General features: G+C 31.6%; 2 protein-coding genes and 1 long non-coding RNA gene across 5 annotated transcripts; 1 reads left to right on the top strand and 2 right to left on the bottom strand.

The window, feature by feature from the left end:
• Positions 1-17,343: 17,343 nt before the first annotated feature.
• Positions 17,344-18,852, bottom strand: LOC122605712. Of its 2 annotated transcripts, none has more exons than XR_006324689.1 (3): positions 18,474-18,852; positions 18,342-18,373; positions 17,344-17,702 (listed from the first exon to the last, which is right to left on the bottom strand). It is a non-coding gene; the product is annotated as an uncharacterized LOC122605712 (long non-coding RNA). The 2 variants fall into 2 exon arrangements; XR_006324690.1 differs by having other exon boundaries at positions 17,344-17,694.
• A 16,077-nt stretch (positions 18,853-34,929) lies between these two features.
• LOC122605676 (ras-related protein RABA6a-like) lies at positions 34,930-37,023 on the top strand. The gene is made up of 2 exons (XM_043778628.1): positions 34,930-35,182; positions 36,477-37,023. Exons 1-2 carry the CDS (start codon positions 34,953-34,955, stop codon positions 36,913-36,915), a joined length of 669 nt encoding a protein of 222 aa, XP_043634563.1. The 5' UTR covers positions 34,930-34,952; the 3' UTR covers positions 36,916-37,023.
• A 23,250-nt stretch (positions 37,024-60,273) lies between these two features.
• On the bottom strand, positions 60,274-67,386 carry LOC122602936 (pleiotropic drug resistance protein 2-like). 2 transcript variants are annotated; one of them, XM_043775550.1, is made up of 19 exons: positions 67,369-67,385; positions 66,619-67,089; positions 66,388-66,508; positions 66,202-66,290; positions 65,627-66,002; positions 65,467-65,557; positions 63,914-64,814; positions 63,666-63,826; positions 63,490-63,593; positions 63,235-63,400; positions 62,973-63,145; positions 62,565-62,897; positions 61,999-62,289; positions 61,843-61,926; positions 61,641-61,774; positions 61,335-61,562; positions 61,094-61,265; positions 60,764-61,018; positions 60,274-60,648 (listed from the first exon to the last, which is right to left on the bottom strand). In XM_043775550.1, the coding sequence occupies exons 2-19, from the start codon at positions 67,014-67,016 to the stop codon at positions 60,379-60,381; spliced, it is 4,347 nt and encodes a 1,448-aa protein (XP_043631485.1). In that variant the 5' UTR covers positions 67,017-67,089; positions 67,369-67,385; the 3' UTR covers positions 60,274-60,378. The 2 variants fall into 2 exon arrangements, with proteins under 2 accessions (XP_043631485.1, XP_043631484.1); XM_043775549.1 differs by having other exon boundaries at positions 61,843-62,289; positions 67,369-67,386.
• Between the last annotated feature and the right edge of the window lie 4,703 nt (positions 67,387-72,089).

Below are 72,089 nucleotides of genomic sequence, written 5' to 3'. Positions count from 1 at the left end.
ATGCCACATGACATGAAAACAAACGAAAATAGGTATGATTGGATTATAGCCAATTATAAGTATTTTGATACAAAAAATAAGTATTCAAACGATCATAGAAATTAAGGAAAGTTCTTAACAACTGGTACGTAGTGAATTGATGCTCGACATAAACCAATATTAATTTATATTGATATTATCACGTAACGAAAGAACATGCATTTTGGAGTGTAGCTTAAATTTATTTATTTTTAACTATTTTTGTTAAATTTTTTGTTAATCATAATGTTACATTATCACATTGTTGATTGAGAAGATACACGATTTATGTCATAGTTTTTTTTATTGCAAAAACATCACCATGTATATAGTTGTATTTTTACAAAACAGGTTTATGATCGATAATTTATGTCATATTCATGAAACATGATTGATTATATATCTACGAGAGTAGTTTGTTGGTATGTGGAACATAAAGATTACTAAAGTATAAGGGGTAAGGGTATAGTGTCAATGATTGACATTTTGACAATAATTAACAAGTAAATGGGGCAATAGAAACATGTCATGTGGCCTCCCAAGTGAAAAAAAAAAAAAGCTAACTTTTGCTAATAGGGAGGGTGTAATGGAACCAAAGAATCAAAATTTTCCAAAAAACAATTACACAAAAAGACAAAAAAATAATAATTTATGATCCAACATTAAATATAAGCTCTGAACGTTCATTACAATCGCCAAATATAGCCGATATAATACTAATTGTCAAAAGAGCCAATTGCATTTGTCAATCACTTGCCAATTTAAATGGTGCAATAGAAAAAGAGCCCATTTATACCAATTGAAGAAGCCGATGTAAAATGCTAACTGCACTATTCCCCCTAAATAAGTCAAGCTAGTATGAGTCTCCTATATGTAAAGTTGTTATCAACATTTTACTATTCTTCTAAAACAGCAACAATATATATTTTCTGAAATAGTTTTCTAAACAACAATATTTAAAACATAAATAATTTGATTGACACCTAATAAAGAAAATCTCCCCCATTGGAAAGGAATGGAAGAGCTTGGAATTTTGGAAATAGTCCAAAAAACAAATATACAATCTTCCTTTCCTCCATGTTATATGTTTGATTGTTACCCACTCTTTTTTCCTCGAGTCACTTTCTTCTTTTTCTTATTCTTTACTTTCCCTCCATTATTTGCTCATTATTTTATTTAGTCTTTTTTCAAATGTTGATTTTTGTTGCTTACTCTACGAATTTATATGTGGAAGTATGGTGGTGGACTGGTGGTTATCATAATTTTGACTATGGTTGGAATCAAAATGACATTGCGTTGCGTCACATATCCTATACACAAAGCTACGAAAAACTATACGTAACTTCGTCTTATAATTTAATTTGTAAGAGCTTGAGTTACTGATCTCTAAAATAACATGGGCTATGCATATTTTTATACAGGATAAAGAAAGTTGATAATTTTAAAACTTTTATTAATCACATTCACTTTAATCTTTTCTAAGCTTCACGTGATGTTTCCCATAAAAGAATCTTAGATAAGTTAATGATTGAATATTTCGTAACTTTTTATGCTTAATTTGCGCAATAGTGGCCCTGGTTTTTTTTGTTTTGTTTTTTTTTATAAACAAATAGCTTATTTTCATATTAACTAATCAAAATACAACGATTCATAGTTGTACTGCATATCAGCACCCCAAACTATACAACGCCAACACTATTGTTCCTCTAGCTATGCTATAGTACTCCAATAGGGTTGTAAATACATCGAACAAACACAAACAAGACAGTGTCTCTATGTTTATTTGTTTAATTAAGCTACAGTCCATCAGATAGTCGAACATAGAATTGTATGTATTTTTCTTCATTTGTGTTAATGAGCAAACACAAACGAAAGTAGAAACTTCAAGCAATAAATCAAACATTGCAAAATATCTAATGAAAGTCTTACAAAAAGTTATATATAGCTCAATAAATAAAGTCTAAATGTTATAAAAAAAAATTATATGCATGAACATAGATGAATAAATATAATGTTTAGAAACAAATTAACTATCAAACACTCACGAACAAATTATCAAACATTCGCGAACGAATAAGACCAATGTTCATGTTCATTCATTTAACAAAACTAATAACATTTGTATTTCTATGCCCGTACGTCTAAAAAAAGTTCATGAACGGTAGTATAAGGAACAATTCGTTTATACTTTATAACCAAAAATAGTAAGCCGTTAACTTCTCCTTTTAAATGATAGAATCCTACTCGTCATGCTATACATGTAAGTTATAGCTTATACATCCCCGGCCTGGCTGTCGTTGATTTTCATGAGTAGATAAAAATATCTTAAAAGTGAGGTTAGATAAGTGGATGTCTTAGTCATGTGTGCTCATAAACTAAGCAACATGATGAAAGTGCAGTTGTAGTACCACAATGTGATCCTATTTAGGTACCAATTGTTTTTACAATCATTTCATTTTGAAGATTTGGTGCTAATTGGGGGACACCAATGAAACTAATTGATATTTTATTCTATTCAATCTTATCAGATAATGGTGATTTGTGCAAAGTTTGTTAAAAACAAATTAAATAAAAACTACTCGTATTTGAATAAAAACAAATTAGGCAAATTTGTGTCTTAGAAAATCTGGATTAGCATGCTTTGCTTTATCTAAACTTCAAAGACATGATCCTCTCAAATAATTAACTTGATCTATTAAGTTGGTCTTGTAAGATAATGAAAACTAATAACATAAATAACATGATACATACGATAAAATTATTGTCTCATATTTTGAATATTCAGACTTCACAACTTAATAAGTCAGGTTGATTATTAATATCGATCCTTAATAAACACATTGAAGTATAAGGAAAAACTTTAAAAACAAGACTTGATGTTTCTTTTGGTTGGTTTTCGGCCCAAAGATTTTTTTGGTAGATGTCCAATGTCTTAAAAAACAATCTTTTTATTAAATCAAAACAGCTAGAGATGAATCTTAAAAGTATAACGAGACAAATTATCCACGCATTATGGCAGTGAGATGGTGAGGGTGATATGTCATAGAGTATGATAGATAGTAGGAGGTGATACGTTATAGAGTGTGATAACCAAATGTCTTAACCGTCCGGGCTCCGCCCTCAAAATTAAAAATTCGTTGAAATTATATCGAATGACATCTCTAATGAAAGAGCATGAAATTTTAAGAACACCCATATAATTTTTATAATTTATCGATGTATAGTTAGTTTTTGATATAAAAGATTTTAAATGAATTAGAGGAATAAAATGATTTATGGAGGAGTGAGAAAAATAAGTGGTTGAGATTTGAAGAGAGAAAAAAAAAATAAGTGGTTGAGATTTTTTTAGGGTATTAATGAAGGTTGAAAAGTGGATTTGCTTTATAATATAGTTTAGTATAAATATAGATTAGAAAAAATCATTATTACGGTGAATCAATTTCATAAACGTAAACTTTATGTAAGAAACAACAATAACGAGAGTATTTTTTTCAACCCAAATGGCACATATACATAATTATGCAAAGGTTTAATGCTGATCAAAGAATGATAATCCATCAAACATCTATGTGTAACAACGTTTTGATTTAAGATATGTGGAGTATATGTTATTTTTAGCAAGGTTGGCTATTATTCAAGTGATTGGAATTATACTGAGCGTGTTCAGGCTTTTTTCTTTGAATTATTATAAATTTAAAGAAAGAATTAGATAACTATAACTAGTTAACTACACGTAATGAATTCACTTTATCCCTAAATTAATCAATGAGTGGCAAAGTCTAAAATTTTTATTTTGGCATTGCTAACAAGTTCAAAATTTTATATTGTTGTTAACAAGTTCAAAATTTCGTTAATGATATATATTTTACGAGCGTTTTTTAATTTTTACCTGCACCATGTGCGGTTATTTCAAATAGATGTTTAAGAAAGTGAGTTTTTGATTGTATATTATTATATTTGACAAACTATAATTTATAATAATTAATATTGTGTTTGACTAATAAATAACTCAATAATTACAACATCATTATATAGATCTAATTTTATTTGAAAAATGCACTATTTGTTATACGTATTTTACCATAAAGTTTATAGAGAGAAAAAATATCCAATATGCAATGAAATTTATAAAATTATTATTGTACTATGACCTTAAAATAACTAAATACTTAATCAATCATATTATATTGTTATGAGATACACGTCCAAATCAAAATATTAATATATTTAATTAGCCATCTGTTTTTTAATAAGATTTGATTCGATAAATATGAAAGAAATTTGACTTTTATTTTATTTTGGGTATATATATATATTGAAAAAATACATGGAGATGCCAATCTTATGTGGTAACGTTTAAAAATAGCTATAAATTAAATAGGATGGTTTAGAATGTTTGGATTCCTATTGTTTTATATAAATTATAGATAGATAAAAATACATGCAATAAACTATTACTGGTTATTTTAAGACTGCGCTTACCAATCTTTATAAAATAAACGATAAATATACTTAAATGGAGTTCTACGAAGAGGGAACAAGTCACCCTTTGATTCATTGGCCCCCCACTGAGTAGTATCATCACCTACAAACGTGGGAACTTAAGCATGCAACATATATAAGCGAATAAAAAATGAAAAATTATTGCAATTTATACAAGTTTAGTCTGACATCTCTATCGTGCTCTTTAGTAATTCTTCTGAATTTGACAAGTTATCGAATATCAGATACAGGAAAATGATTTTAAAGAATGGCCTTATATTAAATATCTTTACAATTTTATTTTATTTTTCTGAATACTTTACCGGCCACTAACAAGTTTTTAATGCGAATGTTATAACAAAGAATTGCAATGAGAACGCAGACGTATTCTGGAGTGGAGTTAATAGTATTGGGGGTAGAAGATATTTATCCCCCTCCAACCAAGAAAGATATGGAAATTTAGGCGTCAGTCTTCTCTTATTTATGATATTTCGAGTTCCCTTGATGGATTCCATTTCAAAACTTAAACTAATGTTCAATTTTTCAATTAGCTAGTCTCTCCAAATCAAACAATCGGCTCCTTTTAATATCAAATCCTACTATATAACCACTTGCGACTCATTGCGATATACATCTAGTGGCTGATTGTATAAATGTGCTAATAAAGTCTATCATGGATTCATGGTTTAGGATATTTGTAGATATGTATAAGAAAAAAGTGAGTCTGTGATATTCATGTATCTAAGATAAATAGAACCCTCTTACATACGTTATATACATAATATTCACATATTCTTATCCTCTTGTTATAATGTTATATTGTATACATCTGTTACCTATATACACATAACACATGTCTACGACTAGGACTTTTGTGATGATAAGAAGATTTTAGATAATTAATAAATTGGAAACTTATTGAGAAAAAGAATGTTGCAATTATTCGTCGAACATTCTAAAAAAGTCTTCACTGTTTTTATACTCAGCAATACTTAGGACGCGTTCGGTTCACAAAATGGTTTTGGAAGGAATGAAATCTATCAAAAGAATTGAAATTTGAAGAAATGGAATTTGACTGAATGTTTTTGATTTTTTGCAAATTCAAGTGTGTGAAGGAATGAGATTCCTTCCTCCATCCCAAAGGAATGAAGATTCCATCAAATAATAGAATGTTTACATGCTTACGGAATGTGATTCCTCCTTTTTTGAACAACCAAATGCACTAAGAAATGAAATTCAATTCCAATTTCATTAAATTCCATCAAATTCTGTGAACCAAACGCGCCCTTAAAATTTAAAATCTATACTATATTATAAAGTATTTGTTCACGTCATTTTTTTTCCTATTAATTTAGTTGATAACCCTAAATTATTTATCCCACTGCAAATAATGTTGCATTTGTCCACACTTTTATTTAGTGTAAACAAATTAAAAATTTTATTACGCTTTTATGTGTGTAAAAATATGTAGTTATAAAAGTGTGTAGAAATTCATTCACACTAAAAAGTGTGTAGAATTAGAAGTTCACACTTTTCTAACACCCCATTTGTTCACGCTAACTAAAAAGGTAACGTGAATAAATGAGGTGTTATAAAATAATTATGAAAGTTCACACTAAAAAGTGTGAGCTTTTAATTCTACACACTTTTTAGTGTGGAGAAATTTCTACACACTTTTAGGTTAAAAAGAGTGTGGCAAGATGGAGGGGGGGGGGGGGGGGATATCCGCCATGTGGCAAAACGATTTTGGTGGGAAAATGGGGGAGTGGTGTAAGGGGCGAGAAAGGGGCGTTGGAGGAGAGGGGGACGGAAAACAAGCCTTGGTCAAAGAAGATTTTGGGTGGAAAAAAAATTCCGCCTGGAGGGGGCAAGGGCCGCAATCGGCGAGCGGGGGTGGTGTTCTGGGCGAAAAGTGGGGGAGACACGCCCCACTCCGTTTAGCCTTAGTGTTATATATTTTTACACACATAAAAGTGTGACATAATTTTTAATTTGTTCACACTAACTAAAATTATGAACAAATGCAACATTATTTATAGTGTCCCTTTTATTCATCATTTTAAATATCCCTACTTAAAATACTTAATATCTACTTGAAACACCTATGATACCCTTTATGAAATTATATTAGAAATCTACCCTTAAATCCAAAAAAATACACTACCCCTCTTACATCAATACACTACATTACTCGCCACCGTATGCCACCACTACCCGTTACCGTCATCGCGACTACACTGCAACATTGCGCAAACAATGAATATCATTTTCATTATTAACAGTCCATCATCGATCAATCAAATCTAGAGCAGCTGTTGGTTAGCTTAAGATTGATTGACTATTGTTAGTTGTTAGTTGTTAGTTGTTACTGCGTATTACTCATGTTGTTCCTAACTCGATGCTAATAGGATATTGGTAGGAGGAAAAAATATCTACGTACTTTTGACCTTTTCGATAGCGAGTTGATCTAAGTTTTATCCTATGATATTTATTTATTTTAATGGGAAAGACGGTTAACTAAATGGTTAACAAATTATTAATTATACATTATAAATTGACAAATATACAAAATACGTATGCAACGTGAATTCCATATTTTGTTCCATTATATTCCACATATCAATATATATTGGCCAGAAATGCTTGTATATATTGACAACTTATATGGACTATGCTTTTTATAATACCACGTTACGGGTATGTAAAAAACACTTTTGTCCAAACAAAAACATAATACAAATATGTATGTTGATGTTACGTTGAACCACAATTACATTACATTACACTCTTTACTATTGTAATTGGATGTGAACAGTGATTAGAAAAGATTAACATATATATTCATTGTTTGGATAGTAAAACGTTAAACGTGTTCAGATTTTTTTTTTCTCATGTTAATCATGTAGTATTGTGTGATCCCACTTTGTTGTTTATGGTTGCAGAAATATCTCACTACAACAGTCAACAAATATATCATTTATCCACATTTACTTTAAAAGGGCGTGAACAAATTTATAAATTTTTTCACATTTCAAAATGTTTATAAATAACCCACATTTAAAAGTGTGTAAGAATTTAATAAATTTTAGTTTTTTTCACAATTATATGTATGAGAAAAAATAAGTTCACACTTGAAAGCGTGTGAAAATATATTAATTGTTCACATTTTATAATGTGAAAAGTCAAATTGTAACACTAAATTTATTCACGCTAGGGGAGCGTGAAGAAATTAAGTGTTACAAATTAACTTTCACAATTTTAAGTGTGAAAATGTTTGACACTTCTTTACACTTTTAAGTGTAAACATTTTATTAATATATTTCTAAGTGTGTAGAAATTATGATTTTTGAAAACATTTCACACTTATAAATATGAACTTTTTCTATACAACTTAAACTGTGAATATGTTAACAAATTTCTACACACTTCATTAAAAGTGTGAAGAAAATATGTGTGAATAAATAACATTTTTGTTATAGTGTCAGAAGATAGATGTAGACATGTAGTGCCCTTCTCCACACTCAACCACTCAAAGGATCTTCCCTTCACAAGATATGGGAAACCAATGTAAAAAGCTCTATACTACTTCAGGTAAATCTTTTTGTAGCTTCAAATCTAATTGCCTTCATCTTCCATACCTTACTTTTTGTTGCTTCAGTATATTGTAGAATGTTCAGATGTAATGGACGGTTTCACCTCAACTCTAATTAAAGCCTCTATATGTCTTTTGCAAGTATTTACTTGATATTATATGTAATGGATTGTAGCTTTAGATCTACTTGACCCTTTGCTCTTCTATACCTGACTTTTGGTAGCTTTTGTACTTCCAAGCACAGCCCAAAAACAATGGGGCGGCACATGAACCACCTACACTACAACAAATATATCATTTCTCCACACTTATTTTTTCATATTTTTAGAAAGTGTGAAAATTTCTGTTAATTTAATCACATTTAAAAGTGTATGAAAATAACTTTACATTTAAAAGGGTGAAGAAAATTTAAAAAATCACAATATTTACACACTTATACATGTGGAAAAGAAAACTTCACACTTTTAAGTGTGTAAAATGATATCAATTGTTCACACTCAAGTTAATTTGTAAAACATATTTTCTTCACACATGAAGAGTGTGAAGAAATCATGTGTTACAAATTAACTTTTACACTTTTAATTGTTAACATTTTGTTTACACATTTATAGATGTGAAAAAATTATAACTTTTTAAAATTTATTCACACTTTTAAATGTAGTTTTTTTTTTACACATTTTTATATGTGATTAAATTCACAAATTTTTTTACACTTTTTATAACTAAGTGTGAACAGATTAAAATTTTTTTTGTAATGCTAGTTTAAAATATATTGAGTGATCACTTAATTATACGTTCATCGGTAAGTTGAGTGATCACTTAGTTATACGTTCACACCAATGACAAATCCAAAAATTTAAGTAAAAAGGGCAAAAAAATCTTACTTGAACGTCAAAAGAGCTATGAATAATAAAAAAAAACTTAGAGTGTATCTGGTTCAAACTAAGGAATGACAAAGGAAAAAAGAATGGAAATATAATGAAATACTATGGAATATTTATCATTGTATTAGTATTACTTGGTTAATACAAAGAATTCATTATCATTGCCTTTCATATTTGCTTGGTTCAAGAAATACATTATAATAAACGAGCATGGTACCCGCGCAATGCGGCGGCGGTGGTGGAAAAGACGGTCTAGTGGTGTCGGTGATGGTACTATTGGTGGTAGTGTCAATTGGTGTAGGTGGAAATTTTCAAAAGATAAGGGCTTAAAGTGTTAAGTATTAAAATAAGGGTTTATGGTGTAAATTAATTCATTAAGGGCAAAGTTGGTAATTTATAAAACTCTTTCCATAGTGAGTTTTTATTAAGGGGCAATTTAGTAATTTCGTATGTAACATATGAGTAACTATTTCTATTTTGAGGGGGTGCATAATCTTTATAAAGGAGTATAGATTTTGGCATGTCATGTTTTATATCTCTTTTAAATCATGAGTTTTATGAAATCCACTCTTATAGTAATAATTAACATTAATAATAGGATTCAATAAAGATCCAAATCAGTTATTAGTTATGTAGCACCGAAACAGATACGGCAAATAGACATGAGAATGATACAGGAACGGGGAACGACAAAACTAAAAAAATTAGGATTCGGGTACGGCAAAGATACGACAAAGATACGGCAATAAAAAGTAAAAAAGGTAAAAATATATTGAGTTTATATAGAGATAGACTTGAGACTTCAGAGATTATGTAAAATTATATATGTATAATTTTATAATATATGCTTGATAGTGACCGGTGACCACAGATTAAATTTTTACTAATCATTTTTGAAATAGATTAAGCGTGATGGTGATCTCAATTGTATAATGTAATTGGTTTGTGTTTTGGGGTATACATGGTCGCAAGATGACAGTCGTTTTTGGAATAGAAAAAGCTCATTGAAACCCTAATATTAATTAGATACGGTATAAAAGCTTCACAGAAACGTTTCGGTATATATGAAAACTTCAAGGAAACGTTTCGTACACGTTTCGTATGAGTTTCCTTTTTCATGGAGTTTCTGAAATGAGTACGTCTACCTGTTTAGAGTTTCGGTGCATCATACGTTATTAGAACACAAAACACCCTTAAAGGTATTAACAAAAAGATCAAATGCAAATACAGTAACAACAATATAATATGGCGAGAAGATATGAGCTTCACTTTTTCCAAAGAGGAATGCAGTAACATATAAATTCAAACTCATATACACACAACTAGCAGATCCAAAAACACTTTCAAAAAACACATATTTCAAATAATCATCTTTCTGTTGTTGTTTTGGTACTCTTATTCAGTTGTCACTTTCATCCATGTATTTCTATTATCAAACTGCCGATCACAGACAAAATATTTATTAATAATAATTGATATCTTGAATGATGTTTGAATCGGGAACTAACACCGTTGTGTTATATGTATACTGTGATAAAAAGAAAATAATTAATGGAGGAGGAATAGAATGAGAATAAGGGGGTTGAGAAATAAATATAACAAGTGGAGAACGCGTGGATATAATATGGGGAAAGATATTGGGTATTTGACTATTGACTAGATGAGTACCAGCGTGATACGGCGGAGAAAATACATAGCGTGCAAGTGTACAAATTTCATTTAAAAAAAAGAATGCCAAATGCTCGATTAAATAAGATCATACATATAAAATAAATCATTCCCAAAATTCATTGATATTCAATGGATTAGTCATCTCGTGCATTTTTTTTGTTGTCTTACTTTATCCTTCTTTGCGTGCTTGCTAGCCTTCTGTCCCCTTCTCCAAAGGTTAGCTCGTATCTAAACATTGAGAGAGATGAGATTTCAGTAAAATAATACTAAAATTTTTTGGCATTTTTCCAATCTAAAAGATTACCTTAGATATGATCAAATTGGCGCTCTTTCAAATTAAAAGACAGTGCAACCATAAGGCCCAAGTCGAATTCCTAACAACTTAACCTTTCACCACTCCAAGTGATGCGGAAATTTAGTACCATGTTGAAATCTTTGAGGTAAACACAAATGAACGTGAAGCACTTAAAACAAATTACTACCTGCTCTTCCTTCTTAGACTGGTCAAGGGGTGACGTGACAATTGGACCAGGCATGATGGCAGGGCAAGGGTTGAAGCATTTGTCAAAAGGGCTGTTATCAATGAATGCGGTAATCTTGTAGCTCCCATATGATCATTCCAATCAGAAGTTAAAAAATAGTTCTATATATAAAAGGGATGTTAGTATGAGAATGTAGGCCAAAAAACGTGAAACTCTTGGGAACTTAAAATGTCTTCATTCTCCACAACACAACACCTTCATTGATCGTTGTATTTCCTCGTTGTATTTCCCACGAACCCTTTCTCTTGGCCAAAACGTATAGTTTCGATAAAAACATCTTAAATGGATCTGTTAGCAAAATCGAAATTTGTAAATTTATAATGTAAAAATATTATTATTGATTCAGATTATCAATATTTAATCAAGAACAGATGCAGATATTATTATGATTAAGTAATAGAAATTATTGTTATTACAACCAGATCGAAAAATAATCATCAATATGATGATTATAATACAGAGAAATTATATATATCAATGTGATATATATAGATACAGAATATGAATATTTGAGAGAGAATAATATCGATCAATAATAGATGTAGAAAATATATGATTCCAAATTAACCCTAAATCTGATATAAGCAGGTTTATATATATCTTCAAGTTACAGAATCAGCCCCTTATCTTCTTCTTCTTTACATTCCTTTATCAACTTGAGTATCTAGAAATAGTCCTTTGTCTTCATCTTTTCTTACACTTGTAGTCCTACACATCTAAACAACATAAATAAGTAAAGGTGAACTTGTAACCTTTAGAACATCCCCCTCAAGTTCATCCTTTGAACATGTCAATCATACCAAGACTTCTGGACAGAAAAGATTGTTGCTTAGAATTTAGACTCTTAGTGAACAAATCTGCAAGATTAAGTTCAGATTTAATTTTCTTCATACAAATTGTTCCAGAATAGATTTTCTCTCTTACAAAATGTAAATCAATTTCAAAGTGTTTAGTCATTTCATGGAAAACTGGATTAGAAGCTATTTGAATTGCAGATTTACTATCACTATAAATATTAACAGGGATTTGAGTTTGTAAACCAATATCATTTAATAAATTCATAAGCCAAGTAATTTCACAAGTTGTTGCAGCTAAAGCCCTATATTCTGCTTCAGCAGAGGACTTAGCTACAACTGTTTGTTTCCTACTTTTCCAAGAAACTAAAGTGTTACCAAGAAAAACAGTAAAACCAGTAATAGATCTTCTAGATGTTAAACATCTAGCCCAATCTGAATCAGAATATCCAATGAGAGAAAGAGTATTACCTTTTGTAATATGTAAACCCATACCTGGTGCTTGCTTGAGATATCTCAAAACTCTCAAACCTGTATTGAAATGATCTTGTGTAGGAGCATGCATAAATTGAGAAAGACATTGAACAGCATAACTGATGTCAGGTCTGGTTAATGTTAAGTAAATTAACTTACCAATTAACCTTTGATAGTTGGTAATATTTTCAATAACCTTGAACCATCAGGTTTAAAAGTAAAATTCATTTCTAAAGGAGTATGCATTGGTTTGCAACCAAGCATTCCACATTCATTTAGTAATTCTAAACAGTACTTTCTTTGAGATAAACACAAACCACTATCAGTTTCCAAAACTTCAATACCCAAGAAGTACTTGAGTTTTCCTAAATCTTTAATTCTAAACTTGTTGTTCATAAATTGTTTAAGCCTTTCTATCTCAGTTTTATCACTTCCTGTAACAACTATATCATCAACATAGACTAACAAAGCAGTAAAACTATCATTACAACTTTTAGTAAACAAAGAATAATCTGCTTTACTTTGAACAAATCCAAATTCAACTAAAGCATCACATAACTTGGAATTCCATTGTCTATGAGCTTGTTTCAACCCATACAAAGACTTATTGAGTTTACAAACCATATTCTTGTTATTTGAATAACCTTGAGGAATGTCCATATAAACATCCTCAATCAAATCACCATATAAGAAAGCATTATTAACATCTAATTGAAATAATGGCCAATTTTTAGAAACTGCAACAGTTAATAAACATCTAACAGTCACCATTTTCACAACTGGTGAAAATGTTTCATCAAAATCAATGCCAGCCTTTTGACTATATCCTTTTGCTACTAACCTAGCCTTATATCTCTTAATTTCACCATTTGCCTTGTATTTTATCTTGTATATCCATTTACAACCAATAGTTGTTCTATTATTAGGCAAAGTAGTAATAGTCCAAGTATTATTTCTGTTTAATGCTTCCATTTCTTCATTCATAGCATTTACCCAATTAATATCTTTACTAGCTTCACTAAAAGAAGAAGGTTCAATACTCTTATTAAAAGAAATAGCAAAACAATGCAAATCAGATGACAAATGAGAATAATTTACCACTTTATTTAAAGGATACTTAACTTTACCTTGAATTTCAAAATCTTGTAATCTTTTAGAAAGAACAGATTGTCTAGCAGATTTCCTTAAAACATTTTCATTTGTATTAAGATCATTTATATTGCCCTCAGGTTGTATATCATTATTCATTTCTTGTAACATGGTTGCAGGCTCAACCACATTTCTGACATTCTCATTTGGATCATCTGACAAATAATGCTCAACAGAATTCTCAGTAGCTCTAACAGAACTGCCAGGGGAATTGTCATGCAATTGTCCATAAATGATTCCCTTTGGACTGTCAAGAAAATGAAGGAGCTCACCTCCAATGTTAAGATCATTACTATTGTCTTCCTCTTCATCATTGGGCATAAAAACATTTTCCTTATGATTAAGTGTATCAAATTTATCAAAAAAATTCAATTGATTTAAAGACTCTGATTGTTGTTTAAGAATTTCATTTTTCATTGTAAAAGGAAACACATTCTCATAAAATCTTACATCTCTAGAAAACACATAAGACCTAGACTCAAGACTATAAAGCTTATAACCTTTTTTTCCATTTGAGTAACCAACAAGCACACATTTTTCAGCTCTTGATTCAAATTTATCAGAAAGATTCAGTTTTGTTGCAAAGCACAGACAACCAAACACTCTTAAATGTTCTAAAGAAGGTTCATTACCATACACTTTTTCATAAGGAGTTTTTTCCTTTAAGAACAGAGGAAGGAGTTCTATTTATTAAGTAAGTTGCAGTAAGCACACAATTACTCCAAAGATATAAAGGTATTCCCCCCTGAAACATAAGAGACCTAGCTACATTAAGAAGGTGTCTATGTTTCCTTTCTACAATTCCATTTTGTTGGGGAGTATAAGAATTTGAGGTTTGATGAACAATTCCCTTTGAATTAAACAAATGAGCCATTTGTTTATTTAAAAACTCTGTACCATTATCACTTCTAACAACTTTAACTTTTACTTCAAATTGAGTATTTAATAATTCCAAAAGATTTTTGACATTTTCAAAGACTTCAGTTTTGTTTTTTAGCATAAAAGTCTAGACTACTCTTGTAAAATCATCCACAATTGTTAAAAAAATACTTAAACCCTTCTTTACTAGTGACTTTATATGGTCCCCAAACATCTATATGAATTAAATCTCCCAAACCACCTGATTTATGGTCACTCAAAGGGAAAGGTTCTCTTGTTTGTTTAGCGTTATGGCAAACATCACAAGGTCCAATCACATTAGAGGGCAAATTCAATTTTTTAGAAAAAACAGACAATGCTTGATCAGCAGGATGACCTAGTCTCATATGCCACAACAGTTTAGACTCACAAGGAACAGAAGCAGAGTTGCACATAACAGAAGAAGAAGGAAGAGGAAGATCATCATAAACATATAAGCCACCTTGTTCACTACCAGTCCCCAGCACATTCTTTTGATGAAAATCCTGAATGTAACATGTACTAGGATCAAAACCTATGTACAAATTGTTATCTCTAGCAAGCTTATGAACTGACATTAAGTTCACATTATATTCTGGTACTACAAGAACATCAAACAGAACAATTCCATTTTTAAGATGTAAATTACCAATTTGTTTAACAATAGCACAAGTACCATTAGGATGTCCAATTTTTAACTTTAAGTCAGAAATATCAACCACATTAGTAAGATTCTTTGCAGACATAGTCATGTGTTGATTAGCACCACTATCTATAATCCATTTAATCAAAGCATTAAACAAGAAAGAATTGCAATTAAGAAACCAAGAATTACTGCATACAGGCATACCTGCCATATTGGCATGCAGACTGTTTGAAGAAGTAGCAGATTTGGTATCTAATAAACTAAGCAACTTAGCCACTTGATCAGAAGTAAGAGAATTAGAAGAAGTAGAAGCAATACTAACATTATCACAAGAATTAGAACCAGAAGCAGATTTATCAATATTAACATTATTATTTGAAAACTTGTTGTAATTATTTGAAGAATTCTTATTTTTCAGCAGAAAACATCTATCAATGGTATGACCAATCCTATTACAATGAGTACAATGAAGATTAGGATTAAGAGGTCTTAAAATTCTTTGATTTTGATCAAAAGTTTTTCTTGACTCAAAATTATTGTCAAAAGTTTTCTTGTTATCAAAAGAATTTTTTGTTTCCTTTAAAACCAGAATTCCTGTTGAAATTTGATTTTGCAATAAAAGCAGAGGAAGAAGGAACAGTTTTATTACCCATCCCCCCTATATGAGACTCTTCTCTTGAACAAATATTATAAGCAGTTTTAACAGTAGGCAAAGGATCTCTAATCAGAATATTAGATCTAACAGTCACATAAGTATCATCCGGTCCCATTAGAAATTGCATTAACTTCATAAGATCAGCATGTTTTTGTATTTCACTTGCAGCAGTACAAGAACAAGCAGGTAAATGTATCATAGCATCAAATTGTTTCCATAAAGCAGAAAGTTTATGATAATAATCAGACAGAGAAGATCCATTTTGAGTAAGACAATTAATCTTTTGATACAAGTTGAAAGTAACAGATCCATCAACCTTATCATAAGTATCTTTAAGTTCTTGCCAAACAACACATGCATTTTTAGAATAAATTTGACGTAGATACAATTCTTGTGAAACACAACCTAGAATCCAGTTAAGAACTACAGCATTGCATCTATCCCATTGTTTTGGCTAAAACAGGATTATCAAAATTTTTTAAGCAAGTACCATCAATAAATCCAATTTTATTCTTAGTTTCCAGAGCCAATTCAATTGCACAAGACCATACTTTATAATTTTCAGTTCCAAGCAATTTAAAACCAATTAAAGGTATACTAGTAGTATCACTAGCATGCAAATACAAAGGATCACCAAAATCTAATTTACTTATTTTAGTAATTTCAATTTCAGTTTCATTATCAGATTCTTCATTATGCACAGAATGTGGAGGAGTATTACCAACATGAATAAAACCAGGAGGAGTATTACCAGTGTGAACAGAACCAGGTGGAGTATTCACCATTTTATTCAAATATAATCACAAAAGTAGACAGATAAGATATAAAATAGAACACTAACAATCAAGAATGCAAATAATCAACACAAGCAGAATAACAAGAATTCAAAAAATAAGCAGATAAAAATATACTTATTATCAAACAAAACACAGAATAACAGACAAGAGATCTACAAATATTATCTTCTCGAATAAAATTTTTTTTTCAAAAAATAATTCTTATTCTCACAAAAGTACCAGTGACAGGATTCCTAACCTCTCAAATGAAGGCAGGTCAAGTATTAGTACAGATGTTTTTATGAGAAATAAGAAGGAAAAAATTTTATATATATATATAACAGTTTTAATTCGAGAAGAAAATATATGTAGATAAAACACCAGATAATAAAGGTAAAGAGAAAGAGATACAATACAGTGCTTTATGCCGATGGTAGAGGAACCCTAATCCTTCCCTTGATTCACTTAGTCAAGAGAAGTAATCAGGATCTGAAATAAAAACAACAGAAAACCCTAATTTTTCCTTGATTCACTTAGTCAAAGGAAAAAATTAGGCAAAATAATTGGAACGACAGCGGAAGAATATAGAACAAAGGTTTTAGATGAAACCCTAACCCAGAACGAACAAACAATCCGAAAATTACAACCCCAGGGTTCCGAAGAGGAATACGTCCTGGATTCAATTAGATCTATCAATCACCGATTTTGACAACTTGGCTTTGATACCATGTAAAAAAATTATTATTGATTCAGATTATCAATATTTAATCAAGAACAGATGCAGATATTATTATGATTAAGTAATAGAAATTATTGTTATTACAACCAGATCGAAAAATAATCATCAATATGATGATTATAATACAGAGAAATTATATATATCGATGTGATATATATAGATACAGAATATGAATATTTGAGAGAGAATAATATCGATCAATAATAGATGCAGAAAATATATGATTCCCGATTAACCCTAAATCTGATATAAGCAGGTTTATATATATCTTCAAGTTACAGAATCAGCCCCTTATTTTCTTCTTCTTTACATTCCTTTCTCAACTTGAGTATCCAGAAATAGTCCTTTGTCTTCATCTTTTTTACACTTGTAGTCCTACACATCTAAACAACATAAATAAGTAAAGGTGAACTTGTAACCTTTAGAACATATAATATAGGAAATACACAAAGTGTAGGGCTGTAAGTTACACTGCCATTTACAACTTTTACACCAAAATGCAATCAAACAAAGAAGAATTGGAAGGTAAAATAACTGAAACATAAATTTATCACCTCATTAAAACCTTGCAATGGCACACATCATAGATACGGCCATGGAATGCATTTTATATTGGTGAATAATCTGGATATTAACAATGATCTTAATAGCTAAATATTGCTATCATAATCTGATTAACCGATATCAAAGATAGTCATATACTAAGATGATAGAGAGACACAAGAATACTATGTTTGGACACATCCTATTTTTATGGTTTGTAAATACTTAATTAGAGACACATTCATCTAAAACACTCAGATTACGTTACATCCAGGTTTCAACGTTGTGTATACAATGAATATTCAAGTTAGTGCTTCTTTTACTCAAACTTTGAAAGTTGAATCTTTGATAGGACCTAAACCACAAATATATACATCGATAATGAAGTTAACACCACCACCAGTTCGATCACTATTACCTAACATATATATGCATACGGAAAATAAAAATATATAAAAAAAATAAGAAAGTTGACTTACAAAGGAGAATGAATAAATTTTGTATCTTTCCTCTGCATAAAAACAAACTACTAATCAAAAAATGAATCTCAAAGAAATAAAGGCAAATACACTTTACCAATCAAAAATTACACAGCGTAAGACAAAGCTTACTTATTATCATAGCAAATCGGCGGCCCATGTGGTATTGATGATGTATTGGGGTGATGATGAACCCTAAAAACCCACCAGATAGCAGCCGCCTTGGTGGGTTTTAGAATGGTATCCATGGGGCGGTGATGATGCATCGGGGGCTGAACCCACCGACGTGATAACCCAAACTTTCAGACGATGATGGTGGTGATGAAGAGGATTCTGGCGTATTTTAAAAGAAGTACCAGATCCGGTGATAACGGCGGTGTGGAAGAAAAATCCGGCGAGGATAATGAAACCTACGCGATCTGGCGAGGAGGGTTAACGGTGAGGTCATGGGAAAAAGGGATAAACTGAGCGTGTGTGTGTGTTTCATTTTGCAGGGGAATAGGAAAAACATTTGGGGGTATCTCAATCAGAAGAAGATAAAAAAAAAAACTGCCCATGGTATCCCGACTATATTTTTGGTAACCCGACCAGATTATTAATGACAGGAGCCCCGTTTTTACTCTACCAAATTTGCCATTACAAACATGAGGGCCCACACTATTTTGGTTGGGATATCAAAAATTTTGGTTGGAATACAACATCCGTAAAAAAAATGTCCAAGAGTAAAATTGATATTTTAAAGGCAGAATCATTTAATACTTGAGATGGGATTTTCTCAATAAGGTATTAAAGATAAAGATAACCGTTACTCTCAATTTAGGCTATAATGGTTCATTACCCCGTTTAAGTATTCATTACCTTTACTTTTTCTAAACAAGCATGATTATTTATTATATTACTCATTCCCCATTTTACATACCCTTTACCAAGCACCCCTTAATCATTATAGTTATAGAAAATGGGATAAATTTTGATTATCAGCTACATGTTTATATGAACATTTTACAATAATCCACACACACTAAGATTACTATTTAGGCACTTCATATTTGGCAATTTGTAGAAATACGTCATACATTTGCTTAGAAAGAAACCAATATAGTTGTCACGAGCTAGTAGGGATGGCAAATAAAATCATATTCGATGAGAAAATTCGAAACCTGATATTTTTGGTCCGGGTTCGGTTCCATGGATGATTTTAAATGAAAATCTGCATACTCACCCCGTATACCTGAAACCACCCTGAACCCGTATACCTGACTCGGATATATATATATATAATTTATATAAAACAGTAGGAATCCAAGCATTATAAACCATCCTATTTAACTTATAGCTATTTTTAAACGTTGTCACATAAGATTTATCCTATGTGGCATCTCCATGTATTTTTTCAATATATATATACCCAAAATAAAATAAAAGTCAAATTTCTTTCATATTTATCGAATCAAATCTTATCAAAAAACAGATGGCTAATTAAATATATTAATATTTTGACTTGGACGTGTATCTCATAATAATATAATATGATTTGATTAAGTATTTAGTTATTTTAAGGTCATAGTACAATAATAATTTTATAGATTTCATTGCATATTGGATATTTTTTTTCTCTATAAACTTTATGGTAAAATACGTATAACAAATAGTGCATCTTTCAAATAAAATTAGATCTATATAATGATGTTGTAATTATTGAGTTATTTATTAGTCAAACACAATATTAATTCTTATAATTTATAATTTGTCAAATATAATAATATACAATCAAAAACTCACTTTCTTAAACATCTATTTGAAATAACCGCACATGGTGCGGGTAAAAAAAAACGCTCGTTAATTATATAAAAATAGTATATTTACATCTTAAGCATATTCTTATCGGTTCGTAGAATACATATCGAATACATAGTTGAATCACAAAATACTAAAGTTTAACACTTCAGCCTCTCATAAATTAAATACAAAGTTAACTTTTTTTTTGTGTTGATGTCAGTGTAAGTTACGATATACAGTCTATAAGCGGAAGTCATAAATCAAAATGCACTTGTACATTTTGCTCCAAAGTCACTCAGTAGTTTTTTTTTTTTTTAATTCCAAATGTTAAAAACCAATCTTGATTTTGAAAAAAATAATAGTGATAATGGATCCTTAATTACTCGTAGGGAAATCCATTACCTGACAATTAATAAATAAACAGGAACCCGTCAGATGGGTCCGAACATGGGCCCGTAAATTTTAGTAGGGTCCGAAATTATCTAAACCTGACCCATACACGATCTGTTACCATCCCTAGTCACGAGCATGGGACACCCAAAAGGTAACTCCTTTTCTGCTACATTAATATGGAAGACATTAACAACTAAACAAATCTGCTAGCTATTGTTATGAATTAAAAACAAATCTGCTAATTATTATAAATATAAGAATATGAAAACGATAAGGAAGCAACAAGATAAGCGATCAAATCATCAATTTGTAAGGAGACAAATTTATTATACCAAAGCTAAAAAATGTACCTTATAATAGTAGAAATAATATCAAACATATGCTAAATATTTCAATTATAATATGAAATAGGTAGTATTATAGGTATTTTTATAAAAATGATTGGTTATATGCTCTGTTTTTCCCCCCATATATTTGTCATGACAAAGCTAAAAAAAAAATGAAAAAACTATTACCATTATTTTTAAAATCTTACTATATTTACACTGAATTATATATTTACACATTCAAAAATTGAAAAGTCATATATCATCACACATTATATGTTTTTTTTTGAACAAACACATTATATGTTCTAGTTATTCTAAAGGTATATGTCAGATAAAAGTGGTTGTAGCTTTTAATTGTAGCTGTCAGGTGTAATTTATTTAAGAGTTTTTTGTTTAAAATAAAAAGTTAAAGCTCTTGAAAAGTTCTCTTGAAAAGCTTGTGTCAAACATAGCCATAAACAAAAATTGTTAGCTAAAACTTTTATTTTTTAAAAGTGTTTGATATAGTAGGTGTAGTTGGAACTTTCAGAAGTATCTATGTAATATTTAAATTAAAAGCTTTATCCAAAACTAAAGCTTCTAAAACACTATTTCAAGTTGCGTTTTATTGTGAATTTTTTTTTATTAAAAATGTTATATCTATTTACATTTAAACAAAGACTTTAACACAATATAAACTTTATAATTAAAATTAAAAACCAAAACTATCAAAAGAACTATTCAAAGCATGTCATAATAAGTACTCGTAGTAAAAAAAAAATAGAATCCAATACAAATTCACACCATTAAGAGGGTGTTTGGGAATGCGTTTTGAAGTGATTATCTAATTATTACGTTCGTAAAACGCAAATAATCTAAAAAAGTGTTTGTATGAAAAAGTGATTATCTGCTATGAAAACGCAGTTTGAAGAAGCATGTACCTATCCACTTTTTCAAAACGCAGTTTTGAAAACGCATAATCTACTTTGAAAACGCAAAATCTTTTTTGTAATCACAATAACAAACACCCCTTAAGAATGAACCAAGCTCCATGCACGTGCAACATTTCAAAAAACAAATCAAAAATGGAAAAGAAATTTTTTTTCTTTTTGTCTGGATCTAGGGTCTTAGAAAAACAGGTCGGCGATCTCGGTTCATATGATTCCCTCTCTTTCTCCTTCACTCCCGCTTCCGCTTCCTTTCACTTATTCTAAATTCTTATAAAACCCCCTTCTCTCTAAACCTGCATATACATACAACGGTACGTTCTATCTCTATATATATTTCTCCAGAAATAATAATAAATAAATAAATAAAATATTGCACACTTTCTTTGAGGTATAATTTCATCATCCAATTTCTTTTAAATATCTTGTATAATTTTTTATTTGATTTCAACTGCAGGTCTATTTTTTTAGTGTTTATTGTTATTTATCTTTGTATTTTTAAATTTGAAGTTAAATTATGTATTAATTTAATTTTTTTTATCTACAGATTTTAATTTATGTTATTTTGCAGGCTGATTAGGTTAATTACTATGTAGATTTTTGCATTTCTTGATGTATATATATATATATATATTATACGTCTGTTCCATAAAAATGTACTCCCTCCGTCACATTAGAAGTGTCATACTTTAAATATTCAAAGTCTTTATTTTTAATCTTTGACTTTAAATATATTTTTTTGTATTATATAAAATTTGATAAAAGTTATACCATTAAAAAACCCCCTTAAAACACAATTATTTCATAATTTTGATCAAGTATTATCTAACACAAATAAAGTTATTTAAGGTCAAAGTTGCAAATGTTATACTTTGAAAACTAAAAACATGACACTTATAATGGGACAAAAGGAGTATAAATTTTGGTATGTATATCTCTCTTTCTCACACACACACCTTATCAAACCATGACCACTCCTAGTGTGCCACCTGCATATTCATTCATTGCAAACCAAAATTCACAAAATTTTCTCTCTTTTTTTATTTCTTTATATCACAGCAGGGAATAAGCAAGCCAGAGACACCAAGATCCATCATAAAAAATGTAACATCCGCCATTTTGACTGGTCAATGCTAGCAAACTGATAAATTAGAAATTAGTCAAATTTAAGTAAATAAACTCTTGTAAAGAAAAGGTAGGCATGTGAATAGTCATTAGGAGTGTAATTTAAAAATATGCAATATTGTGTCAATGAAATATCTGAACAATACTCGAGTTAATAGTTTTAACTAAACGAATCAATTGTCGAGCGAAACTGGAACTAGCTTTGAGAGTGCTTTGGGTGGAACAAAATCCCCCCAAACCCCCTCCCCACCTCTCATTTCTCTTATCTCTTCACACAAAACACACACACACTTTCTCTCTTTTTCTCTCTAAAACACAAGAACACACACACAAACACCATTTTCTTCCTCCCCCTTCTTGGATCCGAAAATTTAGGGTTTTGTAGCATCAAATTGTTAATTAATCATTGTATAATAATAACCTCTTGCAAAAGTTTAAGATTTTTGGGTTATGTGAATGTTCATCTTCTCCAAGAGCTTCAAAACCGGATTTTTAGCTTCGGGTCAATTTGGTAAATGTTCTTTGGCTCAAAATGTTCCCCTTAACTAGTAGAGTACTTCCTTGTTATAGATCTAAACGATGGGCGGTCGATTTGAGTGTAAAATGGTTATTTTTGCTTAAAAACGGGTTTTGGATTAGATCTTGAGAATTAGGAAGTGGGTTTTGTTTAAGAGTTGATTTTTACACTTGTTTATACTTTTAATGCATTGTGGTAAAGTTTAAAGCTTCAGTTTTGACGTTCGGTTCATCAATTTCATGTTTAAAATTCAGAGTTGCGACTTAACGCCTATTACAGGCTGTAATGGCTGTTAAGGACTGTTTCTATCAACATTTTACAACGTCTACAACTTTTGAACCGTAAGTCCGTTTTTGACGATTCAAGCGGCCACTGAAGCGTAAATGAGTCTACTTTCCAATGGTATAGGCCTCTGAGTTCAGAACATAGTTTGAACAAATCGAAAGTGTTGATAAAGCAATAGTGGTCATGTCCCGATGGGTCATTTTGAAACAAAACGTAACGATTCCACCTTGGTTGGATCAAAGCCTTATAAAATGGATATAATAGAGCTTTTATAGTAATATTAGGTCAATATTGATTGGACCTCACCTCTTGATATGCTTAGAACTAATGTGATACGTGTATGATATGTTTCAGCTATCGTGGACGTCGGTTCTACTTCCTTTCATCTTGGGCTTGTCATTACTCGTCGCAGGTGAGTTCCATAGCTCCTTACTCAATTGAGATTCAAGCTGAGAAGTGTACACATACGGTGCTTGTTTGATTGTTTGGTTAATTTGATTGACGACTTATTGTTTGATTGATTGATCGATAGTTTTGATTGATTGATTGATTGATGGATAGTTTTGATTGATGGATAGTACTGATTGATTGTTTGATCGATGGATGGTCTTGATTGATTGAATGATGGATTTATTGACACGTTTGGTTGATTACGCATATGATTGTGATATTGTGATTATTTAGGATAGATGTACCTACATGGAAGTCGGTTATACCTTCAAAGAGTTTGAGATGTGGTGGGAAGGCTGCGGGAGATCCTATATATAAGCATCGAAAACTCGTTGAAAGTAGAATCCTCTTAAGTGTACGTACGTATAGCTTTGGTTGGTTGATGATTGATGGATTGTGATTGAGGTAACACGCATTGTTGGTTATTGATGAGATGTTCGTAGCCCCAAGCTAATGGGATACATGAGCGGGAACGTACACACCCCTTTTGCATGGGAAACGTGTGAGAGCTCATTCGCTCCCCGGGGTACGTAAACACACATACGTATTGATATGGTTATTGATGAGACGTACGCAAGCTAATTGGAAACGTGAGCGAGAACGTACGCACCCCTTTTTGAATGGGAAACGTGTGCAAGGCCGTTAGCTCCCCGGGGGACTTGTACACTTTTAGTGATGGTTGAGACACACACGATATACACTCATGCATTGCTTGATCATGTCGCATGCACATATACTTTATGCATTCCTTATTGCTTCACATACTCTTTGATGTTGACTAGCATTATACTCGTGCGTTGCGGCGGATACCATGGTTCATGCTTCTCATGTCGCGATTACCAAAAAACGTAAGCGTGGACAATTGATTACGCAACATCATACAATAATGTGTATTTTGTTTATATGAATTATTGTCAGATATCTCAAGTGACTATCAAAACAATGAAAAGATATTAAAAAAAAAAGATATTTAAAAAAAAACATGGTCGTTCATATATTGTTGCAAAAGGTTGTATTTACATGATTATGTCAAAGAAGAAAGATTTTGGGGAATTAAGGAATTGATAATCAATTAAAAAAAATAATTACCATATATGGATAATAATTTAATAAGAATGTAAGTGAAATAGGCACGCATAGGCTGTTAGTTCACATGGTATTTTGTTTTCTTTAATTTGTGTGAGGGCATTTCTGACATTTCCCTGTGTAACTTTCAACAGGGGGCTATAATTTTTAATAGGTAGTATAGATATTACTCCTGCATAATTGGGGCACGCATTCCTCGTCATTGTTGATACACTATTGGCTTGTTATGTGACGAGGTTTACTGTCGGTTTACCTATCTTACTTGACTTTGTGCCTTATAAAGGCTACCTGTATGACATTACTTAATTTTCCTTATACATATTGTGATTGTTGTTGATGGTTCCTTGTGATCCATTACTACGAACTCACCAACCTAGTGTTGACTTTGTTTAGTACACCTTTTCAGATAATCAAGAAATTCTTAAATGTGAAGTTTGATAGATACTTATGTTGGACTCGGGCTTGGACTTTTGTGGATCAAGGATTTATTCGCCCATTGCTTTACTTTATGCTTAGGATCGATAGTCATCGTTTGATTGTGCATTTGTACTTTATATTGAGGTTGGATTCACCGGATTCCTTTTATTCATTTAGACTTCTTCTACATTAATTCCATGCATACGCTATATCTTTTCCGTAGCATTTCGAGCCTAGCACAGGGTGTTTAAAAAAACTTTAAAATCATCTTCAAAACATCCATAATTCTTCACACATATTTCATTTTCTTTTGGATCCACAACAAAAAGGTTAAAAGAAACACTACAAGGTTACATCTAAAGCATACTTATAATCATTTCTTATATTCATTCTTGCAAGAAAAATTCAAGAAACAAGTTTCCTTTCTCTGTTTTTCCTTTGATGCGCAACAATCCACTAAGAACACAAGCCAAAATGCTTAAATCTTTTGATAACATGTGTACAAACAAAAGTTTCCATATGCTTTCTAAATAAATTTCCATTCTAACAGGTTCATGTACCTATGTGTAACTTATATAGAACCGCCTCTTTCTAGCAGCTCTATAACTGAGATCCAGAGGAGAAACCGGTCCACAAATTTGAGAAATTTATTTATGGCATCTGATATCTTCATCAACGATCTATCTATCAAGGTTCCAACCATGGTTTCCCCGTTTAATTTTGGAACAAGTAAGTAGTTCAGTTCATTATTTAGGACTTGACAAATTGGGCGTTTTAGGAGGGTTTTTTAATCGGTCTAAATGGGCTGATTTGGGTTTTGTATAAATGACCTTGATTCCGAAGTCTCTATTATACCTAGAGCCGACAATTTCGGACACGGATCTGTTAGCACGACACGACACGACCTGGTCTTAACAGGTTTCGTCTTTGACCTTAACAGGTTTCGTGTCTTAACATGTCTGCAATTGCATGGGTCGTTTCTTCCATTCGTGGTAAGCATGTGTATTATTTCTTGTATTTCCATATCACATCTTGCAATCTTATTGTTGAAGATTTGTTAACAAGACACACAAATCAACTAGTCATTTAAATACTCACTCAATGTGTACAGTTTCCTCATATCCCATCGGGCTTTCGCATCACCAAACCTAATGTCCAACAACCTCTCACCTCCTTCAGGCTTTGTCCCCGATCTCTGTTTCTTGGATTGTATAGGTACTGTTCCTATCCATTCCAGAGAATTATGCACCTTTTTCATGCAAAGGTTGAATTGTCTGGATTTACTTGGGGCAGTTTCTTCCCTTCATATCAAAATTTAAAACGGGTACAACTGCTGCGGCTATTGGAATTTGCTTCCTCACGCGTTCGGGGATATTATTAAGGCCTCGACTTTCACAGTTATGATGTATAACCTGTTATCAAACATAAGAAATGAGATACAATAAACAAAAACCTAATGGCAACATCAAAACACAAACAAACTTACATCATCTATTCTCAAATTCTTAAAAAACTTGATATAGTCTTCTCTTGAGAGTTAGTTGTGCATATCTTGCGAGGACCTAAATAGTTGTTTTGTTCACTCTTTCATGAGAGGGAGCTCAGTTGGAAGGAAATCTGTCATCACACCCATCAAAGTCACAAACTTTGGAATTATTTCACATAGAAAGACATGTATGTTAAAATAAATCAATCAATAAAATGGGCTTGGGTATCTGAGGAAATTGTCTAGTTACTCCTTTAAAAAGAATGATATGTACCGACTAATTAAAAGAGAGAAACAGATAACACACAACAAGTAGCACCAAAGAAACAATAATTACATTATAGAAAAACGGGATTCAAGTTCCCACAACTCCTAAATTGGATTAGAGTTCCAACCACACCTAATTTAATAAAAACCTTGATAATCAACTAACTAAAACATTTGGGACACAACCCTTACCTATATAATAAAAACGCCTAACTAACTTGACTTCGTACTAAATACCAATTATAATTACTCCCTCCGTCCCATTTTAGTTGTCAAGTCGACCATCTTTTACTGTAAATAACTTTGTTTGGATTTTTAATGTAATTTTCGTCCATATAAGTTTTATCAACTAACATATAGTACAAACAAAGTTATTTATGGTCAAAGTTAGTCAACTTGACAACTAAAATGGGACGGACCATGTGAGTTTTATTATTCAAGGTTGTGGTTGGTAGTCGGTTTTGTATGTATGAGCTGCTATGAAGTCAAGGGTAGTTAAGTGTCGAGTTGCAGAAGTTATTTAATTATAATTGTTATTTAGTACTAAGTCAAGTTAATTAAGCATTTTTGTTATTTAGGTAAGGGTCAAGTCCCAAATGTTTTAGTCAGTTGATTATCAAGGTTTTTATTAAATTAGGTGTGGTTGGAACTCTAATACATTTTAGGAGTTGTGGGAACTTGAATCTTGTTTTTCTATAATGTAAGTACTGTTTCTTTGGTGCTACCTGTTGTGTTATCTATTTCTCTCTTTTTAATCAGTTGGTATATATCATTCTTTTTAAAGGTGTAACTAGACAATTTCCTTAGATACCGAAGCTCATTTTATTGATTTATTTATTTTAGTATACAGGTCTTTCTATGTGAAATGATTCCGAAGTTTGCGACTTTGATGGGTGTGACGAGAGATTTCCTTCCAACCGGGTTCCCTCTCATGAAAGAGTGGACAAAACAACTATTTAGGTCCTCACAAGATATGCACAACCAGCTCTCAAAAGAAGACTATATCGAATTTTTTAAGAATTTGAGAAGAGAAGATGTAAGTTTGTTTGTATTTTGATGTTGCCATTAAGTTTTTATTTTTTGTATCTCATTCCTTATGTTTGATAACAGGTTATACATCATAACTATGAAAGTCGAGGCCTTAATAATATCCACGAACGCGTGAGGAAGCAAATTCCAATAGCCACAGCAGTTGTACCGGTTTTAAATTTTGAGATGGAGGGAAGAAACTGCCCCCAAGTAAATCCAGAGCGATTCAACCGTTGCATGCAAAAGGTGCACATTTATCTAGAGTGGATGAGAACAGTACATGTACAATCCAGGAAACAGAGGTCGGGGACAAAGCCTGAAGGAGGTGAGAGTTTGTGGGACATTAGGTTTGGTGATGCGAAAGCCCGATGGGATCTGAGGAAATTGTTCACATTGAGCGATTATTTATGATGACTAGTTGATTTGTGTGTCTTGTTAATATATCTTCAACTCATGTTCTGTACAAGAATAATACCATGGTGCCAACTCACGAAGATGGTGACCTGTGTTTTTTGTTAACATTTTCTCTTTACACTAACATGTTGTTTTTGTTGCTATCTGAAGAGGCCGATGAAGATAAATTCGATGAAGATGAGCCTTTGGAGTAACTATGGAAAAGATTACAAGCAAAGAAACAGAGGTCATAACTCTTCTACTATATAAATTGCCTACTATTATACGTTTGGTTTTTTCTAACAATGTCTTATTGTTTTCACAATTTTCAGCTGCCTTGTAGCTGAACAATCAATCTCTAGAACATCCCATCGAACACACACCCCAACGCCACTTCTACTACCACCCCCTCCAGTTTAGCAACAGACATCTATACATATCGTTATCATAATAACATACCCACCACTTTCGTTGATCTAGACTTGATAAACCCCACGGACATCTTGAAGAACGGGGTCGTGTCGTTTTTAGGAATCGAGACTTCGACGATGTGGTGATGTAAGAAAAGTAGGCTGCTGGCATGTAATCCTTTAAGCTCCAATTTTATATGAACTCGCTCATGTTTGTGTAAAGGATTCGGTCAGGTAATTGGTGTTTTTGTTCATGTTTATCTTTGATTCTTGCTGTTTTTTCTACAAAGGAGTATACCAACCAATACTTGTGTGTCTTGATGTTGAGTTCCAATCGTTTTAATAATCAAGATTTAATTTATAATAGACATATATCCTACATTTTATGATTAATTGATTCGTATTACAAGTAGATCTAGATACAACATTATATATATTGTAAATCTAGATATAGCATTACAGCCACATCATATATCTGCATACTTCCTTTGAGGTATAATTTCATCATCCAATTTCTTCTAAATTTCTTTTTTGGGTAATGGGATACCCCGATGATTTTATAACAACACGTAAGTAATGTTCGGTACAAGAAATGTGACAGAGTATCACATTCGTTTCTTCTAAATTTCTTGTATAGTTATATTTTTTATTTCAACTGCAGATCTATTTTTTGCAAGAAAAATATAAGAAACAAGTTTCCATTCTTTATTTTTCCTTTGATGCGCAGCAACCTACCAAGAAGACAAGTCAAAATGCTTAATTTCCAATTTACCTAGATCTAAATCTTTTGATAATGTGTACAAACAAAAATTTTCATATACTTTCTAAATAATTTTCCATTCTAACAGGTTCATGAACCTATGCGCAACCTATATGTAAACGCCTCTTCCTAGCAGCTTTATAAGTGAGAGTCAGAGGAGAAACCGATCCACGAATTTGAGAAATTTATTGATGGCATCCGATTTCTTCATCAACGATCTATCTATCAAGTTTCCAACTATGGTTTCACCGTTTAATACTGAAATAAGGTAATTTTTAATCATTTTATCATTCTTCTTTTTAGTTAGGGTGTAGGGTGTGGAACTTAGTATGCCCACGGTTTGGATGAAACCGATTGGGAACACCATTTAATCCTTTTCCGTTTATATTTGGTTTGAGTGTGTTTGGTTAATTGGAAGCTTTGGGAACGCCATTTTGACCGTTCATCGTTTTTCTTTTGTTTCTTTGTTATTGCTACAGATTATTAAAATTAAAATCTCTTATATGAATAACATGTACGAGATTTGTTAAAATCTCAATCCCAAAGAACTGTTAAACAAGTAAGTAGTTCAGTTCATTATTTAAAATTTGACAAATTGGACGTTTTAGGAGGGTTTATTAATCGGTCTAAATCGGCTGATTTGGGTTTTATATAAATGACCTACTTTCCGAAGTCTATATTTTACCAATAGTTATCTAGTTTTCAATCAAGTTTATTTAGCCTTTTAGGATGTTACGTACATTAAAAATGCACCATATTTTTTGTAAGTTCAAGTCCGTTTGTTTCTATATTCTCATATCACCAGTGAATGATTTATCCAAAATGAACCAGTGGTTTTTTGGGTTTTTTGTGGTCTCTGAATCCTGGTATCATGTAATTTATCTCTTGTACACTCCTTTATTACAGAACTACAAAACAAAACAGAAGATAGGAGGTCGTTTTGAGAAACAATACTTTAACGATATCCAAAGGTATTAATTGTTCAATATCCGACTTTGAAGCGTGAGATCTATGATAACTGAATTAATTTAACTCATGTAGATTTCTGTTTATTTTTTGCAATTAATTTTTGTCTACTAATGTTTTTCACTATAACTGCAGATATGAAAGAAAAAATCAGAGTTATAGCCCGCAAAATTAACCCAAACATCAGCTGAAGAAAAGTTAAAGTACATTTTATGTCCGGGACAAAATGGGCTGAAGAATAGCTAATGGATCAAAATTTAGCTCTTTATTTTCTGTACTGACCATCCTATTCCTATTACACATTCTTTTAAGTACTTTTTATACTATAATATTTTCCAATAAATATAGTTTTAAATGGTTTATAAATACAAAAAATAACATATATTATTTATTTATTATAATATTATCACTTGTTTATTATAATGTTACCGTTTAGCAAAGGATTTTATTATAGTAAACATAAAAGCTTGGTTGATTAAAACTTTAAAAAGATGATGATAAGCCAAACATAACGATCCAATATTAAATGATTAATTTAAGATTTAGTACTATATGGTTATACGTAAAGTTTACAAATTATGATTGATGATGAAACATAGATTTCACACGGATAAGACTTTATGTTTTAGCCTCTTAATTCTTTAAATCTTCATATTTTTGTATATTGTTAACTTAACTTGATAAATATATGTTTCAATCAAATCATCAGTTTATTTACAAAAAGAATAGGTCAAATTATTCTCTCAATTTTATTAATATGCGAAAGTTGATTAAAGCATAACATACGCTACATATATAAAAATGTAATGTTATTCTCATCATCAATACTAAAAGGCACACAAATACAATCATCTTTCTTACAATCTTGTGGAATTACTTTAATTGATACAGATCAATTGTTGTACTGAACTTAATTGAAAATTTTCTTTGGTGATCGAAGTCATTAGTTTTGACGAGGGATGGGAGTAGGTAATGGCGTTCAGTGGTATCGATTAGTCCCGATAATGAATGGAAAATTATGTGAATAGTCGGTATTTAATTAGTGCATGGTATCTCGAAAAAGTAATAGCGTATGTTTTAAGTTTTCTTCCAAACTTCTCATTCCCCTTAATTATTCTTTGGAGCTCCTTGCTTGGTTTTCTAACGTCTTAGTCATGACCCGGTTTGGTCTCGACCATTGGCAACCATCATTGCATCGTCGGGTAGTTATATGCATGGACGGAGCTACTTTGGGGGCAGTGGGGTCAGCTGCCCCCACTCCAAATTTGGTACAATGTAATTTTTCAAAATTTAAATGACATGTTTATAATTTTTTTTTCTAAAAATAATAAAATTAAATAGTAGGATATACATAATGTTACATCCGTTGTTATAAACTTATTCTTTGAAAGTCATAGGTCATCGAAGCATTAATGTTGAGATAAATCTTTTCATAGACAGAATAAAAAACTTGAATTGTTTTGATTTTTAATCGAAAGAATGAAGAAAGGTTAAAGAAAAAGTTTTCTTTGTTTGATTAAGTAAATGTGTGGTACGTCGTTTGTGAAAAAAATAATTTCTTTCCAATTATTATATATATTTATTACGAACAATTAATTATAACAATGATAATATATAGTCATGTAGGAAAGATGTATACACAAGCTAATTATTAAATATTAGATATATTTTTGACTTTTTGCATTATGATAGAATATGTTTAATTTCATTCAACAAGACCTCGTCCGACGCGTGCGGCCTTTTTTTTCAAAATAAACTTGCATTTTAAAATATGAGTGTTACACCCGGTGCGAGAACGAAATTCTTTTGAGGGTTAAGGTTTTTTATATTCTCAAATACGACTCTTATAAGTATGACAAATAACTTTTAAAATAGCCCCTCACGAAAAATTTTCTGGCTCCGTCTCTGGCTATATGGATGTCCAGTGGCACAAGTAACCAAATTCCCAGACACGATTTCACAAAATAATTAACAATCCTTTTCAATGTTTTCATCACAACATAACCTACATAATGTAATGCAGTGCTTGCGATATTGGCCCTAAATTCTATTGTTTTTGGTAATTATGTCTATGTGTGCTATATTACTTAATTGAACGTTTTGATAGCCTTTAAGGTTCCTACTTATTTTCGTAAGTATGCATTGTCTCAAAGGTCTTAATTTCCCTTCACTTTTATACGGAGTATTTAATTTTCTTAACAGAACCTTGAAATAAAAAATTTTCAACAAAAGTCATTACGTGACATATAAAAGTAAAAAATTGAATATAGCATTGAAGAATCAAAGAAATCCCAACAAATAAAGTAGGACTTGTCTACTAAAGCATCGAGTTACAAGTTGTGAGTTCTAAGTAAATACAGTACTACTTTAAATACTCCGTTTGATTTAATTTTGGGCTAGCCTAACAAATTTGATTTATTTTTGGGCCACAAAGTTTAATTATGGCTGAACCCAAAACCACAAACATCATTCCAGTACTCTAGTACAGTCTTATTTTCAATCTTTCATAAAAACAATTCTTTGATTACTGGTTTTATCAAATCTTGTTAATTGTTTTACTAATACTTCACAAAAAATGTCATGTCCGTAGAGAATCTCATAATATGTTAGGCGGTGTTTGTTTTTTACATTGGAAATCATAGGGACTCAATTTGTAAACAACAAAAACAATACATGATCTAATCATGATGGATCATGATTAGATTGTAGCTAGGTCGTCAAACTAGAGGCGGTACGAAGAAAAAATCATAGAGGGACAAAATTAAAAAATTCGTGAAATACAAAATGGGTCAAAATGTTAAAAACCTATAAAAAAAAATTTTAAAATCAATAAAAAATTTGAAAATACAAAACAAAATATAAATTTTGAGGAGGACCTTTGCGCCCTTTGCCCCTATGTAGTACCGCCGGTCGAATATGAAATGGTATTAAGTTTTCAAAACCAAACATAATGTTGCAAATCCTTCCAAAAAGCAGATGGCTATTGGAGGGGTCATCATTAATTTTATCTTCATTTTGAAGCAAGGAGAAGTCTTTAAACAGAATCCATAAATTGAGCTGACATTTTCAGTTAGTTGCACTATTATTTTTTTTGTTCCAATCAGTTAGTTGCACTATTATGGTGAATTAATTGAAGGCTTCAAGTTTCTGACTTCTGACAGTTAAAAATGCTTAAAGTTATCCCCATAATATCATTCCTAACTTATCACTTTTTTACTTACATTTTTTCCTGTCACAATTCTCATTTCTTTCAACTTTTACTTTTCTCTTTAACCATTCACTTATCATTTAGTCCCAAATTTTATTTAATTAAAAACACATTATCTTACAATCTTTCACTCTATATCCAATCAAAATGAAAGAAAACAAGAAAAAATATATATAAATAAAAAAGGACCCCACATTTAGTCTTTTTACCTAGGTAATCACAATCACCGTCTTCCCTTCACCTACACTCATCAGCTACACCCCTTAACCATTCACCATTTACAACTTTACTCTTCACCTATCTCTATCACTTACCTTTTTACAAAAGGTCTAATACATTATTAATGTTGTTGCTCGTAATACGAGTATATATTTTACCATACAAACAAAATATCGAGTTACATGGATTACTGGAGATAAATTAGCTCATCAGCTAACACATATATAATCGAATGAATATTAACAAATTCTTATTTGAGTTGTTTAGTGTACCTTGGTAATATACATATGCACCACGAACACTTTAGCATACATTATTTATGAATATACATACCATAGGCTATAATAATGAACATGATCGAGGTCCCACCAATCGTAAACTTTGATTAAAACGGGCATGCCTTTCTTAAAAACAAATTAACAACGACACCATCATGTTCTTGTCGAACAACGTTAATCAATGTGCACCATTATTATCATTACCACTTTAACTGCTTTATAATCACACCATCTAGCTACTCTTTTAACTCCATACATACACAAATTAATAAACTTAACAAATGAGATATGATGGATAATACTTCTTCCCTTGATGAAGACGAGTGTGATTACTTATTTAAGACAGTCTTAATAGGAGATTCAGCTGTCGGGAAATCCAATCTTTTGTCACGGTTTGCTAAAGACGAGTTTTATTTAGATTCAAAGCCAACTATTGGAGTTGAATTTGCTTATCGTAATGCTAAAGTTGGCGATAAGATTATCAAGGCTCAAATATGGGACACTGCTGGACAAGAAAGGTATGTATATATATGTTCAACTGCTTAATTAATTTGTATTTTGTAGCTTATTAATCACATTTCACATGCTGCAATTTTCACTCTCTCAAGACTAGAATTCTTAGACTACTAGTTACAAGTATTAGTTTACACTCGATAAATAATTTGCTCATATATAAAAGGATTTTGGAGATGTTTGGATGACCTTTAATTTCAAAAACATAAGTCAAAGTTAGATTGTATTAACGATCAAAAGTCAAAACAGATTAGTTTAGTATACTATAACTGGGTCAAAATTAGTTAAGGGTCATTTGTGTTTGGGCCGTAGCCCGACAAACACCTGTCTATAGAAATATAAGGCCTTGTGTAATTGTGTTCTTGACTTCTTTAGTAGATCAGTTGTATATATCCTTGTTTTTCTGTTAATAAAAGTATACTATCTCCATCTCCGTCCCACTTAATGTGTAATATTTTGAATTTTCAAAATCAACCTTTATATACTTGACCTTAATATATCCCTCTGTATCATTGTTGTTATTATAAAAGTAATAAATCTACAACAATTATTAGCCATCTACTACAAATGTAGATGTTTTACCGCACAGTTTACAACTGTGTAAAACATACATTGTTGTGAATGACAAATATTTGTTGTAGATATATCATTCCCCTATTATAAAAAAGCCTGTGATGAAATAAACCAAGAAGCTAGTAAACCAGTAACGGTTCCAGATTTTCTAAAGATGGAGTTTGAATTATCTTTTTTTACCTTAAATAAGTTTGGAGCTTAATATTTTGGGATTTTTTGGTCGGGCTTAATTTATAAATATATATATGCATAAAAAAATATTCAAAGAAATTCTTGGTTGAGGAGGAGGTGGTGACTACCACCCTTATACTCACTTGAATCCGCCCCTTGCCAGCCATGTTTGGAACCCCAAATCATTCCATCCCTGACCTATAGGAAAGAAAAAGTAATAATTTACACGAACACAGTCTATTCAGTGAAGTTTTTAGGTTAAAAATATCCGGCCCGCTTTGCTATTTATGTTCCAAACTACAATCACACATGGCATTACACTGTAGATCGAACTTTTCTACTCGTGAATATTATGCTTTAAAATGTTGTGCAGTACAATAACTTAAAACATATGTAAGGGTTGGACAGATTTAGAAATGCATTAGGTTAGTTGTTTTTGGGTTTAGAATCCGACTTTCCTTAAAAAGGAACTCATTAAAATAAAACTGTTGGATCAGTTATTGTTCCATTATCGATCTCTAGCTTCCATTGATTCTTGAAATGCTTCAACTACAGGTTTAGAGCAATAACAAGTTCATATTACCGTGGAGCACTAGGTGCAATGCTGGTGTATGACATCACTAGGCAGGGGACCTTTGAGAATCTAAAGAAATGGCTACATGAACTTCGAGAATTTGGGAACCGCGACATGGTAATCGTTCTTGTTGGCAACAAGTCAGATTTGGATGATTTGAGGGAAGTTGGTGTCGAAGACGGACAAAAGCTTGCGCAACTAGAGAATTTATGCTTCATGGAAACCTCTGCAAAGGAGAACTTGAATGTAGAAGATGCATTTCTCCAAATGATCACTAAAATATATGAAATAGCAAGCCTTAAAAGCCTTGAGGCCAAGAAGAATGAATCAAATCCAAATCTTGATCGGAGAAAAGAAATAGTAGTTGTGGTTGATCAAGTGCTTCCTACTAAACAATATTATACTTGTTGTACCAGCTAGCTAGGCCAAAGGTTGGTTTTTTGTCATTCATTTGAGCTTAACGTTTTGTCAAATCATGTTGGATGAATAACATATATAAAAAAGCTTGCTAGTAGTTAAAACTAGACATATGGCATGTTACACGCTCGTCACTAAGTTGTCAAATTGACACCACTATATGGACCGCTTTAACACGTACGATGTTCACTGATATTATTTAAAAGACCATGTTGGTGGTGGTGTGGTGTTGCCACCGCAACCCGACACGCTATCTCCTAATCACGGTGTGAAAATCTTACAATATTGTGCCCTCTTATGTATAATTTGGTCTTTAATAAACATTCACAATTATTAAATCAAACAATAATGTAAGGTCCGTTTTGGTCCATATGTATCGATCCGCATAAGTCGATATTTGATTAGTATTAGGTCCGACTAAAAAATGTTTTTAAATTTATATTTACTTAACTAGTTTGTTGACATAATTATCGCATAGTAAAAGTAAATTCCTAAGCCCGTTGAGTAGGCCGCTCTAGATAGTGGCTTATCCATAATTTTGGTTAAAAGTAGACCAAATAGTTTATCAAACATATCAAATGCCAAAAAGTTGTATATCTCGTGAACTAAAATGGCAAAATTAACATATAATAACATAAGGGTGAAATATACAACCTTCATTTTGGAGAATTGACTCATGACTCACGACCAAGCGTACCATTCACATACTCTGCCCTTGACACCAAACCAGACTTACAAACATATATAACACTAGCTAGACTCTAATGTAAAATACTCCAAATGAAACAAGCACTTAAAAAAAAAAGATTGAATAAATTAAGTTAGATGATATCTGAATTTACAATGTAAGTACTTAAATTGTCATCGACGATAATTTTTAACAATTAAACATCATATTCGTGTAGGCAAAATCAAAAGAGATTGGACCTGCCGTTCATAGCGAATCAACCATTGGTGACGATACTAGTCATATGATATTTTCAAGGCAGACAATTGAGCAATTGTTTATATGAAAAACACAAAAGATCAACCAGAAACAAACATATATTCGTCAATAAATAAAGATTTTAAAATGGCTCAAATATTATCTAAGACAAATTATGTCTTATATGTTTGAGCTTGATTGACCATACAATTATACTACTAATAACTTGATTAATATTATCTTTAGACCAAGAACATAAAAAATAGTAACAACTTGGTCTACTTGCCAGACTACTTGTAAATTCGCTCAACCATTAAGCATGGTTTCATTTCATTTCGCTACTTCTGTAGTTCGGAAAAGATTTATAGTTAAAGACCTTTTATATAAGGAGGTGATATCTATACTATAAGATTTGATATATGTACTACCAGTATGCATTAATGACTTGTACAGCCAATTATAAAACTTGTACATTATGGTACATAAATAAAAAATTGTGATACATTTATCATTTCCCTTTATATAAGGGAGCTGAGTGTTATCACTTTAATTGATACATCTATTAAACCACCTAGTAATTATTTAGTACACATAAATATTTTTCTAAGTTATTACACATAAATTAAGACCTTTTGTAAATGTACTTTTATACTTTTCCAAATACTATAATTATATTTATGTTAAAGTTGAATCATGGACTTCTTTCCTAAAAATGTATTCTACATCGATGATAAACGCAATTTCTTGAATCATAGATATACATTATAGGTGATGTCGACATCGATAGTTATCTGTTTTTCCTTGAATGGCGATGTTATCTGATTCTTGACTTTGTGGTGTTACAAGTTGAATTATTCGACAAAGTTGTCACTTTAGTGTAGGGTCTATATTGTTGAAAAACACTATTTTCTAGAAAATATCCTTTTTAACGCAGTGCTCAAATGCATCTTTTATGTCTTTAGAACAATTGCATTTTGCCTTTCTAGATAAACTTTTTTTTTTTTCTAGATGATAACCTTATTTGAAGTATCGTGACTAAGATATATATGTTTAATTTAGGAGTCAATTATTTATCCTTGAAAATTTAATAGGAGTATTAGTTTTATGATGATTTTGGGTTCTTCCTATTGACCTTCCTCTCATTTTCAAAGTGGCATTATTAAGTAGTCGGCAATTCATATAATTCAACAATTATCTATGACTAAGCGGAAAAGGACATGGTAAGTATAATTACATCATGAAGTCGATCTTTTCACTAGAGTTAGAGCGGAGCGTACATGCGTGTTATATTAGCTCAACGAGCCTTTCCAGTACAGCCTCAACTTCGAGTCTTCGATCTAACAATATTCAAGATATCTCGAATTCGGCTTAAAGCTCGATATGCGCTCAAACCAATACTTTGTTTAGTATGACACATATATAATGTTGTAATACTTGGATTGTTTGTATACTAATACCACTTTTCTAATATGGAAAATGATAATGACAGGCTCTCAGGGTGGTCACTAACAACATATTATATGCTTAAAAAACTTGTACATTATAAATTAAAAATCGTTTTTTGATTTTTCTAACAGCAAGGTACAAATTTTAATGCACCCAATTAATTTTTCCTGATAATTTTAATGCACCAAATTAGTTTTTACTACAACGGGCTGTCACTAACAAAACCATCCTAATATAAATGGTAATAGGAGGCATATAAGTCTACATGGATTATTAGGGATAGGAGTACATAAATGGATTATTAGGGATAGGAGTACATAAATACATACGAGTAATATTTATATTTCATTTTTAAGTTTTCATATTTATATTCATATAGAGATTAAAAACTTGTATGTTCTAATTCTTAGGCCCGTTACAACTTAAAATACTTATTTATTTTCTATATATTTTTGTGTTCTGTTTTATCTCTAACTTTATATGATATACACATCTTCAAATCAAACAAAAAGGAATCTTTAATTTTACAGTTAGTAGGTAGTAAAAATACTACAAATTCTAAAATGGGGAAAATTACATGACATTACACTATCCATTATTTTACCCCCATAAACATAAAAAGTTAAATAAAATAAAAAAATAATATCCTAAAAAGCATACTGTATATACTATAGGGAAAGAAAAGTGATCATGATAAAGTTTTACAAGGAACAGAAGAGGGAAGGCCAGAGAAATAAGATGATCTGCAAAAAGGACAGTCAAACTGCTTCCTCTGAATCTGTTTTCCAACACAATCAGAATGGAAAACATGACGACATCTGCTGAGCTGGCAAACAACATCTTCCGGTTGGTAATTAACAGAACATATAAAACACATTTCTTCAACTTCTCGGTGTCTTCTCTCTTGAAGATCCTCAAATCGAATGATGGGCAGATCCACTAGAAATGATTCGTGGTCGTCATAATTAAGATACTTGGATTTAAAGGATTTTTTAAGGAGATTTATGAGTTCAGATCTTATCCGGAAGATGGGGAACAAAACTGAGAATACGAAAAAAATGTTAATTAACATTTTTGTCAAGTACGCCTGTTTGGTTTGGATAATTGGATTGGATTGGATTGAGATGATATATTTGTTTTGGAGAGGGAACAAAGTGGGTTTTATAGGGAGTGAGGGAAAAATAATTGGTGGGGGCCTTGAGATTTTGCCACAACTTGGTCTATGTGTCTATTACGTGTATGTGAAAACCGAAAATGGTTGGTCACGCTGCCCCCAGTATCTAGAATCCAGCTAATTCGCGTTTAATTTAATTAATATATATTCATGCATCATTTCCCATAATTTTTTACATAAATAAAATAAGAAAATAAAAAATAAAGTTTTCTATGTGGCGTCTTGGAAATCAGTATTTGATTGTCATATATAATTCGGAGGGAATCGATGAGACGACAAGGAAAAGTCACACCGCTAGGAGCCTAGCAGGACACTACCTAAGCCTAGTCTATTATTTGGGCCGGATTACTTATAGTATTAGAAGTTTTACATTATGGGCCAAATTGTTGGGTCGAATACACCCCCCACTTTTTGAACTGGATCCGCCTATTAGTCTAAAAACAATCTTTTTCACTAGGTGATTTGATCTGATCAAGTTTGTTGACATGAATAATCATTTGACTCATAATTTTGCTTCGTGTGTTGTATTTTTACCCGTGAATAGTCGTAATTCCAATTCCAGCCTCTGACTTGAGTTACTTTTGTTTAATATACTCGGTGTCTAGTTGTCTACGCATTTATTAGTCATGTCTTCAAAAGCAATAAAATTTCTGCATTTTCTATCTAAAACACCGGCTTCAAACCAAGATACGGCCAATTTATTGTCATGGATATATAGTCACCTCAATATATTAAGTATTATTTTTGTAAAGAAAAGTGATTAATCCTTCTAGTAATATGAACATGACACATGGTACATATAATCAAGAAAAGAGTTCAACAGAAAAAATAGTGTATTAAACTTGTCATGAAATGAAAGCAAGGATGAGTTATGCGGATCCATCACCACCCTATCATAACTAACAGTTTATACATCTAGCATCTACGACCACATCCGCGACACACATATATCACACCGGCGGATATGATAAACAACAGATATGTATCTTGATCCAACTACTCATTCGTAATCAATAATGTTCAATCCTTGACAACCAATGCTTTTAAACCGGTTTTTTTAGTGAATCGGAAAACTTTCCGCGACCGGTTGAAACGACCGATATTTAATAAAATTGCTACTAAACTTTTTACAATGGAACAAAAGAAAAAATAAATAAAAGTAATACGAGTATCAAATAGGTATTTCATGAGAAAATATAAGTTTTAAAGTTTACCAACATTATATAATAACAGTATAAACAAAATGTTAAAGATATCTATAACCCCTTATAAAACATATTGACCTCTCCTATGTTAAGAAATTCAGCACTTTTTTATACTCAAAATATCCTTATTTCTTAATCCTAATTCCCATATACACATAATCTATACTTTTATACTATTTAATAAATAAAACAACTCTTTCTTTAAATGTTATGGAGTAATTATCTATAATACCATTAATGATTAAATTACAATGTCAGTCTTATCAAAATATCTCTATTAACCTTTTACACCAATTACCTTTACATCAATTATTTACACCACTCGACGCCACCTCCATCACCAACAGTCGCCCCAACCATCACACCGTTGCCGCCACAACCACCGCCGCATTGCGCGGGTACCATGCTAGTTTATAAAATATTCTTAAAAAACAAAAATGTAAGAAACCGGATGAACTGAGAAAACCGGACAGTTCGCTGAAAGTCTTTTAAAAACCCGGGCACCCATCCGGTAGCCAGTTTTTAAAACCTTGACACCTTGTTGATAACCTACCTTCGAAAAATCCTAAAAAATCCACCCTAAGTTCCTCGTCTTTATAATATTTGTTTTTTCTTCATTTCTACCTCTAAACCAAAATGAACTCCAAAAATGAGCATTTTAGCATAATTATTTGTGTTGGAGTTGCATGGGATGTTGTTAACTGTGTAGTATATTTGGGAAGATGTTTTGTTACATCCATAACTCATGGAGATTGTAATTTACTAATTTAGAGCGCGTTTGGTTCATAGACTGTTTTGGGAAGAATTGAAATCTGTCAAAGGAATTGGAATCTGAAAGAATGAAATTTGACGGAATGTTTTTGATTTTTTGAAGATTCAAGTGAAGGACAGAATGAAATTACTTCTCTTATCCCCAAGGAATGGAGATTCCATCAACTTGGTACATTCCAATATAATGTGATTTATCTATTTTTAATCAACCAAACACGCTAAGAAATAGAATTTAATTCCAATTTCATCAGATTCCATCAAATTTTGTAAACCAAACGCAGCCTAGTATAACTATAAAGAACTTTTATCCGTACATGAGGGTTGGGTGTTATCCTATCCATATGTTGCTTTAAAATTGCAAAAAGGAGAATAGGTTATATCGTACAAAATGTCAAGATGTCTACACACTCGCTTATCCAAAAAGTTTTTACGTGAGCTGACTTGTGAACAGATTTCTAGAATTGGTCCCTGGTTAGTGACTGTCATCTTTATATTGAATGGCCAACAAAATTAAAATGTATATTAATAGTGGAAAACCAATAAAACATTGGCCACCTACCAGCAATACAAGATTAATCAACTCTACCATGTCATGTCCTTTCTCACTTTTCTATCTTTGTTTTTTTGTTTGACTTTTCTCTTTTGTCTTTTTTGTTTTGGAAATTTCGATCTTTAAGGGGGTGTTGATCTTAAAAAGTGTTTGGTAAGAGAGAATCATAAAGAATAGAAATATAATAGAGAATGAAAATAGTGAGAAACAAAATAAGTATTTGAAAAGAAAATGGATTCCGTTGTTTGGTACCCACAGAGAATGAATATATAAAAAAATAAAATTTTAAATAATAATGCATTTATTACATATAATATCTTGAAAAGAAAATAAAAAAATTTTTTTCTCCATTCTTACTCATTCTCTACAATTTGTAGAGAATGGGGAGAATGAAATTGATTCTCACTTCTCCTTTCTCATTCCCTTTCTTTAATGTTAACAAACAAGGAAAGTCTTTTCATTCCCTTTCTTTTCTTTCCATTTCATCATACCAAACACTTCTATACTTTTTACATGGTTTGCCAGAAGCCCAGAACAACAAAAGTTGTCCATGCCTTCTCTATTTTTTTTATTGACAGACTCACTACAAAAGGGATAACTAACTGTCAAACACTCTTAATTTTGATATATCCATCCCACGATCGAATATATTAAAGTGTTAATAACAATATTAACATTGCTCTTCAAAAACAGTAGTATCATTGAAAGTAGAAAAGTAAAAGTAATGTATATATACCATTGCGTAAAAATAAAATAAAATAATACTCAGTAATAATCATTTCAAAATATATTCAAATAAATGTAATGTATATATACCATCAGCCTATCATTTTCAGTCTTTCGGCTAAGATCAAAATTCAGGCCATATCAAGATCATGTGCGTGTGGATAGAATTTAATTAAAGTATCTGTTTACTTTTATTACTTAAAAGTATATAATGTTTGTACATATGATTCGTGCATGTGACATAAAATATGATTAAGGGGTTGTTTGGTATTGCGTTTACAAAACAAAATCTTCTTTTTTAAAATAGATAATGCGTTTTCAAAACTACATTTTGAAAAAACATGTTGGCACATGTTTCTCCAAAACTGCGTTTTCATAGCCAATAATCGCTTTTTCATACAAACATTTTTCTATATTATTTTCGTTTTACAAACATAACAATCAGATAATCATTTTATAACGTAATCCCAAACACCCTCTAAATACAATGTACGGTTATTTATTTTGCATAGTGAAAAAAGAAAAATGAATTAAGTAAAAATAGATACCATAAAATTTATTCTTTAATCAAATATTTTACTCGTCTGATGATTAAGGATTGAAACGCTGGAGACATTTGAGTTCGTCTCCCAATATGTTGTTGAGATTTTGTCGTTGTCACGTTAAACTCTATTTTAGAGGCTTAATAAAAAGTAACAACGGCAATGATCTTCGATTAAATTAGGAGGGATTCGGTGTTGACGCCGTCATGTTAGCACCGTTAACACCGACCCCAAAACACCCCCGGTGATTCAATGGTTAGACAATTTTCTTGACGAAATTAGATACAGTTGTTATTAAGAGTTTTGAGTGCGATAACATGCATATGTCACATGTCTGTCATTAAGCTATATAAGATCTTTCTTGCTAATATTCCTTTATCCTTTGTTAATTTTATTAATATTGTATTTTAACTTTTAACTCTTTAATGATTTACATTTTTACGTTAATAATCATACATGATGCAGTTCGAACCCACGACTTAGCCATATAATCATAGGGATTTGTTAACTAGTGTCTTTAGAGCATTAGTTATGTTGTATTTAATGAAGTCAGATTACCCTTAAATATAAATTAACTAGATTAAACCAATGCGTTGCATGGTAAATAATTGTTATATTAAGAATATATAATGCATTTCTCAAAATTAAATTATAAGATTACAATATTGTAGCAACAGTTAATCCAGATGTAAACTTGTTTATTTAAGACGCTTACACCGTAAATTAATATATTTTAATACTAATAACTTTGACATGTTTTTTTAGTAGTGATATTTAAATCATGTAGCCATGTAATAACAAATGAAATCAAGAAATATAGTATATAAAATATACTTATTAAATAACCATAACATAAGTTTTATTGTATGTGTTAAAAACTACAAAATAATATTGCATTTGTTTACACTTTTAGTGAACGTGAACAAAATTAAAAAAATCACGTTTTTTTTGTGTGAAAATATATAGAAATAAAAGTGTGTAGAAATTTCTCCACACCAAAATGTGTGTGCAACTAATAGTTCACACTATTTAGTGTGGACTTTCATGATTATTTTATAACACCTCATTTGTCCACGGTAACTAAAAAGTTAGCGTGAACAAATGAGATGTTACAAAATAATTATGAAAGTTCACACTAAAAAGTGTGAACTTTTAGTTTTACACACTTTTTAGTGTGGAGAAATTTTTACACACTTTTATTTCTATATATTGTTACACACAAAAAAACGTAACAAAATTTTTATTTTGTTCACACCAACTAAAAATATGAACAAATACAATATTGTTTGTAAACTGAAAAAGGTCAATTTTCAAAAAAATGAATAATTTATTGAACTTGAGTAAGAGATTATATTTTTATTTAATAACTATTAAGTTAAATAAGATCTTTTAAAATTTAAATGATGAGAAACTTTTTTTTCACTATGTCAAATTTAACTTAATGCTAAAATAATTTGATAAAATTGATATGTAATTATCACTCTGGATGATAACTTAAATACGTACTTGATAACTTGGTGCAGAAAAAATCCATCCATTAAGTCTAAAGAGATATACATGAAACAATTAATTGTAATAATTCAATTAAAATTAATTATATCCATCTGTTAAGCCGACTTGTTATCATGTTCGACTTGTTATCTTGTTTTTCTTTCTTTTTTTTTTTTTAACTTTTTAATTCTTTTATTTTAATTAATGATAATTGGGACAAAGAATAATTTTTAAAGAAATGTTTAAAATTAAAAAATTAATGTAAATATGACATATAATGAAAAATCCTACATGACATCCTTTCATAATTGCCAACTAATTAAAAAACTATCATCTATTAGTTATACAGAGTGATGTCTTTATGATTCATCTAAAAATGGTAATTATCAGTAAAAATTAATGAGAATTAAATACATTTTTTGATATTTTAGAAAATATGGACTTTTTTGAATGCACCATAACTAATGCCCTTGGAACACGACACTTCAATACATTTCACTTAATTTTTTTAACGTCTCACGCAAAAATCTCTCCGATTTATTTTTGTTTTTTAATGTACCTTAACGAAAGCCCTTATGGCTTCGTTTAGCAAAACCCTTCATAATATGCAAAAATCTCTCCATTTTGACATTTTTCATCTAAAAGCTCGATATATTTTTAATTTAAGTTTAAATACATAACAAATAAAGATAGAGGGAGTATAGTTATTGAAGGAAATACAAAAGATACATAAAAGAACACAAAGATATATAGATGCATATTTCATAAAGTTCCTTTTATGTTTAAAACCATTTTACTTTAACCAGTTCCAGTTTCTTATATCTTCATTCACATGGATAGAAAAGACATGCACAAATTTTATAGTATTGAAGATATAATTGGGAGAATTCGTTTGGATTCGATTCTTACTTTCAACAATTATAAATAAGGATGGATTAATAAGGATTTTATAAGAGTCTCGAGTTAGGTGCGGCCGTGCGCTTGTTTACTACTCATAGTTTAATGGAACAATGAAAAGCCTGTAGGAATGTAATGGCCCAAAGGACGTGGGCTTAGATTTTGACACGGGAAGTCCGAAGTGACACTGAGACAAATCTGGATAGGTACCATCAACTTTTTGCTATTTACACATACGAAATGTGTATACAAGAAATATTTTATACATCTATTAATCAATTTGCCTCATTCAATATTTCGAAATGAGTTCCCTCTCATCAATATCTTATTAGATTATGCAATATATTGCACAATAATGAATATGGTAAGTTAATTGTTAAGTTTGTCGACCAATTCTTGTTACATTGTAACCTATTAATAAAAAAGGAAAAAAAAAAAACACAAGAAATTAATTGAACAAATTAAGGCTATGTTTGGCAAGAGCTTTTCAAGAGCTTTTAGAGAACTTTAACTTTTAATTTTGAACAAAAAACTCCTCTTGGGTTAAAAGCTTTGTTTGGATGCAACTAGCTTTAGGTTTTATTTGAAAGAAAAAGCTCTAAAATAAAACGCTACTTCTAGTAGCATTTGTTTCAGGAGTTTTAGCTTTTCGATGAAGCTTTTTGTCATTAAAAGTAAACAAATTCATCTTAAAGTTACAACTACCATACCAAACAATTTTAAAAAGTAAAAGCTCTAGCTAACAGCTTTGCTTAAAAGCTACAACTACTAGTTACAGCTACTTTTGTCAAACATACCCTTAATTGTACTCCATATTTAACACTCAGAAAGAGCTTGAGATCAGGCGGTAATTGAGATTTGACTAGAATCTGAAGGTTATGTACAAATTATCAAAATGGCACTCTATTCTCTAAGACACAAAAAGGATTCTTCATCAATAAAACGAACATAAAATTGTTGAAATTATAAGGGCATTGGCAACGCATGGATTAAAGGCGAGTGGTGGGTGGTCAACACGCGTGAAACACCGCCACCGTCACTTTTCAACGTAGTGAGTGGTGAGTTTGAGTGGTTCTACCACTCACTCCAACCACACATCCTTTCTTCTTATCCTTTCTTTAATTTGTCTTTTTCTTTCTTCCTTTTGTCTTTTTCTTTTTTGTGTTTTCTTATAAGGGATAGTGTGGTGTGATAGGGGGGGTGAGTGGTGGCAATGTCAACAAAATTTAGATGAGTGAGTGGTAGATTTGATGTGACATAACGTGATTGGTTAGAAGTGAGTGATAAGTGAGGGGGGGGGGGTGATGCCAAAGCCCTAAGTTCTAAATTAATAAACTTTGTAGATCTCTTGCAGTCGTGTGGTTACACACTGTGCACACCATTATTGATTATCGTGCTTGACATGTATTTTAATTTAGACGTTTGAGTTTGGTGTTTTTTTTTTTGTTTTTTTTTAATCTATTTTGAGCTTATTTTCCGTTTCTTCTCACTAATATATTTGAATGAAATAGGATTGTTTATAACATATTAAAGATAAAATCAAATATGTGTAATTCAAGATAAGTTGTAAAAGAATGAATCCAAATTCAAATATAAAGAATGTAATTAAAGTTATGGAAAAATAAATCGGTAAATTTAAATTTAAAGGATGTAATAAAAATCAAAGACTCAAAGTAATAGAATGAAATACTAATATAATACTAGAACATTGACAAAAGGTAAGGTTTAACTTTTGTTGTCGATTTTCTTAACCATACAATTTAAAAACTTCTTGTACTTTTTTGTTGTGGTATTTGTTTTTCATGAAAGTTTTAAATTATATAGTTACATATATTGTTTTTTGTATATAATCATTGATAATTTGATAAGTTATAACTAAAAATAACTTAAATAGTTTATACTCGTAATTATAATTAGATAAAGACTAGTTGTAAGCAAGTTGGTTTTTTGTGTTTATTAAAAAGATATTTTTTAAATTATTTTATTTCAATAAAATTATTATTTAAAAGAAATGTTTAAAAGTGTAAATTGATGACGGAAAACAAAAAAGTGTAAGTCAATGTGTTGGTGGCTCATTGGTAAGGTCTTTGATCTTGAAAAAATCTATCATTGTTTAAATCTCACTTCCTACATTTGTAGAACTGGATTATTATGGGGGTTTTTGAGAGTTCTGGGTTTCATTGTGGTTTGAGCACCGCATACTGCTCAATTGGATGTCACTATAGTGTTTCGTGTCACACCCCCAAAATATGGTGTCCAATGGGTGTGACGTGTATGGGATCACAACACAATTTCATAGTAAACAACATAAAGGACTTGTCTATTAAAAGACTTATTGAATAACAAGATGATTAGTTTGAAAACATGAGTACATTATATTTTAAAATAAAAAGAGTTTGAACGTTGTTGATATACAACAACATATTTATTGAAGACATGAAAGATAGTAGGCATAGAGCTTTCGACGGTCAAGACTTGTGATCCTTCAACTTTTCCCCCATTGCATGCACACATTGACAAGTCATAGAGTCCATCTAATCACCTGTGACACATACTAAACAAAGTCAACAATAATGTTGGTGAATCCCATAGTTTTATAAAACAAGTTATCCATGAACCACAAGGTACCAAAAGTGATCATTGCCGAAATGCAATATCTAGCAGCCATTGTCATATTACAATGTCGGGTAAGTAAATGCATACGTAAATATCTAAGCTCATGAAACGAAACTTGACTAGTAATAGTTTGCCTCGAGTGGTACTTGTTCAAGGTACCCAAGTTTACAAATATGATCACTTGTACAAAGTGGGGTTGTCAATCCTAGTAGCGCTACTAACCATATTCACGTTTGCTTACATTCAATTAACGTTTCATGAAGGAAGGACTTGTATGAACAAAGACTTAGATCAAGTATGTATGCCGTTATTACACTTGTGTTCATAAAGAAATGAGTATGTATCACAGCTCAAAGGTTTAACAAATTGGGGCTAGGGGACTCACCTTGATTGTGGTGACTCGTGGAAGTGAAGAAAGAAAAGAAGTGAGTAGGCTAGTTATGTTATGTTGAACCTATTTCAAAGAGAAATAATACTTGTCTTAGTTATTGTATTCTTTTATTATATATAACTAAAAGAAAGTTATTTTCTAGATATTCATCACCCAAAATGTTTGTTGATTTTCTTTGTTTGTATATTTGATTTACTAGAAATCCAAAGTATGACTTTGTTATATAAAAAGTGAGTTGTGTATACATATTCTTAGATATATATATATGGATGTACATATATATACATATATATATACGTTTTGATTATAGTAATTATAAGTGTAACTTATATATTTTTGGTTATGTTTTAGCAAGTTACTAGTTTATTTGGGTGGATTTAGAGATTGGACATAAGTTTCAAATAAGTATTTCTTTCTTTCAAGAATAATCATTTTGTGACCATATTGACGGATATAAAATGTTTAAAGTATAGTTTAACTATTTGAATGATATCCATGATTATTAGCATATACATATAGTCATAAGATGGTACATGCACCGATATCCTTGATAGGAAGTGGGCAAAAGAGATAGGGTAGAGATGTATGTGCTAGTAATCATAAGATTCTTCACATCAATACATACTTGTATGTATTAACATAAAGAATATGGTTAAGTTTTTATAGATTGATTGATTAATAAAGATCTTGCATCAACAAACACTTGTGTTCTTGATTAACTCATGTGCGGTACACTCGTAGATCAAGTGCACAAGAATATGTTAATGCCAAATTAACATAGTATGATAGATCTATGTGTTTATCACATGTTTGTGTAAGAAATCCCCCATGTAAAACCATACAATCTGTTGGAATATCCTTCACATGTATAGATCTAGTACACAACCACATCATAAACACAAAATCAATCATACTAATATGTCCAAAAGTTAACTTTATTTTCAGATTTCTCTTTTTGTCATCCAATCATTAGATCCAATAAATTATTCATATATAAACAAAAAGAATAAGTATAATACAAACAAATGAATAAAATCAACATGGAACTAACAAGAAGAATAATAAATAAATGAATAAATAATTTTATGGGTGATGAGTCCCAATGAAAAATATTTTAAATACTAGTAATAATTTAACAACTAAATATATAATCTTCTCTTGTCTTAAACAATGGATTAAGGTTCAAACCCAAGGGTCAAACATCCATGATATATAGACAAATCATTGAAGATGATTTAAGAGTGAAAAAAAAGAAGAAAAATATATGGGTTTTCAACCCTAAAAGTTCGGCCATCATCCATGAGAAGGGATGAGACGTTTTTGCTATGATTACTACCTTGTAATATTGATAGATTATGATTTAGATGATGATTTCCTTTGGGGTTTAGGGCTGTTCGAAATCAGCCAACCAAAGAGAAGGAAATGATGAGATTTTTCATGCTAGATCTTATTATTAGTCTTAGATTTGAAGTTTTTGATTAACCTAACTACTAAGGATTATTATTACATAATATTAGATGATTATTAGAGATGATTTGATGGTGTTTTAGGGCTGGTACACGGCTGCCCTAAGTGGCAGTGGTGTTGGTCATGTGTGACCAAAAGAAAGGGAGAGGAATATGGATGGTTTGTCTAAAAGTGATTAAGCTTGTAACTAGTGTTATGGGTGAGTATTTATAGAGGAAGATTAGGGTTATGGGGAGGGGTTTAAGTCCAAAAACCTGGAGTCTTGAGGGACTAGAAGTGTAACTCTTTATTATTAATTTATTTATTTTATGTGTAGGTTAGATTATTTAATTAGTAGTTAGTGTAAAAGATGTATTATTTTTATTATAAGTATTATTATTATTATAACCTATGATTATTATTATAATCATTAAACAAAATTTTCCATTACTTTAATTAAACATTTTATATCTAAAGTTTCATGCAAAGGTGGTCGAGAAATAGTATAAGAGCTAGATACACGTTTTCGAAGATTAATCACGTATATAAACTAAGTGGTCACATATAGTAATTATATATAAAGTTCTTATTTCTAAACTATATACACTTCATTATGAGTTGGTTGTGTGTGGTTAACTAAGTTAAACGGACCTTGATTTTGCCGGGTGTCACATTTCGAATGCTAACTACTAACTACTAACTCGCTGTTAAAAAAAAGTGTAAATTATATTATGACATGTATTAAATTAGAGAAATTGAGAGTTGTAATTGGTTAATTTGGGTTAAGTCAGTTGTCTTTTAATATGTATTAAATGTAGAATTAAGATGTCAATAAAGAAAATGTTAAATCCTTCTAACCAGATAGCCTAATAATCTTCATAAAACATTAAGAAGGTGGAATGTGGTATACACTAATTCTCTTTCCTAATCTTGCCCCTGATTTTTTCACGTGTTATTATTCATGATTAAGAGGATTGTTAAGCTATTTGATTAGAAAGATTAATCATTTCCCTTTCAATAAAACTATTAACTTTATCTGAATCAATATAATTATAATGACACGATGAAAAGCATAAAAGGGATACCATTATTAATAATACATGCATGTAATGAATACAATTTACGGATTAGGTTATTTAAAGCGATGAAATTCACTCAAATAGTTAAAAATCATCTATATTAATTAGTGATATGTTATATGTTTAAGGGTTGGGTATGGTAAAACAGATACTCGTATTAAAGTAAAACAAATATTGTTTTATTATGGTTAAATTGATGTATAAAAATTTATAAAGCAATTAATGCATGATGATTTTCATAATGACTAAGAGAAACTTATTGTTTTATATATTTTACCTTAATACGTATTTTATTTTATTATTTTACCTAAAACTTTAGTATATAATACGAATAACATCGAAAGTAAATTGATAAGTTTAGACAAAAGATAACCAAATTTTAGCGCAAGGCGACAAGTACTAATTAACAACCAAAGTTGACCCCAAAAAAAACTATATATAGAAAAAAAAAAAAAAAAAAAAGCAATAAAGGGGACCTAACCACGTTATAGGTTCAAAACCAGTGAGGCCTGGATCACCCGGTATTGGAGCTCCATTTTAAACGTTGTGCAATCGCTTGACCGGACGGTTTAAAAACAATGACCGAGAACCAAAAATATATATATTTAAATCACTTTAGAAAAAAAGGTAATATTCAATAGATAAAAGTGTCCTACAATTTATCCTTGTGAGTTGTGATGTACACTGGGACCATTTCCAACTTCAAAGTACAAAGTACAAATTATGTAAAGAAGTGAGTTAAAAAATTATGTGAAATTAAGACCATATCATCGAAACATAATTCTGAGCCGCATATTGCCTTATACTATAACCAAAATTGGTCATATAAATCTGTATCCACTAATACGTAGAAACTTGATGATGATCAATTAATAACAGAAAAAAAAGGGGCCGGCATGATAACAAAAAAATCGATTTTTGCGCCTCCGAGCGAGTACCTTCTGGCCAGGAATTACACAATGATAATTATGATCAAATGATAATTAACCATTAATATATATATGGTCGGTCTAATTGAAGCAAATTAACCATTTCATACAAGATATGATACAACTAATTACGTACTAATTTATAGAGAGAGTACTATATATATATATATATATATATATCAGATCGATCGAGCTAGCCTTGCCTTTACGATGCGCGGGCTGAGAAGAAGGGAGCGTAACAAGCAGGGCAATTAAAGTGTTTGCCTTGAATCAATTTCCCAACACATTCGGAATGAAAGAAGTGAGCACATCGACTTAGTTTACATACAACGTCGTCCTTATCGTATATTGCATGACAAATTAAACACATTTCTGCCAAGTGACTATTCCTTCGTACCTGCAGATCCTCAAACCGAATAACAGGAAGATCCACGAGACACGCATCGGATTGGTGGTTTTGTATGTACACGGTGTCGTGTTGGAAGTAATACGAGAAGTGATCTTTTAGAAAACTGATTAGTTCAGTTTTTACTAAAAAGGTTACGAACATGATACAAAAGCAGCAAATGATCATGGCGATCACCATTTTAATTTAGTTGTGTTTACGTACGTACGCTACGGACTCCTAATTTAATTAATGTGGTTGTTTACGAATAAACTAATTAAAGATTGGTTCAGGGGACTTGAACAACAAGCTAGCTAGGGGTTCCCTTTGAACGTACGTACGCACGCCAGAAATTAAGATGATATATAAACAGTATATATATAACAACAACTACAAGGGGTTCCCTTTGGGTCATGGACTCATGGCAGGAATATATAATTGACATTTAATCATTATATGATAAATTCCAAAATTTGAAGTAGTTGGTGTTGATATTTATTATATTGATAAAACTGCATACCTCTAATTATTAATTGGTAGATTATTTATTTATTTTTTTTCAATTTTAAGATCACCATCACTTTTTTTTTCCTTTTTAAGTTGAAATCATGTATTTTATAAAACTGTTATAAAATAATATTTTCGTATTTATTTTTGAGGTATAGCGACATAGGGTTAATTTACTCATCAAATTTTAAGAGGGCGTGACACAGAGCGAACTCTCTTCTTTTTAAAACCATATCTTTCACTCCACAACCATTTTCAATCTCCTTCATCTCTTAATTTTCTTTTTCCCTCTAAACCTTGTGGAATCTTTTCCACCTAACATCAAGAAATCTCTCAAATAATAGTAAAACAATAACTTTCAACTATTCAAGTAATTTTGTATATATATGGTTATTGAGTTCAATGAAAATTTCTGATAAAAGTGGTGTTGGTAACCTTTATGGTTTAGATATTATAAGATGATTTTGAGTAATGAGATTAGGTAATGAGCCAACTCAATAACATTATGAGTTTTCAGATGGAAAAATAAATGCTAGAGGTTTGTACGTTAGTGATTATGGTTATGGTTATATAACCTGCTTGTATAGTGATGATGACCTTATATGTGTGAATTATGATTTGGTTTGCTAGGTTGAAAGCAATTATATTGTGTTCTTCTGGTCATCTTGATTTATTGGTTGTCGCATTGAAGATGAGTTTTCTAGTATACATATATCTATATATGGCTTAGGTCGATTACCATATGATGCATGTGGACTCCAGGTGTGATAATCGATTTGGCGTTTAGGCCTATATAGTGGCTCTTGTTATTGTCTAGGTATATATGTGTGTATCAGTGTATGAGTTTGTGGAATCTACACATGTACAGGCGTGAGCTTGGATGTTCACGCAAGGATAGCGTGTGAGTTTATTGTTTATATTATATGGATCCATATGTGTGTGATTTTGCATAAGGTGAGTATGCGAGAGATAGTATAGGCTACATACCATATGGCTTTTGTGTTTGCCCTTCAATGTATGTGTTTATGTATGCAAGATTATTCACTAAGCATTTACTTTTTTTATAAGTGATTCCTGAAATAGGAACAACTTGCTAAATTCTTGAGAAGTTGTAGTGTACGTTGTACATATGAAGCTATTTAGCCATTTTGTTGAAACGTGTACTTTTGCTAGTAACCATATATAGTTTTACCCTTCAAAGTTTTGGCTCATGTGTCTCATGTCTTTGTGACGATAATCCATTTTGTCATGTATTGTGTCTTTAATCCATTTTGAATCTTAACAAGTGATTTGAAATGTGGAAATGAATTATGTGAGTTTACAAATTGTTTGAAGAGTTATGGTTCATTTCGATATTGGGTGAAAAGTTGTGGTGCAACTTTTGAAGTTCCGATCTGTTCCTGGGCATCAATAGTGGCACAACTTTTGTCTTCAAAATTTTTTTTTTTTCTATAATTTAGTTGAGTCGAGTTTGAGTCTTTTCAATTGAATTAATAATTCAATGGTGAGCTTTGTTTTACGTACGCACAAGCAAGAGGGGGACCGATTCCCTTTGATTCTCGGATAGAAAGATATATATGGGCAGTAACAAAAGCCCAATGTGGGCTGATTTTTGCTGACCGACTTCAAGACAAACTCTTCAAGTACATATAATTGTACGAAAATTAGGAGAGGTGTGGTGGTGACGGGGCGTCAAGAAGAGCTGCAAAAAATAAAATCCTTTACGTGGGATTAAGTTTAAAAAAAAAAAAGAGCCAAGAGACTTTGCTTTTGTTTTTCGTAAGGAGGTATGTACGTGTGCGTGAAGGACAACATAAGCAGCCGCATATTTTAGTTCGAATTATTTTCTTTTCCTCTTTGATATTTCATAGCTTCAAGACTAATTTAAATATAACAATTACTTAGAACATATCTACTGTAGAACTAGTGTAACTTTGGGCTTATTTTCGGCCCACCAAAAATGTGAAATGAATAATCTCGGCACATGTCCGTTATAAAAGGCAGACAACTATATCTTCAGTTTTATGTATTTTGTTTGTGTTTCTTTACGCTATGATTTTGCTTCGACCATATCTGAACATAACCACTTAACTTGCACACCGTTTTAAGCCGTGTTTCATCCAATTTAGCTTCAAAAATATCAAGGCATTATAAACCTACAAGTATTTATATACAAATAATAATTAACCAAAATACTAGTAGATTATATTAGCTAACAAATAAGATCATTACTTTTTTGCTATTTGTTTTTTCCACTTCGTCAAATTGCATCTTGTTGCCATATCTTTAATACATTGCAAAGAGTTTACATATATTTTTTTTCTTCTAAGTTTCATAATACGAGCTTTACTAGTCTACCACTATCACATCAACATCAATTTATGTTATCTTTAAACATTTAGTTAGACTTTCGCATTTATATAATTTACCTTATCTAATTAGCAAGTGAATTTACTATAACTTATATTTTATGACATCTTAGTTATGAAAATTATCATTTTTCATAATTGTATATGAATTTGTGGGACGAACAATATATAATTGAATATCGTCAAAGAAAAATATCTATTCGGCTATTCCCTTGGCATTGTTCGGTATATAATTCCAAACGGCGGCTCTTTATTTATAAGCTATATTTATACATTATTGTTGGTATGAACCACATATATGTCATTGAGCAATACACAATAAGTAGTATTGTGTTACTTTATATAGGTTTGGACATCATTATTATAAGTAACCAAGTAAACTAATTAAATACAGTAATTTAGATTATTTAATAAAGAAATGTGATTCGAGCATAAAACCTTAAAGTTGCTGCAACAAAGAACACAAGCCGAATATCATAGATAACAAATATTTCAAGCACGGTTAGCTAGGTTAATGAAAACTTTTTCATCATCAACAAAACTTACAAGAAAAATCTATTTATATATCGGCCTCACTAGCTAGATACAATATACATGTACACTAAACTATAACTTTTGGTGAAAATGTTGCATTAACTTGATCTAGCTAGCTAGTTTCAAGAAGCTAGTTGCTCATTAGGCAATGTTAATATATTTTCTAATTAAAAATATTATCACCATTGCCAAGGAATGAAGAGTTCATCGGTGTTTTGGGTTAGCTCAACGCGTTTGCCTGAAATGTATAACAAGTTTGACCTACAAAGTGGACAGGTAAACTGATCTCGATTCAGCCAGACTTCTATACAACACGTATGGAACACATGATGACACCTACTGAGCTGACTCACGACGTCTTCGTTTAGGAACTCAGACAGACAAATAGAGCAACTTTCGTCTACGGATCTCATAGTTTCATTTCCGTTAATATTGTCATTTAGGAGGTCGTTGAATCGAAGACTCGAACGTTTATAGATGTTGGGGGTGAAGACATTTTGATGATGGTGATGATTTTGTGCATAAAAGAATATTGCCCTAATGGTGGAGATAAATGCATTTTTGATATGAAGAAATGGAAGCCAGATGCATGTAATGAATATAAGTGTGAGTACGGATGATCCATAGCCTTCATATACAACAGAAATCATGCTTTTAATTCTTAAATTTTCTCACTCGTTTTTTGATAATACGAAATATACATATGATCATGCCTTATGAGGAACCACTTTATATATATAGTCAGACTACTTGCAAGGTCAACGTATATTTGCTTTATTTTGTTTTAGATTTAGATTATTAATTATTTGCTTGCCGCCCATAAATATTTTAACCAAAGGGTGGCTCGATCGATAGTGCATAAAGTCATAAACTTTGCTACAATTAATTAGTTAGTCTGCTATAAAACCGGATCTGTCGATATATAAAATTACTATTTATCTCAAATAATTATGAGAGCGTATATTTGTCAAAACTGTCACTCATAATATATATTTGAAATATTATGAGTAGTATTCTATGGTTATAATTTTAGTTAGTGTTGATTTCAAAATTCAAATGAAAGTATATTAAAATTTATGCATGAAACCGAACTTCAATTTCAAAAATCAAAAGAGATTATGGGCTGATCGTCCCTACTACTGTCGGAATATTAGCTGCAACAGCAGGAAAATCAAGGGGACATTGTGTCATTTATAAACTAAACGGGTTAATTAATGTTAAAAAAAAAATAAAAAAATTGTTCGCATATTTCATTAACGCATAGATTACTATTGACAACGTACTTTAACTGTTTGTCGAAATGCCTAAATTGAATTTTGGACTTGATAAAATCTTGATTCTTTTACAGATTAGATTAGGTATATCTTAAGTTATAAGTTTTTTTTTTATCGAAGATCGAAGATGGTGAAATTAAATAAATTAGTTCCACTATAATTAAGAGGAGCTAGCCCGTTGTCTATCTAGCCTCTAGTAGTCTAGTAGTATATTAATAATATAAATAATGGTACGAAAATAAAGATATATTGGTATGTAGATTAATTAGGATGAGTGTGTGTTAAGGATGGAGGTCATTAAGACTTAAAATGACGAAATTCAATTATAATCACCCGGCTCGGCCGGAGAGGACGGTGCCACCCCCTACCTCAAAATTCTTGTCTTGATTTTTACTCTTCACAAAAACAAAAAAATAATATTGGATAATATATACTAGACTTTTGCACAAGGTATTAATATACACATATTTTGTGGAAGGAAAAAATTAGTTATTAGGTTAAGAGGAGTGAGGTACCGAGGTTACTCAATTTGGAGAAAACTTATATCATGTGGCGTCATGTCATCAAGTACATAGCCTCTTAAAATTAAGAGAGTAAGATTAACAATGATTGAGTAACTTATGTCATTTGTCACTTAATAATTGGCTTTTTATTTTTTTTAACCTCCATATTTATAAAAAAAAAATATCATCTTTTCATAAACAAAATGCATAATAAGTATAAAATCTATCACACACCTAACACTACAATACATAATAACTAAAACTCATCACACACCATACTATAAATAAACATAAAATACAACATAATACTGTAACAATTAGGGGTGTTGATGAATCAGGTTATTTGGGTTTTGGGTTATTTAGGTTGGATTATTCGGGTTTTGAAAAATTATAAATCAACCTGTATCTCAAACTGAATAAGCTTTGGGTTATTCGGGCTTTGGGTTGTTCGGGTTCGGGTTTTTTTGGGTCGGGTTTTGGGTGGCCTAAGTAAACGTGATTGATGAATTTACGTTCAACTTAAAAAGATTTGTTAGTTATGCAACATTGCAATAATGTAATTTTAATTTCAAAAACTTAAATTATAGTGATATTTATTTAGATTAACAAACTTTTATATCCAAAACAGTTAAAACACATGTAATTCTGCGTTTTTTGAATTCTTGAATGAAAAGATGGTTGTTTTATCGTTAATATTCAAGAATATATACTTTAAACAAATTTAATGTGTTATATTAGTATTTATAAAACAAACAAACATCTTATTCATGTTATTTGGGTTGACCCAAATTACAAAATATTCACCCGTAACCCAAACTGATTAAGTTTTGGGTTATTCGGGTTAACCCAAGTGACGACCCGTAAACCGAACAACCCAACCCATTTCACCCAAACTCATTCAGGTTAGGTCGGGTTATTTGGGTTTGGTTATTTTCTAACACCCCTAGTAACAATGATAACAATGATAAATTGTCAATGATGACTTTTTATATTTGTTTCTTTCCTTCTTGATTGTGTTGAAAAGAAAACCGATTTTTTTTTTTGCTTTTCAGTTCTTTTTATCTTAAAAACTCAATAATGACTTATATGTTTTTCTGAATGACACTAAAAATTTAAATAAAAGAATGCTAATAAGAAACTAGCTACTACAAAGTTACACAATACGTTCTCGAAAATAAAACAAGCACCATTCGTTTCCTTTGTCTAAATAATGTACCCAAGAATATTTTTAACTTCATTTTTTCTTATAAATTTTTCTTGTAATCTTTTTAACATTTTTATGCAAGTTGTGTGCACTCCCTTTTTACCCAAACTCCAAAGTTCCGACGAATCCATTTTTATCGTGTACTCCATTTTGAAAGGGACGAGATGACATACTATACATATGCAAGGTGTGTGTTGTGACTGATTAAACTTTTTTGATTTGAGGATAGTTGGATAACTTTAAAAACCATTAGCACTTTTATTAATTAATAATGCAAATTATTAACATATTTAACTTTCATTAGTAAGGAAACATGAACTTGGATATCTGTTTAATGTAACTATTCTTATATGGTTTACATTAAACAACATAGATGTAAGTTAGTTATAAATTCAGAAACAATAGCGGCAGCCGGAAAGTAAACGTTTAAATGGTTAAAACTATAAGTTATACTTTCTATGCAAATCTGTTATATACATTTGCCAGATTTTGGATGATTTATCTATCTTTTTTGGAAGTTTAGAAACTTGATGCCATAAGCAAAGACGAAACAGAAGAGAACAGCCCAACCAACATGAGCCAAAGCTACGTACCCAAGAAAATCGTACTCAAATCCAAAGAAATCTTTGATGTATTCCTTAACTGTAACGGAATCCTGGCCTGGTATCACTACAAGGCTTTCATTTTGACCAAGCTGGGACGTGATTAGGCCGTACAGTGTCCATGCGACCGGTGAACCCCAGTAGTACCACCTCCACCATATTGGGATTTGCTGCAAATATTGGATTGTTTAGGCAGGTGTTTTACAGAGTAAATTTATTTTATATTTATAGTTCATATATAGATGAATGATACTAATAGATTAGTATTATTATAAGATGGTGTACCGTTCTAGTGATCATGAAACCGGAGAACAGGTTCCAGAAATTAAGGAAGAATGACATTGTAATGGCTGCTACTGCGTAATTTGGTGTAAGGGCTACAAGCATCATCCCATATAATGTGAAGTAGACAAAGGACATGAACATGTAGTAGTAGAACCAGAAGAACTTGTCAGCAGACCAATGGAACCCCATCATTGAGTAAATAAGTAGACTATAGATTAATGTTTGGATGCATATATAGGCAACTTCAATAGCTACCTGTAAGAAAATTTTGATGCATCTTTATTTTTCTATTAAATATGACAGAAACAGAATTTAGAAGATTTTGCATACTTGAGCAAATGCGTACGGTATTGCTGAATACATCCCTGCTGCTTTTTCACGATAGAAAACTGTTCGTTCTACAGACACTACAGTCTGCACAGCCGAAGTGCTTGTTCCGCCAAGAAACAAGACAGCGGCATACATAGCTCCCATCAAATTCATCACATCTTGTTGTTGGTCCCTGTCAAATCAACACTAAATCTTTAAGAATTACTCGCCAAAAAATGAAAAAGATTTGTTAAATGCTTACGTTTTTTGGCCCTTATCCCAGAAAATCACCCCAAAGATAATGCCAATCACTATAGTCATCAAGAACCGAACAACATTGTACTGTGGATGCCTCCAGTAAGACCAATGTTGTTTCCATAAGCAAGCTAAGCATTGTGCCCAAAACAATTGAGAGTATTTAGTAGGGAAGTAAAGATCGCGAGACCCTGGTGCGGGTGTACTGAGCTCTTTAATGAGCTCCTGGTTCCTCCTGTAAGCAAGCACACATAATTGTAAGGATTTGAAGAAAAAAAATTACCAAAGTAATTTAGTTAGGGGCGATTCATACTTATACAGAGATGAGTTGGTATAGATGTCTGCAAAATCAACACCTAGTTGAGATTCAACTGCAGAAGAACTAACATCCAGCATCCATGTAGCCGGGTTTTGACCTTCTTTTATTTTGTTAACCCCTGGAATAGACTGAAAGTTGTTTTATGTTAGATTCTACACTTTGTTGAAATGGAAGCTTGAATTTAGAATGTACTTACTTCAAAATATTCTATAAGCAGGTGAGAATGGTGCCCAAGAGGTCCATTGTATGTGACCCTCCCACCCCTTTTCATCAACATTAGCTGCATGAAAGTAATAAGTAAGTTTTGATGCACTTTGAATCGACTAAACGAAGTAAGTTTAAGATAACTTGCCTCATCAAAAGCTTCAAAAATATCGATGCTTGGTTGGTGAATCGTGCATACAACAGTTCTACCAGTGTCAACTGTATTTCTAACAGTACGCATGACAATAGCTGCAGCTCTTGCATCAAGTCCTGATGTGGGTTCATCCATGAAGATAATTGAAGGATTAGCAACCAACTCTACTGCTATTGTAAGTCTCTTTCTTTGCTCAGTAGAGAGACCATCTACTCCTGGAAGGCCGACTAGTGCATTCCTTAATAAGTTCAATTCTACCAGATCCATGACTTCCTCCAAAAACATCTGAACCGCAAAAATGAAGCGTTTGTTATGTTACTCTAATAAGGTTGCAAGATGGTCTAGGTGGGTAAGAAACATTTGGTAAAGTTGAAACGGGCCGCTTGGGGTTAATTGACCCCAAAACATTTACCTCTTCTGATTTTTCTATTTATTTGAGAGGCTAGGTGCATTAGGATAAAACAACACCTGAATTAATCCATTGATAGGTCAATGGGTTGAAATTGCCACCTTAGAAGGTATCGAAGTTTTAAAAACTAGATAGACTTTACACTTTTTACCTGGCATGTTTGTTTAGTTGTATCTGGAGAAAGGCGCAACCAGGCAGAGTACACAAGTGATTCAAAAACTGTGACATTGGGAGAATGGATGTCATTTTGTTCACAGTAACCACTCACACGAGCAAAAGTTTCTTGCTTTTTAGGATAACCTGAGATACTAATACTTCCATCAATATACCCTCCAGTCTTTCTTCCAGCTAACACGTCCATTAGTGTGGTCTTCCCGGCCCCACTAACACCAACCAGTGCTGTAAGTACACCTGGCCGGAATGCACCACTGACATCTTGTAGTAAATGTAGACGAGACTCTTCTATTTCGTGTGCTTTCATTTCCTGATAAATTTGTATGTCATTCTTTTTCAGATTATTAGAAAATCAAGTTTTAACCTTGGTATATCTGGGACTTACAAAAGGCATGTCTACATAGTAATTGACATGATCAAATGCAAGTGACAGTGGCTGAAACGGAAGCACCATTCCTTTCTTATTGTTGTTTCTTGCTGCCATTTCTGTTTCTTTTTGTAAATGCTTCTGATTTTGCTCATCCTCTGTTGGAAGAACACTTTTTGAATCTCCGAGAGCTAGAGTTTAGATCAAAAGTTATACATGAGATGCAACAAATTTGCTGGTTATAAAGATTTAAACAAATTAACAGAATGCATAAGCTTACGATTCAAGTATGTCAGAGCTAACACAAAGAAGAGGTTAAACAGCAAAGAAAACCCCAAAAGCGCAATGACACAAACCCAAAACATATACTCAGTGGTGAACATTCCCCTAGACTTGAGAAGAGCTTTCCCTATTGTTGGTTCATTGATTCGTGCATCTGGGTTGGGCTGTGGCTCAAGAAAGTAAAGGAAATCAAGTGGAGACATAAAGCAAAAAATACATGGAATAAGTGATTGCAAGTATTAAAAGAGCTTACAGCACTCCATCTAGCATCTAGGAATTCATTAATCGCGATGGCATTTTGTCCATACATCATGGGGGAGACATAATAGCCCCATATCATCCATGGCTCAATGTCATCTGTACGCAACAAAATATGTTACAAATAGACTTATATAAGTTTTTAGTATATGCGACAAAAAGAGTATTGACCTTTGGAAACAATGAATCCGCCGAGTACAAAAACAAGCAGCAATGAAAAGGTACCAAGAGCATTTGCTACGACTTGTGTTCTTCCAAGTGCAGAAATGAAACGAAAAAGAGACAACGCCATTTGATGTAAGCTGATATAAGTCAAAAGTTGTTTGAAAAACCTGATGAAATTCAAAACTAGAATCATGTTAAAACTCATTCAAGTTTTGCTATATTAGTTGGTATATATAAAATTTACAAGTACTTACCTACTAGCAGAAGGAGCAAATCCAATAGTGTAATATGTTAAAACCATCCAAATTACTGATTCCATGATTGATATAGGAATTTTCATAATCCATATAGGGATTGCAAATGCCCATGCAGGGTAGAATAGTGAATCCCTTTGTTTAAAGAACACAGGGAGCCTCATAACCGTGAGCCCTAGCTCAGCAGCCCCGTTAAACATTACAGTCAAGAGACTAAAGAACAATGCACCAAAGAACTTCCCACCATCTTCAATTCGACCAACATGCATTTCAGTTCTGAAGAATACTGTAAAAACAATAACTGACATGATAGTGATCTGAGTGGTCTTAAATATATACAAAAAGCCGTTTCGTTTCATCAATAACCACTCTCGGTCTAAGTTTGCTTTAAGAAGCTCCATGTTAGATATTCCGTACTTTTCAGTCACCAAAGCCGCTGGATGCACACTGGTTTTGTCGTAAGGGATTGAAAGATCATGATAAAGACGCTCACCGGCTTCAAACCGACTAAACATTTGACAAAATTCAGGTACGGAAACGTAATGGTAAGGTTGGTTTTTGTTGAACCAGTATTGTTCTTGGTCTTTCTTTGAAGTAACTTCTTGCAAAAAGTCAGCAACTCCTTTTCTTTCTGGAATTCTGAACCCTGCACTATCAAAGAAGCCAAGAATGTCTTCACGTGGGCCTTGGTAGACGATTTGACCCTCAGAGAGTAGAATTATATCATCAAATAATTCAAAGGTTTCAGGTGCGGGCTGAAGAAGCGAGATGATCATGGTTACATCCATGATATGAACCATTTGTTTCATATATTTGACCATCTGAAAAGTGGTAGAACTGTCCAAACCAGTTGAAATTTCATCCATGAAGAACACTTTTGCAGGCCCAACCAACATTTCTCCTACAGTTAAAAAAAACACAAAGAGTAAGAGATGGCAAAACAGGTGGGTTGGGTGTGTTGGGTTACAAATTAAAACATATTTTTGTCAGAACGGAAGTTTTTAGCGCGGGTCAATAAAATGAGGTAGTAAGTATTATCAATTCATTTTGGGCAACTGTAAGCCTCTTTGACTCCGTTTCCTATAAGACAGATTGTATTAGATAATAATCTATTAATCCATGTGTGTCAATAGTTACGTATATAAGTTTAGGGGTCTAATGTGTCAAGAATAAAGTCTACAACCGAATGGAAGTTATTTTCGGTTATAGGTAGTTATGTTGTGAAGGGACGTGACTGTTAGAATAGTTGTGTCTATTAGAAAGTCATACCTATTAGTGAACCGATGTGTTGGTTCGTAGTGTCTATTGGAAAACTATATATGTGTGTGTACCATCCATTTGTAAAAACAAGAAGAACGCGTCGTGCGTTCAAGTGTTGTGTAATAAGAAGATAAGTTTAGTATTGTTATTTCGTTCTAGTGAGGGACGAGAGGGACGAGGGACCAACAGATTGTTCATTTGGCTTATCAAGCCCGTGACATATCAAACATAAACGAAGATCAACTATATCTACACTGACTCATCTTATAAGCCATTTAAAGGAATAAACATACCAGTAGTAACACGTTTTTTTTGTCCACCTGATATTCCTCGCCTCATTTGATCACCCACCAGGATATTAGCACAGATATCTAATCCAAGGATCTGTTCACATTTTATTTTATTTAGAAACTAATGTAAATTCAAAAAAAGAGCTAAAGTTTTAAGACAAACTTTTAGAACATAGTCTGTAACCAAAGTGGATTCTTGACTAGACACTGCCGTGGCTTTCATGAAAGCATCAATTTCTGGGTCTGGTTTGATCCCCTCCTCTTTCTCACGCCGTGAAAGTTCTGCCAGGAGGTCATATCGGGTTCCTACACCTAGGCAACGACCAGCAAAATCAAAAGTCTCTCTGACAGTCATCTCACCATGGTGGAGATCATGTTGGCTAATATAAGCACATGTTCTCTGAGGAATAAACTCTGACATATGATGACCACAATAAGTAACGTCTCCTGTGATTCTTAGATCTGAATCTATTACTCCGGAAAGTGCTCTCAGCAATGTAGTTTTCCCAGAACCTGGGGGTCCAAGAAGTAGTGTCATCCTGAAAGAGAAGAATTAGTCCTCTACGAGTGATCTTTGATGTTTCATTTTTGACCAAATTACCACGAATCGGTCGATTGAGGTTGGATCTTGGGGACGTGTGCCCCTTTTTGTTTTCTAAGACACACCCAAACCTACTGACCGGCCCATTCCACCACCTATGATATTTTTACATAAGATAAAAATAGCACTAAACATACCGGGATGGCCTCACAATCCCACTCACGCCGTGCAAGATTTTTGCAACCCTTTTCTTGGACGGAACAAGCCTAACGAGTTGAAGAAATCCCTGTTGATGTTTATTGGTCCAAAATGGTAAGAAAGTTCCTTCAATCATATCTGTATACAGAATCTATATGAAGTTATACAATTACAAATTAGCAAACCTCTAAAGAGTTCAAAGTAGAATTTAGTAAAGTAGGAAGCGCCCTGGAGCCAACATGAACATCTCCTTCAATCGATAAGTTCTCATAGCGAACTTCAATCTTTGGAATGTCAATCCCTACCCTGTTTAACCCGAATATCATTATGAATAAATAACTTGAAAAATGATAAATAAATTAAAAAAAAAAAAAAAAAATTCAACCAAGAATTATCAGTAAAGTAAATTAACTCACCTATCGGTTCTAGCTCTAACTCTAATAAGAAAATTTTCATTATCTTCTTCTACAACTTTTAATATTCTCTCCATAAGCTGTTTTTTATCTTGAGGTCCAAGTTTCGTAATATCGATTTGTTGATGAACGATTTCTCCATCATCAAGAACTTGCTTAATAATTCCTTTTCGTAATCTATCATACGTAGGAAGTCTCTCAATGGCAGCCCATTTAAGTTCCTCTTCATCATCCTCCTCTTTACCACTTCTTTCAAAAGCATCATGACTTGCTGTCAACCCTCCTGAAATCGCCTCTCTTATACTAGCTGAAGCCCAACTCCTTCTACTCGACGACGAGATACTCATTCGCCTACTCATTGAACTCGCAAGATCATCTCTGCCGACCGATGATGCAGCCATAATCTTCTCCAATGTTTTCAACTTCTCTTTGCAGCTTTATATAACTTATGATATTTTATGACTTGCTTTTAACCTGTATATATAAAGATTAGTTACTAATTAAAACACCTTAAACATGCATGTGTCAAAACTGCATGGAATTGAAACCATATAAAAAAGATCAAGATAAGTACTCGTACATAATAAACATGTATATTCTCATTTCACATAAAAAAAAAAATAAAGGACAATTTTATTACTCAAGATTAATCTTTCAACTTTCCTAAACTTTCAAATGCAGATATCTAGGACCTTAAAACATCTAATTGGACTTTGAACAGAGAAGGATCGGAAACGATCAACTAATTACTACCTACATATATATATGCCGAAGAAGAAGATGACAGTAGTACTGTTCAGGCCATATTTATTTGGAACTAATTTATGAACAAGATTTTTTATATTTGGAAAAAAAATAGGAGGGATATATAGCTTTAAATTAGATTTTTAATTTTTACTATAATCAAGTTCTTTTAGAGATGATGATTAACTTAAAGGAAAAGTTGGGGAAGGATCGGAATGGGCGACGTTGACAAATTTTTTTCCTTGCATATATAATTTGTGTCTACGTTTCATACAGGCTAATTAGATGGAAACCCTCAATCAGGGATGATTAGATAATCACCAAGATACTAGCCTGATTCGGAGATTAGTAACTACCAAATGATATATAAAATCAAGGGGTTTTTATCTAATTACCCATACATTTTTTTTTTATTTTTTGAGATGTGCGGATCATTTGCTTGCAATAGAGGATCATTTAATTGGGATAAAACCCTGCCCCTTTTACAGTTCTCAAATCTGCTTTATTGAAAAACTTATTATGAAATTTTATAAAATATTTTTTCCATATCTCAAACTCAAAATCTCAAACAATACTCAGACCAATTGAGATATAAGAAATATTTTAGTGCATACATTTGACTTTAGTTTTTGTGTCCCATTAGTATGCAATGGATAATTAGTTATATTATGATTTAAAATCTAAAATCTTACTCGTAGTATTTTATTTTAATATTTATTTATTGTATTTGTGTAAAAATTAATAAATGTATTTGTTACTAGTATATTTTTCCATACCATATTAATAGTTTTGTGTAAAAATTAATAAACGTATTTATTCCTTCGTATATTTTTCCATACCGTATTAATATAATCTGATACACCGTTCAAAAAATAAAATAATAAAAAAAATAAAAATATATAATTTGATAAAAAAAATATATATTAAAAGATAGCGTCTTTTACAAAATAAACTCATTTATATGGGTGACCCACACTCATAATGATGATACTTCCCAACTAAAGTTGTGGCCACAACACATCCACAAACCATCACTTTGTCACTTCACAACAGAGTACACACACAAAATATCACTCACAAGTCTATATAACTCCCTCCCGCTAAACAACTAAAGGAAACGGTTAATTCTTTTAATTAATTGGCCTAAAAATTCTTCTAAATTATTAGATAATGACATGTGAAAATTCAAAAGCGATTAGGAAAGAGATTAAATGGAATTCACTTATCACATTAATAAACATTAATAAGGTTTTAGGATGATTTTTAAGCTAATGTTTAAAAAGATTAATCATTTTTCCTAAATTAATGATTCCCATTAAACACCCCCTAAAAGACTTATTGGGATATATTTTTGTTCTATTATTTCTACTAACATTGTACCCGCACGATGCGATAGCGGTTTGGTGGTAACGGCGACTGATGGTGGTAGCGGCGGCTGTGGTAGTGTTGTTGATGGTAGGTGTGACTCTGTAAGTAATTGATGTAAATATAATTGATGTAAATGGATAATGGGAATAATTTAAAAGATAATAATTGATAGTGTAAATTAACTTATTATAGGTAAAATGATAATTTTGCATTTAACACTTTTATAAGAAAAAAAGTGATAATAATCATTATAAAATAGAATAGATTCAGAAGTAGAGGGAAAGGAATCCACAAGTCAATTTATGTGGAAAATAAAGAAGTCAACTAAGCGTGTAGCTTTAGCAACCAAGTAAGTGCATGGGGTCCGATTGAATTCTTATGTGAATCATATAAGTCGATTTGAATTCACTTTTAAAGAAACGAGTATAGTTCCCACGCGTTACAACGGCTAGAAAGTGATGAAAATATAAAAGGGAGGCGGTGGTGGAGAGCGAGGTAGGCGGTAGAGAAGGAGAGCAGCGTTGGAAGAGGGTGATAGAAAGTCAATGAGAGTGTGTAATGATTAGAGAGAATGAGGGAAAGAATGGTATATAAGGGTATTATGTTTAACTAGAGGTATTTTAGGAAGAAAAAAATGCTGAATTCAAGAAATTCAATACTCTTTATAAAAGAGTATAGATATAGATATAAGTAATAAGGAGTAACTAATTAATGGTTGTTTCATTAGAAGAAATATCAATTTCTCTTTCAAATTAGTTCCGACTTTTGGAGATGACATTGTCACCTCCAATAGTATGTTGACCAAAAAAGTTAAAAATTAACCAAAAGTTGTCGTTTAGTGACTTTTGGGAAGAAAATATGTCATCTCTAAAAAGTTAGCGTTCCCAAAAGTTATATTTATGTAATTTAATATATAAATATATTTCTTATTATTTTTTTTATATTCTTCTTCCGTCTCAACAAAATTTTGGTTGGTATATATTTCTTAAAATATATTGTATTATCGTAAAAAGAAAAAAAAAACTAAATACATAATGTCGTTTTATACGAGTTTTGGGTTCCAATACTTCTACGATATATGAGAGAGGTTGAGATGTAGACAACATTATATCCATATTATATCTAAATTATAGAAAAAGACTTTCAGTCTTTGCATGGAGTGAGGTTCGAACCTTTGATTTATGTCTTCACAGGCAAGAGTGTTCACCACTATAGAGTTTTAACACCTAATATATTTGAGAAACCAAATATATTTTATACTAGTATTAATACTCATGTGATGTACGAATCAATTATATATATATTGCACAACTGATTTTTTTTTTTTCAAATAAAATTTGAACATCCTCCTTGAATATTACCTTTTAGTTTGAGAATATATAGTAATTTAAAGTTATTGCTAATGAAATATGGTTTGTGATGTATAGTTGGATACATTTTGAAGTTATAAAATATATCGTTGCCTATTGCTGCTATTTGAAACACATTATAATTCTTAAGGATGGTCAGTGGACGAGTGATAGATTTTAGTAATTAGGTGAAGTCGAATTAATGATGTCATGCCAACCCTTTATAAATTTTATAATGTTTTTATTAATCTATTTTTAAGGTGGCATGACAAAAAAAAAACATCATGAAGGTTTTGGAAAAGACATGTGTACTCTGTTAATTAATTTTTCAACTATTTGCTTACTAAAATTTGTTATTAGCATAGATATACCGGTCACCGGATCAAATATTCATTTCTATATAACTTTTTTGTTGGAGATATGCAGTAAACAACGAATAAAATCGGATATAAATCAATTACTAAAGACGCGATTCGTTTTCAGATTGAATCAATTCGGTGGTTCACCCCAAATTATTCAACCGGATACAATCAGTGATTAAGAACGTTTTGTATGATTTTGTGTTTGAGAGTGTGTGTGAAACGAGAGAGAATTCTAAGAGAATTCGTAACCACATGATGCAGAACCAGGGCCAATTAACTGCCTTTATGGCAGTTAAATTCGACTTTACGATATTCGCAAAATTAGTCCCTCAAGTTCCGAAATTAAATTCGACCCCCGCCAGGGGCTCCCGCTCCCGGGGGCGCTGGCCCCGGACCCCCATTTCTTAGGGGTTTCGCCCCTAAGATCATAATAAATTCATATAAGCGTGATCTCCGCACCACCAAACTTATATGACGTATTATTATGACTTAAATAAATAATTAACCCAATTACATAAAAATACCAACAATAATCCTCCCCTATTTTAGTGTAATCCTTGATTAACTAAAAAGTATCTCAAACATTCAAACTTTTGCATAAATGAAATGTCGTGACGATTGAACTTCACATTAGTACATTACACATTCCATATATTCGAATACTAGGGTGTCGCTAAGGATTGAACCATGGGAACTCATTTTGAATACACGGAGATAATGTACACAAAAGTTTACATACATAGTAGTTCTATCTTGACATATGTTTTACTAGCCTATGTCCCTATCCTTCATAAGCATGTCAAAGCCAAGTCCCAACTTCTTGAAGCGGCTAAACTTCATGCTCACATAGGTAGCTCCTTTAATCTTGCACCTGCATATGCAATTTGTCAAAAGAGCTATTAAGACCTCCTTAACTTGCAGGTCTGAACACATACCTTGGGATGTATACTCTAATGTGTTCCAATCTCTAAATATTAAGCCTTTCACATTGAATTCAGCATCTAGCGTCATACTAGATGGGAATTGGGTATCTTAATATCAGAGATTTCTAGCGGACTTTAATCCCATCCACATAGCCGATTTATGCAAGAGATCTCTACTTAACCCTTTGGTCAAATGATCGGCTAAATTATGTTGTGTTTTCACAAACACCGCCGATATCACACCTTCCGTGATTAATTCACGTACCATGCTATGTCTAACACCCAAATGTCTAGACTTACCATTATACACTTGACTATATGCCTTAGCCAACGTGGCTTGACTATCACATCTGATAGATATGGATGATATCGGTTTAGGCCACAATGGAATTTCATAAATTAAATTCCTTAGCCATTCAACTTCTTTACCAGCTGCTGCTAATTCTACAAACTTAGATTCCATGGTTGAATTAGTGATGCAAGAGTGTTTCTTCGATGTCCAGCAAATAGCACCACCTCCAAGTAAGAATACCCAACCACTATTAGAAGAATGATCTTCCACATTGGTAATTCAACTTGCATCTGAATAACCTTCAAGCACAGAAGGAAACCCTAAAATAAGTCAAACCATAATGCATGGTTCCTTTCAAGTACTTAAATACTCAATGAATTGCTTGCCAATGAATCAGACTTGGATTATGAGTATATCATTGAGTATATCTACTCAA

The sequence above is a fragment of the Erigeron canadensis genome, chromosome 6 (genome assembly GCF_010389155.1).
Source record: "Erigeron canadensis isolate Cc75 chromosome 6, C_canadensis_v1, whole genome shotgun sequence".
NCBI lineage: Eukaryota > Viridiplantae > Streptophyta > Magnoliopsida > Asterales > Asteraceae > Erigeron > Erigeron canadensis.
Note: the sequence above shows the minus strand (reverse complement) of the source record. Positions and strands in the feature narration are given on the sequence as shown.

What these genes read in the sequence shown, in the direction of transcription:
- LOC122602936 (XM_043775549.1), bottom strand. Translation starts at nt 67,016, where the DNA reads ATGGCTGCATCATCGGTCGGCAGAGATGATCTTGCGAGTTCAATGAGT. An exon ending in TTTGCTCCTTCTGCTAGTAG is followed by an intron (nt 63,827 to 63,913) that starts GTAAGTACTTGT and finishes GAATTTCATCAG; the next exon opens with GTTTTTCAAACAACTTTTGA. An exon ending in CGGATTCATTGTTTCCAAAG is followed by an intron (nt 63,594 to 63,665) that starts GTCAATACTCTT and finishes TGTTGCGTACAG; the next exon opens with ATGACATTGAGCCATGGATG.
- LOC122605676 (XM_043778628.1), top strand. Translation starts at nt 34,953, where the DNA reads ATGATGGATAATACTTCTTCCCTTGATGAAGACGAGTGTGATTACTTA. An exon ending in GACACTGCTGGACAAGAAAG is followed by an intron (nt 35,183 to 36,476) that starts GTATGTATATAT and finishes CTTCAACTACAG; the next exon opens with GTTTAGAGCAATAACAAGTT.